Source organism: Salvelinus fontinalis, chromosome 6 (assembly GCF_029448725.1).
Source record: "Salvelinus fontinalis isolate EN_2023a chromosome 6, ASM2944872v1, whole genome shotgun sequence".
NCBI classification, from domain to species: domain Eukaryota; kingdom Metazoa; phylum Chordata; class Actinopteri; order Salmoniformes; family Salmonidae; genus Salvelinus; species Salvelinus fontinalis.
Genome location: NC_074670.1, coordinates 48,302,037 through 48,374,125, shown reverse-complemented (window position 1 = coordinate 48,374,125; position 72,089 = coordinate 48,302,037). Strand labels below are relative to the sequence as shown.

The 72,089-nt window shown below is 44.4% G+C and overlaps 3 protein-coding genes and 1 long non-coding RNA gene across 17 annotated transcripts in view; 3 read left to right on the top strand and 1 right to left on the bottom strand.

Moving 5' to 3' along the window:
• Positions 1–12,439: 12,439 nt before the first annotated feature.
• Positions 12,440–20,483, top strand: LOC129857973 (protocadherin beta-15-like). The gene is made up of 4 exons (XM_055926776.1): positions 12,440–15,388; positions 18,747–18,805; positions 18,949–19,064; positions 19,289–20,483. Exons 1-4 carry the CDS (start codon positions 12,833–12,835, stop codon positions 19,630–19,632), a joined length of 3,075 nt encoding a protein of 1,024 aa, XP_055782751.1. The 5' UTR covers positions 12,440–12,832; the 3' UTR covers positions 19,633–20,483.
• Positions 20,484–22,570: 2,087 nt separating this feature from the next.
• Positions 22,571–42,677, bottom strand: LOC129857972 (uncharacterized). Of its 2 annotated transcripts, none has more exons than XR_008759972.1 (2): positions 42,617–42,677; positions 22,571–22,915 (listed from the first exon to the last, which is right to left on the bottom strand). It is a non-coding gene; the product is annotated as an uncharacterized LOC129857972 (long non-coding RNA). The 2 variants fall into 2 exon arrangements; XR_008759971.1 differs by lacking the exon at positions 42,617–42,677 and adding an exon at positions 26,487–26,638.
• Positions 26,811–59,709, top strand: LOC129857971 (protocadherin alpha-C2-like). 10 transcript variants are annotated; one of them, XM_055926775.1, is made up of 3 exons: positions 26,811–29,208; positions 56,662–56,697; positions 58,138–59,709. In XM_055926775.1, the coding sequence occupies exons 1-2, from the start codon at positions 26,812–26,814 to the stop codon at positions 56,671–56,673; spliced, it is 2,409 nt and encodes an 802-aa protein (XP_055782750.1). In that variant the 5' UTR covers position 26,811; the 3' UTR covers positions 56,674–56,697; positions 58,138–59,709. The 10 variants fall into 10 exon arrangements, with proteins under 10 accessions (XP_055782750.1, XP_055782740.1, XP_055782749.1 ...); XM_055926765.1 differs by lacking the exon at positions 26,811–29,208 and adding an exon at positions 29,749–32,437; XM_055926774.1 differs by lacking the exon at positions 26,811–29,208 and adding an exon at positions 32,488–35,455.
• An 8,191-nt stretch (positions 59,710–67,900) lies between these two features.
• LOC129857954 (protocadherin alpha-C2-like) overlaps positions 67,901–72,089 on the top strand; it is a 296,503-nt gene continuing 292,314 nt past the window's right edge. For 2 of the 4 annotated variants that reach the window (XM_055926710.1, XM_055926681.1), the window contains exon 1: positions 67,901–70,444. In XM_055926710.1, the coding sequence (XP_055782685.1) occupies positions 68,081–70,444 (2,364 nt within the window). In that variant the 5' untranslated portion in view covers positions 67,901–68,080. Of the gene's footprint in view, positions 70,445–70,896 lie in introns of those variants that run through there. The other 2 variants (XM_055926714.1, XM_055926685.1) reach the window with 1 other exon arrangement.

The window sequence follows — 72,089 nt, the reverse complement described above, 5'->3', positions numbered from 1 at the left end:
GTGGAATGGGGCAGATTAAAATGTCCTGATTGATCTGTCTGTTTCCACCCACCTGGAATATTCTGGAATATTCCTCTCCTGGCAGCCGGTGTGTGTGTGGGCCAGTGTGTCATGTTTATGAGAAATGATGTATGCGTTTGCATCTGTTACCAGATGTATGTTGATTTCTCTTTGGTGTGTGTGTGTGCAGCCTGTTTCGACATCTGTGTAACTTGCGGGAATCTTATAATCTGGAGCTGGAATATGTGCTCATGTCTGTGTGTGTCTGCCACTCCTCCACCCCTCTCACTCCTTCCCTCTTTTCTCCCGCTCCCTCGTTCTTTGACAGCTCTAATAAGTACACTAGGTCAGGTTACACCCCTCCATCCATGCCAACTTCTCCCCGTGTTGCTGTTCTTCCTCTCTGTCCCCCTTGTCTTGACTTTCTCTCCCTCTGTTCTCTTTCCCCCTTCCCCGCGTTCTCATATAAATACATACTCACTGTCTCTCTCTCTTACCAACACACACTTTCTCACGAACATGCAGGCAGGCACACACACAGACAGACGCTGACGGACGCACACACACACACACACACACACTGTCTCTCCAGGCCTCTCAGGTTGCTGATATTTTCCATTTTTTTGCCCGTATAAAGTAATAGTAATAATATTAGCGGGTGTGACAGAGCTAGGGTCCACGGGCTGACACCGCCAGGACTCCTGTAAATATCCCCCTTTTTCTGGGGGAATCCGAGACGCAGCGCAGAACCTCAGTTTACACAGCTGAGGAACATGTGAACAAAACTCTCCATTTCGCTCTCCTCATCTCACTCACTTTCTCCTCCTTTCGTTCTACCCCTCTCCTCATTCCTATCACTCCTACTCTCGGCTCGCCCTACCCCGCTACTGTGCCGCTCTTTATCCTCCCTTTTCCCCCCTCGTCCTCCTCTTTTCCTCCCATTTCTCTCTTGTTTATCCCCGTTCTCTCTCTCTCTCTCCCCTTCTCCTTCTCCTTCGGTCTCTCTCCCTCTCTGCCACGTGACGGATGTGGTGGCGACACTCCTGCCATAGTGTATGAGGGCAGGACAGGCTCTGCTTGAGGCGTTGAGGTGAAGAGCAAAGTGAGTGGGACTCCTTCTCTCCCGTCTCCTTTATCTCCCTCTACCTCCCTCCCTCATTCTTTCTATTTGTCTCCCCTCTCCTCTCCCTCTCTCTCCTTGTTGCAGGCTCTCCCTCTCCCCTTTTTCTTCTTCAACATCTGCTGCAGCAATCAGCAGTTATCTCTCCATAGGGGCCATGCATGCACACGCCTGGCCACACGCACACACACACACACACACACACACATAGTCAAGGTCATGGACACACACAGACTTATTGGCACTGATGCACAAGTACTTGAAGTTGGACAGATACATGCACCCGTGCAAATCTGTGCACGTGCACATTCATAACCACACATAGTAAGGAGACTGGGTTTCTGGGTATTATGCAGCATGCACTAGGGGAAACTCTTGTTCTTGTTATCTTGCAGGACTGCTGTCGCTCTTTGTATTCTATGTAATAGTTGTCTGATTGTCTGTGTGTCAGCGAGGTTCTAATTATGCCTGAGGACCCAAATGAAGTGTGTGACATGTGAAGTGCGTATGGGTTTGTGTGTGTGTGTGTGTGTGTGTGTGTGTGTGTGTGTGTGTGTGTGTGTGTGTGTGTGTGTGTGTGTGTGTGTGTGTGTGTGTGTGTGTGTGTGTGTGTGTGTGTGTGTGTGTGTGTGTGTGTGTGTGTGTGTGTGTGTGTGTGTGTGTGTGTGTGTGTGTGTGTGTGACGTCAGTCCATAAAAAGCTGCAGTACTATTCTGTCCCCTGCTGTGTTTACCGGTCTCTGCCTCCCCCTACTGGATATAGATAATAGGTACAACAACACAACATTCACATTACAGTGCTGCCCTTCAAATATACACTATCTTCCCGCTTGTTTAATTTCACAGGTAAACCAACCACATCTGACAACTTTGGAGATCATTGCAAGGAAGACCACCGCTACCTAGGCCTATTGCAAATACCGCAACCATTATCAGTCTATTACTGCAAGACGAAATCTGTAACCTAGGTTTACTGTTAGATCAGGGGTAAATAGAACGTTGTTTATCATGTATGGTGCTTGTAAGTGGACTATCTGTGATGCTGTTCCTGCATATTCTACTGTTGATAGGCAACCGGTGGACTTTAATATTATGACGTGGTTGTGAAAGAACAAAGGACCATTCTAAAGTCCTACCTCTGCTGAAAAGAACAGCAAAGAACAGCCTTCGCTGTGGTTTGGACACTGGTGAACGACAAGCATATGCTGGTCCACAGCAAAACCAACATCAAGTCACATTATACTGGCTAGCAAAGTCAGGTTTAATTCCTATTGGAATCCAGCCAGAGTTGGGGATATCCAACAATCCGACACGTTATTCCCCAACAATCAGAATGACCGCAAGGGTTAGAAAGATGAATATGTGAGACGACATAAATCATATAAGTGGAACAACCATTTTCGGTAACAGGTGCAATAAACCCAACCAAAAGAATTGTTTAGAAAAATGTATGTTATTTATCTTTGTGTAGCATGAGATAAATTCATTGTTTAATTAATCAATCAATGAACATGCAAAACACAGATATTGAAACTAACATTTAAAAAAAAAAATCTAACTGCAATAGAGCATGCTTGGAAATATGATAATGGGGCGTGGTTTTGATGGGTGTGGTTTTGCAGGCCAGCTTGATCAAGCTGGTCCAGCTTGATCAACATGGACCAGTTTGGTCACCAGCATGAGCTGGTCCCCAGCATACCAGCATCACTAGCTTGTCGGCCAGCCTAACCAGCCAGACCATGCTGGTCAGACCAGCTTGACCAGCATATTTTAGGCTATTTATACTGACCATTTTTATTAAACATGTATAAACTGTGTATATAATTGATATGACAATATTTTAGGTTGGCAATAATTCTATTACACAATTTCTGATATATCCCATGCCTTCCTTTTATTTTCTCACATAAGTAAAAGCAAGAAATGGATCACATATGCCTCTACTGCCATTAATTCCAAACAGACTGGTTCGGATTTCTCCCTGACCAAAATGACTGACATTAGCATACCATTCTGGAACTTTGAGTGTTCACGACACAGCCCTTCTAGGTCAATAGGATCTATTTGTATCTCATACAAAAAGTCAACCGCAGCCAGAGGCTGTCGGCGCTGGTTTAGCTCAGTGGTTATGACAAAGCCTAGATACCACGGTCCACATCGGGTTGGCGGTACGAACCGCGGGCGCTGTCCAGCGTATGCAAAAGGTCTCCAAAGCGGATGTTGATTTACTACAAATCAGAAATGGACTTGACATCGAATTGCAATGAGTTGAACTCACCTGTACGGAAATGCCTGCTAGGGGGAAATGTGTAACCTAGGCCTACTGTTAGATTCAGGCTACACACCCTTTTCTAACTTCATTCTCGTGAATGATGCTTAAAAGTGAGCTCTTTTTGATGCTGCTACCTGTGTAGTCCGCTGTTGATAGGCAACCGGGAGACTTTGTTCTTTTACAGCTAGCCTACGCCATAAGAGTAAAGGCCCATTGTAAGGTCACACCGTGGTTGTGCAGGTGTAGAATAGGCCTACTTCCCACGCCAGTTTAGCTGAGGGGTTTCTTCTTATATGGCATATACCTTGAGGTATCAAACCGCAGGCCGTTGCCTGGCGTTGTTCTCCATCTCTTTTAAACGTAACATCCATACGGTTTCCTTCCACTATTGACAACCACTATGTGACCTATGGGATGCATACATAGTAGCCGAGAACTCGTTTTTAAAGATTTGTATTATTATTATTCATGGGAAAACGCTACGCCACAAATAGAAACAGATTCCAGAAATAGTTTCTGATTGATTCATTCATTCATTCATTCGTGTGGTTAGGCAGACTCCAGGAGTCTACATTTGTTGGATGACATTAAACAGAGCTTTTTGGCCACGCACACCAGTGGTGGGTTTGGCGTAGAAATGAGAACGCATGAGAAGAAAAGAATCACAAACCTACTGTAAAATATGGTGGTGGAGCTTTGGTGTTATGGGGCTATTTTGCTTCCACTGGTCCTGGGTCCCTTGTTAAGGTAAACGGGATCATGAACATTACCCAGAACCAGGATATTTTTGCCCAAAACCTGGATGCCTCTGCCCGGAGGCTGAAACTTGGCTGCAAGTGGATCTTCAAGCAAGACAAAAAACCCAAGCACACGTCAAAATCCACAAAGGAATTGCTACCTGGCTGCAAAATCTAAATTTTTCTGATTTGCAATGAAACCCATTGCAAATCTGTGGTTTGAATTGAAGATGGCAGTCCAAGAGTGCAAACAAACAATATCAAGGATCTGGATGGATTCTGTATGGAGGACTGGTCTAAGGTTCCTCCCAATGTGTTCTCCAATTCATTAAAACTAATTTTGAAAAAAACTCACCCTCATTGTCACGTGTGCTCCCTCTCCGGCCTCTAGGTCGCCAGGCTGCTCGTTATGGCGCACACCTGTCACCATCGTTACGCGCACCTGCGCGTCATCAGACTCACTTGGACTCCATCACTTCCCTGATTACCTTCCCTATATATGTCACTCCCTTTGGTTCCTTCCCCAGGCGTCATTGTTTCTTGTCTGTGCGGTGTTCGTGGGTTCTTATTTCGTATTATGTTACGTTTATTTATCCAAACACTCACTCCCTGAACTTGCGTCCCGACTCTCAGCACACTCGTTACACTCATACGGTGAGATATTAAAATGGGGGTGTTTTGACCCTTACCTTTGAGGATAAAAAGGATTGCTTGTTAAACAATCTTTCTCTGATCAATTGTATCAGTACAAAATAGAATTTCTTCAAATGTTTTAGTATACAATATCGCTCAGTATATAAGTTATTTATTTTGCACAGTAATTTTTTATCAAGGGTGTCAATAATTTGACCGCACTGTATCTAGGCTTGCCCTGGATGTTTTTATAGGCCACGGGATGAAGGTACGGTTGCAGTTGATAGTGACAAATGCTCATGCTGGATCGTAATCACATTCCCGTGGTGTGGTGCTGCAATATCCCTAGTGTTATATGGCTGAAGAGCATTTGATAATGGTGCACCAGCTTAACTCAACGGTTACTACTTACTCATGTTGCGACTCCTTGTCGGGCCGCCGGCTGAGGGGTCGAACCGTGGACGCTGCCTGGCTCCTTTAAAAAAAAATTTTTTTTTAATAGATTTTTCTGTTACACATTATTACATCAGTTATTTTTCTTCAGTTAGGATATCCTTTGATTAGGAAATATATTAGCCTGGTTTTATTGTGAGGGTGGCGTTGTCTTGTAAGCTGTCTCTAAACATGGTTGTCATCCTGGTCACTTTAATGGAACACTAGTCCCTTTAATAATGTTTACATACGCTTTTTATTTTTAACTGGGCACTTTACTTATTTCATTTTTTCATACTGTACTTACATTTTATACTGTATTTCTTAATTCCATTATTTCACTTTTAGATGTGTGAATTGTTAGATACAACTGCACTGTTGGTGCTAGGAACACAAGCATTTCGCTACATCTGCAATAACATCTGTTAAATGTGTATGGGACAAATACAATTTAATTTAGCAGGCCTATTAAAAATTAAACCGTCTTAATGGGCAGGCTATTTAACCCACAGTTGTGTGGCTTTGCTTACCTGTAATGCCAGACTCTCCATGTACGTTGCCCCTGTGTGCTGCCTGAATTACCTACATGTACCAGCAGGCGTTGCTCTGAGACCATGGAATATCAGATAATAACATGAACAATTCAGTCTAGAATGATTTCCTGTAGGTGGCTTTCAGGCACATTTTAAGCCATTTCAAATTAAACCACCTTTACCTATATATGGCCTAGTAATGATGAAAACAACAAATTATAATCATAAACTAAGCAAAAAAAGAAACTTCCCTTTTCAAGACACTGTCTCAAAGATAGTTTGTAAAAATCCAAATAACGTCACAGATCTTCATTGTAAAGTGTTTAAACATTGTTTGCCATGCTTGTTCAATGAACCATAAACAATTCATGAACATGCACCTGTGGAACGGTCGTTAAGACACTAACAGCTTACAGACGGTAGGCAATTAAGGTCACAGATATGAAAACTTAGGATACTAAAGAGACATTTCATAACTACAATTCAGAATTCTGAGTTAAACACACCTGTACGGAGATACCTGTGACGCAGGCTAGGCCTAAACTATGCCTACAAGGTCAAAAGTCGTTTTGCTGCATGTAACAACTCTCGGCGCTGGTTTAGCGCAGTGGTTACTTCAACTCAAAATGCTATGTCAAGGTCAGCGGGCCAGCGTAATTGTTTGTAATAAATAACATTGATTGAATTGACAGCAATAGATATTAACCAATTTTGGTCTCTTTATTATGTTAAGTGTATTTAACCATAGATACATTTTGAAAAGTTTATGATAGGTCAGTACCCATCCAAAGTACTTAGTTTTGCAGTCTTTCTGAATGTAAGCTTTATATCAGGTAGATGGCGCTCTAGAATCACGAATGAGAGAAGTGAATGCTTTGTTTTGAAAATGGATCCTTCAATTCTTTGCAAAACCGTCTAAACTAATAAAACGAAACCTGGCATGGGGCACAAAACTGATGTAGATCTACCAAATGATCTTAATAATCTAACAATCAAATTTTGTACCAGAATATTCTCGGACTCTGTCTACTTGCACTCACTGGGAACCTGCAGTTCCGTCTTGAATTTTGTTAGTATTTGTTCATCTTTATTTAACTAGGCAAGTCAGTTAAGAAAAAAATCTTATTTTACAATGACGCCCTATCACGAATAGGTATCACGGCCTCCCCTAATTCGGACGACGCTGGGCCAATTGTGCGCCGCCCTACATAACATAGGTTAAGGAAGACTTGTGCGTTACACTGAGTAACGTAGCCTATATCATAGCAGAGGTCTTAAGTCGTTCTGCAGCCTCCCCTTCTCAGCGCAGGTTTAGCTCAGTGTAACGTTTGTCGTCGGAATGAGACCAAAGCGCAGCGTGGAAAGTGTTCATGATTTAATGCTCACAAAAACACTCAAACAAAAGGAGACCACTAAAGCGCACAGTTCTGTCATAGAAAACAACACCGCACAAAACGGAAATGACAACTTATATATGATCCCCAATCAGAGACGACGATAGACAGCTGCCTCTGATTGGGAACCACACTCGGCAAAACAACAAAGAAATAGAAAACATAGATTTTCCCACCCGAGTCACACCCTGACCTAACCAAACATAGAGAATAAATAAGGATCTCTAAGGTCAGGGCGTGACACTCAGAGGTTACTTCAGCTGTCTAACTATCTAATGGACCTCAGGTACGAAAACCTAGAGTTTTTGGAAAAAAATATTCAAAATACAAAAATGAGTTGTATTTTTCTTATTGATGAATGAGGGTTCAACAATTAGGATAACTTCCCTATTGAGAGTTTACATTTTGAACTTTCAGTCTTACATTGTAGCCTACAATGAGGCTTTATTTTTTTTAAATCATCAATAAAACATATAATTTAAATGAATGGGTATAATTGTGTGCTGAATTAAAGTAGTTTGTAAAACCAGCTTATAGGCTACCATTTTTAGGCTTCAGGTAGCCTTTGCCTTGACATTTCACAAACATTTGACAAATTAGAATGTAGGCTTTGGTTTGACTATATAGTTTAATATTGAACTAGTTTTATTGTTGCAATGTAAAGAAAACAAAGATTATGTTTGTAGGCTACAGTATTGCAGTCCTATCTGCCCTGTCATTTCTTCACCTCAAATTATACGGTAGATGGCGCTCTAGGATCATGAATAAAATAAGGATTTTCAGTAGGCCCAAAGATAATCAACTGGGTTCCCAAACTTCCCACACGGCTTAAGGTCCAGTCCCTTTCAATACAATTCAGGATTAAGGAAGTGAATGTAAATGAACCACAGTTTAAGATTTTAATTTTTTTGTTAATAAAATATACCTATTCAATTGGAAGAATAGGTTATGACAATTACAAAACGTTTTGTTATAGAAAATGTATTTACAAAGTTATCTTCAGCTTCATGTCATGTTAAAAAAAAAGTATAGTTGCGAACAGGGCCCAGATTCACGAAACCTTTCTTAAGAAGAAATTTGATTGTTGAAAATAAAGATCCTGGAAATGTTGTTAATTCCAAGATAGCTAAACCCTTGTCTTAAGCTCAGGTCAGTGAGAGAAAAAAGCGAATGAAACCAATTCGACATGTTTAATTCACTCACAAACTTCATCTGAAAGTTTCAGTATTGATTATTTTAAACATGATTTAACATGTTTTAGAACAGTAATTTTAGTAAGAAATATGTTAACGCGATTACCATTGCTAGCTAGATATCTAGCTAAAACGGATGCCTAGCAACAAACATCTTAAGAAGATTTCAAATCAAATTTCATTTGTCACATACACATATTTAGCAGATGTTATTGCAGGTGTAGCGAAATGCTTGTGTTCCTAGCTCCAACAGTGCAGTAGTATCTAACAATTCACACCAATACACTCAAATCTAAAAGTGAAAAAATGGAATTAAGAAATATATAAATATTAGATTGAGCAATGGCATTGACTAAAATACAGTAGAATACAGTATATACATATGAGATGAGTATAGCAAATAATGTAAACATTATTAAAGTGACTTGTGATTCCAAGTCTATGTATATAGGGTAGCAGCCTCTAAGGTGCAGGGTTGAGTAACCGGGTGGAAGCTGGCTAGTGATGGCTTTTTAACAGTCTGATGGCCTTGAGATAGAAGCTGTTTTTCAGTCTCTCGGTACCAGCTTTGATGCACCTGTACTGACCGTGCCTTCTGGATGATAACGGGGTGAACAGGCCCCGGCTCAGGTGGTTGATGTCCTTGGCGATCTTTTTGACCTTCCTGTGACATCGGGTACTGTAAATGTCTTGGAAGGCAGGTAGTTAGCCCCTGGTGATGCGTTGGGCAGATCGCACCACCCTCTGGAGAGCCCTGCGGCTGCGAACGGTGCAGTTGCCGTACCAGGCGGTGATACAATCCAACAGGATGCTCTCAATTGTGCATCTGTAGAAGTTTGAGGGTTTTAGGGACCAATATTTCTAAATTTCTTCAGCCTCCTAAGGTTGAAGAGGCGCTGTGGCACCTTCTTTACACACTGTGTGTGGGTAGACCATTTCAGATCATAACTGATGTGTACACTGAGGAACTGCGCTCCCTCTGCTGTTTCCTGAAGTCCACGATCAGCTCCTTTGTTTTGTTGACGTTGAGTGACAGGTTATTTTCCTGGCACCTCTCTCCCAGGGCCCTCACCTCCTCCCTGTAGGCTGTCTCGTCATTGTTGGTAATCAGGCCTACTACTGTTGTGTCGTCTGCAAACTTGATGATTGACTTGGAGGTGTGCAAGGCCATGCAGCCATGGGTGAACAGGGAGTACAGGAGGAGGCTGAGCACGAACCCTTGTGGGGCCCCTGTGTTGTGGATCAGCGAAGTGGAGGTGTTGTTTCCTACCTTCACCACCTGGTGGTGGCCCGTCAGGAAGTCCAGGACCCAGTTGCACAGGGCGGGGTTCAGACCCAGGGCTCCGAGCTTAATGATGAGCTTGGAGGGTACTATGGTGTTGAATGCTGAGCTATAGTCAATTAACAGTATTCTTACGTAGGTATTCCTCTTGTCCAGATGGAATTGGGCAGTGTGCAGTGCGATGGCGATTACATTGTCTGTGGATCTATTGGGGTGGTAAGAAAATTGAAGTGGGTCTAGGGTGTAAGGTAGAGGTGATATGATCCTTGACTAGTCTCTCAAAGCACTTCATGATGACAGAAGTGAGTGCCTCGGGGCGATAGTCATTTAGTTCAGTTACCTTTGCTTTCTTGGGTACATGAACAATGGTGGATATATTGAAGCAAGTGGGGACAGCAGACTGGGATAGGGAGAGATTGAATATGTCCGTAAACACTCCAGCCAGCTGGTCTGCGCATGCTCTGAGGCTAGGGATGCCATCTGGGCCGGCAGCCTTGTGAGGGTTAACACGCTTAAATGTCTTACTCACGTCTGCCACGGAGAACGAGAGCCCACAGTCCTTGGGAGCGGGCCGCGTCGGTGGCACTGTGTTATCTTCAAAGTGGGCGAGGAAGGTGTTTAGCTTGTCCAGGAGCAAGACGTTGGTGTCCGTGACGTAGCTGGTTTTCCCTTTGTCTTTAGACCCTGCCATAGAAGATATTTCAATTGTTTTCTTACGAACTTCTCAATTTTAAGATGTTATTAAGGAATTGCAGTTATGAACTTCTTAGGAACTTCTTTTTTTGTTTCTTAAAAAAGCTTCTTAAGTTTTTGCGTAAGAAGTGTTTTGTGAATCTGGGCCCAGCTCCGCCATTCAGCCGGTTAGCAGGGCACTGTGCAGGACGAGACCACCCCCCCATCCTGTCTCTCGCTCTCCTCTTTCCCCCCCCCCCCCCCCCCCCCCCTTTCTCTCTGTGTGTGTTGTGTGAGAGAGGAATGACCACTGTGTGTGCTCGGCCGGGTCAGTCAAGTGATTGTTGGTGAGTGTGAGCAAGGTGAATTCGCCGTCGGACAATGCAGTGGGGGTGCAAGGAAATGCGAGGGCGGATGAAACGATGGTAATGCTCCGTGTAATGCATGTTAATGTAACAGGCACCGAGGGACTGTCGGTACATCCAACTGGGTGCTTAGGGATTATTTATCACAAAACATTTGTATTATGTTGGGGAATGGTTGATCCCGGATAGCTACACACTAATCCTCCACTCCGTTAATTAAAAAGACGATGAAACCAATGGAAATTGTGTTTTTTCAGAAATGTAATCATTTCTGGAGAAGCTTAACCATCTGCTGGAGGTTAAGTCTGTGAGCAGATTGTGTTTCTGGTTATTTAAACCTGCGGATTTAACTTCTTTTTTTTTCGAGAAGAAGTGCGGATGGAGGGTTTCTGTGGGTGAGGGGGGGGGGGGGGGGGGGGGGGGGGGAGAAGGGGGTCGTCGCTAAGGAAGGGTGTCCAACAAGCTCTCACAGTTTCATGCCAGAATTAGACCTTCATGTTTCTCAAATATCCCATTTCGAAGATGTTCCAAACGCTGAATTTCGAAGTGTTTGGTTACTTAAATTGTATCGTTAAATTAGGCATTACCTCCGAATTTGGACGTCGAAGACAGACTTGTATCATGGTGATCTGCCTGGGGTTTCGGGAAGATATTTATGTGGTGTCCGTGGCTGTGTTGTCAGCTCAAGTGGAGGAATTTGAGCGTTGAGCCACGGCGTTTAATTAGAATGCGACTCGAGTCTGTCGAGAGAGGAGGCCTAGCGTGCGGATTCTGTAAGCCTAGTGTGTGTGTGTGTGTGTGTGTGTGTGTGTGTGTGTGTGTGTGTGTGTGTGTGTGTGTGTGTGTGTGTGTGTGTGTGTGTGTGTGTGTGTGTGTGTGTGTGCGCGCGCGCGTGGTTGATATCTGACTGACTGGGCAGGATTAAAGGGGAAACGATTAGATGTGCGCAAACATGTACCGCACTCTTAACAGACCCGGGTCGTCCTCTTTGTTTTATCAGAGCCAGACCTGCCAGCTCCATAATCTAGTCAAGTTATTCCATCCTATTGACATCTGTTCATATTACTTGGGCTAACATTTAGCCTTGTCTGTACAAACAACCTCTGTCTTTTGTCATGCTTTTATGTTATCTCCGTCAAATGACCGCAATTATCCCTGCAAATTATAATGTAAAATGTAATGTTGATATAATCTGAACAGTAATACCTTTCTGTGATTAAATTGCGTGATTGTGGTTTTATGAAGTGGCTTTTATGATGATAGTGTTGATGCATGTTCAGAGTTGTAATGCGTGTTTGTGCCAGAGTATCAGTTCCTCTTTGAACGATTGTCATCTTTTTTTTTAGATGGAAAATAGATGCTCACAAACAACCTTTAAAATTGAATAACCCATTAACGATAATTTTTGTAAACCCCTAATTATCTATGCTGATTAATCATCAATGTGATCATTTGGGTATTCCGTTTCTAGGAAGCTATTGGAGACACGGTTTCATATACTGGCCAGTAGCTATATGAAACATGAAGAGCCTTTTAGTGGCCTTTATTTCCAACTCTGTGTCTATGTAAAAGTGTTTTCTTGAAAGGCCTGGAGAACACTGTGCAGTGCGAGACCTCTGAAACCTCCGTCAGTTGCGTAGCGCAGTAACTAGAAAACGACACCCTCGATGAAAAGCAATTAGCTATTAATCCAAATCCGCCCCTGATGTCTCGACTGAAAGCTACGCTGCTTTCGCGTCTCTAATCGCTCCGAGGAGCTGCACCAGAGAAAGGGTTAACCGTGCTACTGTAATTACAGTCGCTGCTCTCAGGTCTTCGTTCTCCAATACAGTGCTGCTCGCAACTACGGAACCCCTCCCTCTCCTTCCACACACACCCCTCCCCACCAGCCCGATTGTCTAATAAACTGGAAATTCTGAGCGCGAGCCTCCCGCGCTCACACACTGCTGGTATTGCGCGCGGGGAGCACAACACATAGAGACGCTTAACTCCTCTCCTCCCTTTCAAGTTTACATTCTTGTTTTTATTATTCTAAAGAGCACTAATTTGATGAAAGTAGGCTACATTGTAAGTGCGTAAAGGAGCAACATCCTCTGAAGTGTTTGTTTTCTACAACAACTGGAAACGAATCCACGAATGATTTTATAAAGCGCATAATGTCAGTTACGGGTAAACTCATCCTGTGCTGTTTTCACGGTTGATGATTTTCTTGGGAAGCGCTGAGATGGAGCACAGGCTCGCGAGCACGCGGTGGACACCGTTAACCGGGATGGTGGTGTGCCTGCTGGTGTGCGCGTGTGTGGTGGACCTGGTTCTGGCACAGATTCGGTACTCCATCCCCGAGGAGTTGGACCACGGGGCTTTTGTCGGTAATATCGCTGAGGACCTCGGTTTGGACGTGGCCAAACTGTCCGCCCGTCGCTTCCGGATTGTCTCCGGTGCCAAGAAACAGTACTTAGAGGTGAATCTGGAAAACGGTATTTTATTTGTTAACGAGAAGATCGACCGCGAGGAGCTGTGTGAACGGAACCCGACCTGCTTCTTACACTTGCAAGTGGTGATCGAGAATCCGTTAGAACTGTACAGAGTGGAGGTGGAGATTTTGGATGTGAACGACAACTCTCCCAGCTTCCCGTGGAGTGAGTTCAATCTGGAGATTACAGAGTCAGCGGCGCCCGGGTCCCGGTTCCCGTTGGAGAGCGCGCAGGACCAGGACGTGGGCACCAACTCGCTCCGATCCTACCAACTGAGCTCCAACGAGCACTTTGTACTAAACATCCAGACACGTAATGACGGGAGCAAGTTTGCCGAGCTCGTGCTGGGGACCCCGCTGGACAGGGAGCAGCAGAAGACGCACGAGATGGTGCTCACAGCCGTGGACGGGGGGTCGCCAGAGCGTTCGGGCACGGCTCTCATCACCATCACGGTGCTGGATGCCAACGACAACGTGCCAGTTTTCGACCGGTCTGTTTACCGGGCGAGCCTGGTAGAAAACGCACCGAGAGGGACTTTAGTGCTGAAGCTAAATGCCACTGATTTGGACGAGGGTGCGAACGGGGAGGTCTCATACGCGTTCAGTGGGCATGCACCCCTCAAAGTGCGCGAGCTGTTCAGCGTGGACCAGTATACGGGTGAGATCAGAGTGAAGGGGATTGTGGACTATGAGAAAGCGAGTGTTTATGAGCTGTATGTGCAGGCTAAAGACAGGGGTCCCTCAGCAGTGGCCGTGCACAGTAAGGTACTGGTGGATGTCTTAGATGTGAATGATAACGCGCCGGAAGTCATCCTCACCTCCGTGTCCACACCTGTCCAGGAAGACGCGCCACCGGGCACGGTGATAGCCGTTATAAGTGTCATGGACCGGGATTCGGGAGAGAACGGGAATGTGGACTGCCATATCCCCAGCAACGTCCCCTTCCAGCTCCACTCCTCTTTTAAGAACTACTACACTCTGGTGACTAGCGAGTTTCTCGACAGAGAAGCCGTCTACGAGTACAACATCACCCTCACGGCCCGGGACCTGGGCTCCCCGTCTCTCTCCACTCGGAAAACCATCCTCGTCCAAGTGTCTGATATTAATGATAACCCCCCGCGCTTCGCACAGCCATCATACACCGTTTATGTGACCGAGAATAATGCCCCGGGCGCATTCATTTGCTCAGTCACTGCTTTCGACCCTGATTCTAATCAGAACGCCTATCTGTCCTACTCGATTCTAGAGGGTCAGATCCAGGGCATGCCCGTGTCCACTTACGTCTCCATCAACTCGGACAACGGAAACATTTACGCGCTGCGCTCCTTTGACTATGAGCAGCTAAGGAACTTTCAGATACGGGTGCAGGCGCAGGACGCCGGTTTCCCTCCGCTCAGCAGCAATGTCACGGTAAATGTGTTCGTTTTGGACCAGAATGATAATGCTCCGGTTATCGTGTCCCCATTGCCCAAGAACGGGACCGTGGCGACAGAGGTAGTCCCGAGGTCAGTGGATGCGGGGCACTTAGTCGCCAAGATCACTGCGCTAGATGCGGACGCAGGACAAAACTCGCGCCTCTCCTACCAGGTGCTCCAGGCTACGGACCCGGGGCTGTTCAGTGTCGCCCTCTACACGGGAGAAATAAGGACGATTCGCCGGTTCGTGGACAAGGACGCTACGAGGCAGAGAGTCGTCATCCTGGTCAAGGACAACGGGCAGCCGCCTCTCTCCGCCACCGTCTCTATCCTCCTCTCCGTGGTTGACAACGTGCCGGAGTCCCTGTCTGATTTCGGCGACCTCACTCTGAGCCCCCAGCCCCCCTCCAACCTCGCCCTCTACTTGATCGTGTCACTGAGCACCATCTCGCTAATCTTCCTGGTGGCTATTATCGTCCTGGCTGCGGTCAAGTGTTACAAGGACAGAGAGACCATCAGTGGGTATAACCTCCCCCCCTTCGCCTGCTGCTGTTGCGGGGGCTTCCAGCCAGAGCCGCCCCCGGAGGTGTTCAAGAAATCTAACCTAAACCTGCAGATCTCCACCGGGGCGAAGGTGCCCACCAACTGCATGGAGGTCAATGGCAACGGTACTCTGTCCCAAGCCTACTGTTATAAAGTATGTCTGACCCCCGAGTCAGCTAAGAGTGACTTTATGTTCCTGAAGCCGTGCAGCCCCGTTAGCACCCCGAGGAACAACGAGGCAAAGGGGGCTGATAACTTGGCTTGGAGCGCGCACCACCGGAGCTCATCGGTGAACAACCATTCCGGAGCCACCACTCCAAATGAGGTAACGTGAGAGTAAATGTGTTGCCATTCAAATAATTGATTTTGATAATCATCAAGTACACGACATTCCACCTAATGAAGGTCAAATCATACATACGAGAGTGTAATATGTTTGACTGGACAAGAACGATATTCATATCAACGTAATAGATCAGACTTGGTCAAACTTTCTCCTAATGCAACCAACACCTATTTAGTTTACATTTCTGTTGGTGTTTAGATTTGACAAACCATAACCTTGATCATACAGTAATGGCAAGTGAGTAAATTTAAAAGGAAGTGAAATAATTAGAGAGTGGATATTCTAGTCACAAAGGCTATGCGAGAAAGCTGAACACGCCACGGTATATTTTACGCCGAGCATGTGTCGTGGAGCGTATTTCTCTCCTCTCGCACACAGACGTGAACAGTCTGCCAGAGATATCGGTTTCACAGAGCAACGGAGAGGAATACACCTCAGTCGTGTTTTTTCTTCGACGCTTGTATTTCGGTCCCTGATCTATGTCTTGTTTCTAATCTATTTGCGCTGTCTATAATCCTCATTTGCCCATTGTTTGTTTATTTGTAAACATGTTTGAAATAATAGTGATTTGAGAAATCCCATAACGTTTGCATAATTGAGTATTGTGGGTACAATGTCATTGTCTGGTCTGTCTGCTGTTATGTGATACGAGAGAGAGACATATATTCAGTCTATACTTTCCTATCAAAAACCACCAGTTTGAATTGATTTCTAGTAGCGTCTGCGAATTTCTACCGGGCTACAAGGTGAACGGCTGACAGACACGTAATGACGGGAGCAAGTTTGAAATAGAACCCCGCTTGTCTGGCCTGTAGTATTGTATCAACGACCGTTCTGGAGAATTCTGCACCTCTACTTCTTTTCATTCTAACGGTTTTGGGCCAATAACCCCACTAACTATGCCTCAAGGGCACAGACACGGCCGAGCCATTATACGACACACAATGCCTTGCATACGAAAGGGTGTCGCGTCCATTATTGATAAAAAATGCTAATAGATAATTTTGGGGGACGGGTGAAGGGGTCCAAGGACCAGGCTGGGACGTGGCGCGCCTGTAGAGTGCCCTGGCGTTGTCCTCGCGGAATGAGAGGAGAGAGAGATGTGGATCCTGTAACCCGGACTCAGGGCTAGACATAACATAGTTAACATCAATCTGGACTCAATGATAGCCATAACATAGTAAATGTAAATAAGGGACACTCCAACTAGTATAATATGTACAGTTTCGTACGGTATGTATTAATTTGTGGATGTCCACCATCCATTTTGTATGATATGTTACGAATTAAATGTTGTATGATATGTTACGAATTACAATTGTACAATATGTTACAAATTTCAATTCCTATAAAATGTTGTGAATTCAGAAAAACGTATGATATGTTACGAATCACAATTTGTTGTGGGAATTGGTAGCTCGGTGGCTAACGTTAGCTCGGTGGCTAACGTTAGCTCGGTGGCTAACGTTAGCTCGGTGGCTAACGTTAGCTCGGTGGCTAACGTTAGCCACCGTTAGCTCGGTGGCTAACGTTAGCTCGGTGGCTAACGTTAGCTCGGTGGCTAACGTTAGCTCGGTGGCTAACGTTTGCTAGGCTATGGTTTAGGGTTTAAGGTTAATGTTAGTAATTAGGTTAAAGGGTTAGGGTTATGCTAAGTAGTTGCTAATTAGCTAAAATGGTACGTGATGAGATCCGTACACGCAACCTTAGGATTGCTAAATGTTTGGTTATACACCTGCCCATCTACCCTGACCAGGCCCTTTATCTACTTCCCCAGAGTCAGATGAACTTGTCGATAACATTTGTATGTCACTGTGCTCAGTATGAAGGAGGCTCAAGGTAGTTTTTCAAGCCAATGCTAAACAGCGCTAGCACAATGACTGGAAGTCTATTGGAATTTGCTAGCATGTAACCATACCAAACGTAACATATCATACTAATTTGACTGTCCCAGATTTACCTTTACTATCTTACGTCTAGTCTATGAGACCAGGCTGGTAGACCCGTGTTCCGAGCAAAAGTGAAGGATGGGGGAGGGAGAGAGAGGGGGAGGCGATGTCGACACGGCTGTTGCTGGAGTCACTAGATGGGACCGGCAGACCGTGAATGTGATGTGTGCGTATTGCCTATTGTCATCTCTATAATCTGGTACAATGTAGGCAGACAGTGTGACGGATAAAGGGACACACTTTTTTCCTGGAATATCTCCATCTCCGTGTAGACGAAGACTAAAAATGTCAGTCCCGTTCATAGCAAGAACACCTCTGGCCATATAAAGAGCTTGATTCTAGGTCATGATGATTGTTCTGCTGGCAGCTATGTCCCTCCAGGGGCTTGGTGTCCTTGATGACGTTAATTGGTACCCTTAAATCACCCCTGTGTTCCCCGAGAGTCGTGTCGCGGATGAAAGCATAAAACCTCAAAGACTTACCAATTAAACAGTGGGATGGTTATATAGCCTAGTTGTCAGCCATAACAATGGTGTATGTAGGCCTGCATGTAGTGTAATTTCAGCAGGGTGATAAAAAATGTTTTTTCATAGATTGAAGGTGGAAAAGTGGAGTGGTCTGTGAAACAGAGTGATCAGCTGAGATGACCTATAGCGTGTAAAGCTGCAAGGACTGCACAACTTTTCCCGCTTCTCAGCAAGACAGTAATTCAAAGCATGTTCTCAGAGCATCAGAGTAATATGAACATTAAAAAAAAATGATGCATAAAACCCACAGAACAATTACTTGTGTCATTTTCTTAATTTTCCTGAGTGGCACGGTTTCCTTTGAAGATGAAAATCGTGTTTTCGTTTCATCCCGCTGGGATTCTAATTGGGTTTTGTGTATTACTCCCGATGAATGTATTTTGAAAACCGATTCCAATAATACGCTTACGTCGCATTCTTCTTGTTAACAGCTCTAAGTCAATTAATAGAGCGTGGCATCCATAGGCTACTATGAGATTTATACCCGGAATAAATATCACTCCGCGGTGCCCGTCCCCTCCCCTGCTGTGCTGTGCTGCGGTGGATGAAAGCGAAATAATTGACAGGCAAGTCATTGCTTATGGCACGGCGCACTTCCTCACTGCGTTCTGAAATAAGGCCACAGGGTGGCAGTCAAGCTCCATGGAAAAATATATCCGGATATAATGAAGCCTATAATATGGAAATGAAAGAAAGTATACTATTGGATATGTATCACTATTCTTACATGTTTAACCGTCTCTTCGGCGAAGTCGTTGAACCAGTAGGCTATATTACTGCTGGGTGATTTCAGAACGGTTGTTTGGTGGTTTGTAAGACAGGACATGTTTTAAGATTGTATTTTCTCTCCTTTATCTGTAGCTCAAGCAACCAAACACAGACTGGACCCTCACAAAGAACCAGAACTCCTCTTTGAAAAGGTGACCGTTGCTTTTGACATTACACTTACAACTACCTCAGCATACCGGTCTTTGATATATACCTTATTAATGTTTGGCCGTTGTGTGTTCACGCCATAAAGCATTATGTGATCATTTATGGTATGAATCTTTATCCTCTGTAGCTGTAACTCTATCAACATGGATGGCACTCTGATGAGGAAGGCCATGCATGCAGACCCAGAGAACTACATGACACCCATGACTGGCCAGTCCTGGACCTGGGGCACCCACATGAGGGGTAGGTGAAGGCCTGGGCCTGAAACACACAGGCACACACAGACACACACACACATCTAATGCCTCTCCCTGGATAATAGAAAACAGCCAATGAACAGGTGGCTAATGAGCACATAGGTGTACCACTTCTACGACGTACATGTGTGTGTGTGTTTTGTGATATCCGTCTCACCTTGATTTCAGTCATGCAGTATGTTAATTGACATAATCGCTCTACTTCCACAGACTACAAGATGTCTCCTCCTGCCACTGGGCCTCCTCCTCGCTCTTGGACCCCCCGGTGCACCCCTCCACCCCAGCAACAGCCCCAACCCCAGCAGCCTCCACTCCCCCCACACCCCCACCCTCACCCTCACCCCCACCCACCTCCAGACTACCAGCATAACGTGTACATCCCGGGCACGCCGTCGGCCCTGTGCACCCTGAGGCCAGCAGCCACCCACCACCGCAGCGAGCTGGACGTCCACAACTCCTTCTCTACCTTTGGCAAGAAGAGACGCTTCATCCACAACTACGAGCCCCAGACAGACGCAGCAGCTGTCATCAACAATGACCTGTATAATGATTAATAATGGGATCCTGAGAGGAAATGAGTGAGTGAGTGAGTAGCCTCTGGTATGAATGAGCCCTATGTCTGCTAACATAGTAAACAGACTAAGGCTTGAATGAAAATGAATGAATTAAATAAGTGTACAAATGCCCGGAATGAATGAATTAACTTTCGACCTCGATAATAAAGGAAAGAGGGAGATGGACTAATGTTGAGGAGATGGATCTAAGAAGAGTGATCTCGTTTTTATATCTGCCACTGTTGGCCATTGCTATTTTTGACACATTACTACCACATGTTTTCCACAGTCTGTTTTTCAATGGATTTGAGTCGTTTACCAGACGCTCTTATCCAAAGCGATTTTAAAGGAGCAATTAGGGTTAAGTGCCTTGCTCAATGGAACATCGGCAGATTTTTCACCTAGTCGGCTTGGGGATTTGAACCGGTGACATTTCGGTTACTGGCCCAATGCTCTTAACTGCTAGGCTACCTGTAGCCCAGTATGATAAATCATTATTAATTATTAGCGTTATTATTTTGACAATCAGCGTGGATCAACAGTTTGACGAGAAACATCCAAATAGCCTAAGATTGGACAACGCTTTGCACATTGTTCTAAATATGAATTCTATTTTTGAATGTTTAAGAAAAGGAAAATAAATACAAATAACCAGGTTGCATTCATTCACCTGAAACGTTTGAAAATGTGTGGGTCTGTCAAGCAGATCTTGTGTGAATATATATGAATATAGCCTACTTGTAGATGCAAACTGCAATTGTGATGCAGGTGATCCACAAAGACTTAAACAGTCAACTACCCAACACATATACTGTATATACATTTCTGAGAATAAAGTATTTTTTCTCATATGTGGTTTTCTTTCTTATTATGGAGCCTATTACGCATTCTCTTGTCATCACCAGCTTTCCCCAAACACGCCTAGAGGCAGTAAAGGTTTAATTCTAAGGCTGTATTAAATTGAGTGAGACACGTATTCAATGTTTAATCAGCTTGAGTCACACATCCACTTTAAAGTTCGGGAAATTGTTTTGGGGTAAAAAAGTTCCACGCCACACTAACTCCGGGGCAGGCTTTCTGCCACGGCAAGCTGTTTTCCGTGGCAAGGAATTAACATAGTCAAATGCTAACATATGCTAATTAGGCTGCTCGCATTTCCATTCGCCCGTAGAGAATAGACGAGGTTCATTAACTGAACAAACAGAATCTCTCCTCGAAATATAATTTAATTAAAGACGGTGGGACTTGGACACAAGCCGCGGGCTAGGAGCTTCCGTTCCAAATGCCACACCTGGACGCGATATGCCGAACCTTCTGCCCACTCTCTCCATGCCCTTTTCCTTTTAATATCCCGGGGAATGAGTTCCGAATGTCAACAGATGAGGAGTCTATCGGCCGGATTCACGGGGGTAATTAGGTCGGCGCATGCCTCAGATTGAAAATAATTCTGTTAATAAGGAAACGGTCTCCATGGAGGCAAGACGCTTCTCGAACTGGAGTGTAACCCTCTCTCTTCCTGGGGAGGAGGAGAGCCATGGGACGGTATAGCAGGGCTAGAGTTCGTTAGTTCACCTAAACATCACTTAAATAAAGGTGATATAGTACGTGGAGCTATTGTATCGGCTTAAAAATGGAGTCATACCATTTTTCACATGCTCTAAAATATGAAGGTGTGTCTATGAATATTAACCATGGCATGTTATAACATGGTATAGAGTTTGGTACATTCCATGGCATGGATTTATCTGCAGCAGTGTTGTGTTCCATAGGATCCCTGACCAAAAAGGTTAATATCATCACCATAATTACTATAGTGCAGGGTTCCCTAACGGGTGGTTTTAATTGCCCCTCCATGTTTTCTGAGCAAAAAAATATATATATTTCTTATTTTTATTTGTTATTATTTGGACATAAAAGACAGTAAAAAAAGAAAGGAGATCAGCTCCAAGTGATTTTAATGTGAGATATCTGTTCCCAACTACTCCCATGCATAAGAAACACGTGATCGTATACAAACGAAAGCAAGGTTTGAAATGATTATGTTTTAGTCAAATATTATATCTGTTTGGGATTCTTGCGGTCAATTTGCCGTCGGAAGATTTGTCATTATGTTCGGTCTGCGGCTGAATCTAGTTGATGAAGCCTGCTATAGAGGCTGGTATGCCCTTTCCCTTCAGTATCCAGTGTAGACGCCAGTGCTCCCATATAAGCCTTCTCCCACTGCCTCTGACCTTTGACCTTATTGAAGCCTAGTAAAGGCTCTATATCCTAACCTCAGAGGGAGCCTCGGTGTCTCATCACTAGAGAACGGGATGACCACGTGTGTACCCCATGCAGCTCTGTGATCCATGGGGCGTATTCTGCAGGTTTATCCCCATACTCATCTCTTCCCCAACCTTTCTTACCTCCCTCTCTAATCCCATACATTCTCCTCCAAGTCGGCTTCTCCCTTTCGCTAGATCAATGAAACACAGAGAGGGACACATTAGTTAGCTAAGCAAAAGACTTATATAAAGTCAATGTAAATGAATAAACACTCTTAATTAAAATCATGTCCAGAACACCATGGCCTAGATATGTATTATTATGAGATAGTACAGGGATAATGGAGACCCTTAGAGAACTGAATGAAACACCAACCCTATCACTGTGCATGACCGATGTGACCAGGCATGGCCTAGTATAGATCTACTGTAGATCTGTAGTACATGTAGTCTGCCTGCTGGATCTCCACCAGGGGGCACCATTAAGTCACAAACAGAGGGAGAGAGATGGAAAAGCTTCTTTGCGTTTGAAAACAAGTAAAGTAAAGTACTCACATCAAAACTATTTCACCGTGCTACACTTTCAACATGATGGAATAGATCACGTAAAAAAGGGCACTAACACTCAGAAAGCATGCATGGAAGAAGCAGACAAGAAAGCACATAAGACTTAGTTGTGTTTTAGAAATGACAGCTAGTTTAGTTGATATTAGCACACACGTGTTGGTATTGGTTTGAGAGAAGAGATATCAGTTTGGGGATTAAGTGGCTTCCTGGTCATCTGTAGAGGTCATACGTTGGCTCTGGTTCATCAGTGGCTTCCTGGTCATCTGTAGAGGTCATACGTTGGCTCTGGTTCATCAGTGGCTTCCTGGTCATCTGTAGAGGTCATACGTTGGCTCTGGTTCATCAGTGGCTTCCTGGTCATCTGTAGAGGTCATACGTTGGCTCTGGTTCATCAGTGGCTTCCTGGTCATCTGTAGAGGTCGTGCGTGAGCTCTGGTTCATCAGCATGTGACCTGTAATGGAAAAAAAGAACACAGAATACACCAAAGTCCCGCCTACTTCCTGGTGCAAGTTTTTTTTTTAAATGTAAAAGTATAAGTATAGGGGGATATCGGTGAACATGTGCCGTGGTCAAGTCGACGACGGCTCCAGTGCAATGAGTCGAGCTTTCTCAGGTGTTCAAAAGTGCACATCTGACCAAAGAGTCTAATGCTTCCTTAGCTAGTTCTTTATGAAGCAACATTTACTGGGATGGTAAAAACAGCTTGAATATCATAACAACATCAGGGGAACGGGGCAGAACGGAACGGTGAATCAAATGCAGCAGTTCTACAACATCTTTAATTGAGCCTCTCGTTCTCCTTCATGCAAAATTCCACCCCAAAACGACCCGTTGGTTTTTGTTCTCATTAGTCCATTGTTGACGTAATCCCTAAAAACGTTTTGCTTGTCAGCGATCAAGTTTTCAAGATATGTCACTTTGAAAATACAGAAATCCTCCCCATATGATGGATGCCTTTTGCGTCACGGGAAAATGTCTGTATTGGATTTAATTTGATTTAATGAAATGTACCTTGAATATTGCATCTCATTTGTGTAGGCTATTAGTCAGACAGAACCCGCGGAGTACTCTGAATTTAGTCTCAAGCCGACTACTTTTCCCCTCATTGTTAGGCTGTTTGATATGTAATGTGAATTAACAGTTTATAAATAGCAACTAAATAGCAACTAAATACGGTAAAAAAAATATATATATACACTGCTCAAAAAAATAAAGGGAACACTTAAACAACACAATGTAACTCCAAGTCAATCACACTTCTGTGAAATCAAACTGTCCACTTAGGAAGCAACACTGATTGACAATAAATTTCACATGCTGTTGTGCAAATGGAATAGACAAAAGGTGGAAATTATAGGCAATTAGTAAGACACCCCTAAAAAAGGAATGGTTCTGCAGGTGGTGACCACACACCACTTCTCAGTTCCTATGCTTCCTGGCTGATGTTTTGGTCACTTTTGAATGCTGGCGGTGCTTTCATTCTAGTGGTAGCATGAGACGGAGTCTACAACCCACACAAGTGGCTCAGGTAGTGCAGCTCATCCAGGATGGCACATCAATGCGAGCTGTGGCAAGAAGGTATGCTGTGTCTGTCAGCGTAGTGTCCAGAGCATGGAGGCGCTACCAGGAGACAGGCCAGTACATCAGGAGACGTGGAGGAGGCGGTAGGAGGGCAACAACCCAGCAGCAGGACCGCTACCTCCGCCTTTGTGCAAGGAGGAGCAGGTGGAGCACTGCCAGAGCCCTGCAAAATGACCTCCAGCAGGCCACAAATGTGCATGTGTCTGCTCAAACGGTCAGAAACAGACTCCATGAGGGTGGTATGAGGGCCCGACGTCCACAGGTGGGGGTTGTGCTGACAGCCCAACACCGTGCAGGACGTTTGGCATTAGCCAGAGAACACCAAGATTGGCAAATTCGCCACTAGCGCCCTGTTCTCTTCACAGATGAAAGCAGGTTCACACTGAGCACATGTAACAGACGTGACAGAGTCTGGAGACGCCGTGGAGAACGTTCTGCTGCCTGCAACATCCTCCAGCATGACCGGTTTGGCGGTGGGTCAGTCATGGTGTGGGGTGGCATTTCTTTGGGGGGCCGCACAGCCCTCCATGTGCTCGCCAGAGGTAGCCTGACTGCCATTAGGTACCAAGATGAGATCCTCAGACCCCTTGTGAGACCATATGCTGACACATGCACATTTGTGGCCTGCTGGAGTTCATTTTGCAGGGCTCTGGCAGTGCACCTTCTTGCACAAAGGCGGAGGTAGCGGTCCTGCTGCTGGGTTGTTGCCCTCCTACGGCCTCCTCCACGTCTCCTGATGTACTGGCCTGTCTCCTGGTAGCGCCTCCAAGCTCTGGACACTACGCTGACAGACACAACAAACCTTTATGCCACAGCTCACATTGATGTGCCATCCTGGATGAACTGCACTACCTGAGCCACTTGTGTGGGTTGTAGACTCCGTCTCATGCTACCACTAGAGTGAAAGCACCGCCAGCATTCAAAAGTGACCAAAACATCAGCCAGGAAGCATAGGAACTGAGAAGTGGTGTGTTTTCACCACCTGCAGAACCATTCCTTTTTTGGGGGTGTCTTACTAATTGCCTATAATTTCCACCTTTTGTCTATTCCATTTGCACAACAGCATGTGAAATTTATTGTCAATCAGTGTTGCTTCCTAAGTGGACAGTTTGATTTCACAGAAGTGTGATTGACTTGGAGTTACATTGTGTTGTTTAAGTTTTCCCTTTATTTTTTTGAGCAGTGTATATAAATAGTACACTGCATAACGAAAAAATCCCTACTAAATTAGTGTTTGGAGGGTGGACTGACTGTGTTATTTTGTATTAATAGACTGGTTTTACGCACAACAACTTTGTATCCAAGCTGGGAGAGAGCGCGTACAATCTGCAATGTTTGAATCTCCAACTTTAATTACTGAACAAGTAATTACATGATTTCCACTAGCCAGCAGTCTAAATGGCAGCATTGCAACACCTTGTATAGCTTCGTGAAATGTTAGGCTTAACATGAAATAATGACGACCAAATAGACCTACCAATAAAAATGTATACGTTAGCAAAAGCAAAGATATACACAACCTGGCATCAAAGAAAGCCTATTATCGAGTCGATAGGCATGGAGCCGTATAGACATGCAGCAGCCTTTCAGCACCATGGACAGCGATCGTTATGGTCTCTACTTTGTGAGTGGCTGTCTGGCTGTCACATTCGATTTTTTTATTAAGGTGGGGGGCGGGAGACGGGGGGACGAACACCAACCTTGCAGGGGTCCAGAGAAACTGCATTATGCCAGTAGGTCATTTAAGATAAACAGTATGTCAAATGATATTCCTATTCTCGGATTAATTTACCTTTAACCAATGCCTTTTTATGAAGGTTTTCTATTACGAAAATGTTTTGCAATCGAAAACCTTCATCAAAGGCATCGGGTAGAAGTAAATTAATCCATGAATACTAATTTAATTTTACATATATCTTAGATGACCACGTCTTCATAAAATGGATTATATAAACTAGAAGCCTATTCAAAAACAGTATGGGATTTACACCAGGAATTAGGCGGGACTTTCATAGGGTATACAGAGGCAGTTAGGAATGTAAGAGACAGCTGCATACACGACATTACAGTCAAGACTATTCCTTCATTCTATGTTCAAATAAACTATTAGTAATTTTAGTGTTTTTCAACCATTCAGGCCTGCTATATTTGGCCTTCTAAACGTTTAGATTGAAATTAATAAAGACGCTTGGTTAGAGTGATATGCAGGCGCTGTCCACTGGCGAGGTCCTGAAATCCCTGCCAACGGTCTATTGTTGTGTCAAGTTCGGTTACAAGACAGCAAAACTGTATTTTATTCATATTTTTCGCGGGTGATGTCATAATCATTGAGGAGAGGTCAGAGAATTCGAAAAGTTGGATTTGGCGCTACATTTGATTCACTGCTAGCCCATTTGTGTACATGCCCTTCATACTTAGTAATGTGAATATCAATAGCATACTTAGCAATCAGCATACTTAGCAGAATCACGTCAACCAGTGTGGCCTCTCTCCCAGCCTGCCTCTCCCCCTGCGTTAACCACGCGGTGTCGCTGTTCACCAGTAAATGGCTCAGCTCTGTTCAGAGGGAGCCGTGTCATTCTCGTCCAGCCCCGCTGCAGAACAGACCTGCTTCAGCCGAAACAAATCTGCCTCTTTATTTCATAACAACGATAATGCTCTGAACAACTGGTTGCTACACAGGATTTTTGTACACTCATAGCAGCCGAGTGTAATAGCAGCCGAGTGTATGAGGAGTCTATTTCTGGCTGGAATTCAACGTTCAGGATGCGTCGGGAAAAAAGGTGTTTCTCGGCTGTCTTTGTTTTTTGTACGTTATGGAGCAGCACTTTGTCCGTGACTCGGTACTCCATACCCGAGGAGATGGAGAGGGGGTCCGTCGTGGCCAATTTAGCCGCAGATTTGGGTCTGGAGGTTGGAGTTCTGGCTCACCGCGAGGTAAAACTTGAAATGTTCCAAGAAAGCAATAAATATCTGGATGTCAACAAAAAGACAGGGGAGCTCTACATTGTTGAAAAGATGGACAGAGAATACCTCTGCCCATCGAAAACCGCAACAACGTGTTTCGTTAAACTCGACGTTATCATTGAAAGTCCCTTGCGCATTTTCAATATCGAGTTGGAAATCAAAGATATCAATGATAATGCTCCTCATTTCCGTAGAGACAGGGTAGAGCTTGATGTTTCAGAATCGGCTACCCCGGGTGAGAGATTCTCCTTACCAAATGCCGTGGACCCAGATGGTGGTATAAACACTGTAAAAATGTACAAACTCAGTGAAAGCGAACATTTCACAATCGAAATTCAGACTGGGAGTGATGGTACTAAATACGTTGACATGGTTTTGACAAAGGCTTTAGACCGAGAGCAGCACGCCGTTCATCATCTAATATTGACCGCTGTAGATGGCGGGGTCCCCGCGCGCTCCGGTACAGCTAATATCATTGTTAGGGTGCTAGATACAAACGACAACGCCCCTCGATTCGACCACCCGGTTTATTCCGTTAATATGACAGAGAACTCCCCGATTGGAACGCTAGTAATGAAGCTTAACGCCACAGATTTAGATGAGGGCCCAAATGCAGAAATCAAGTATTCATTCACACTTTACACATCAGAGAAAACACAAGACGTCTTTGCACTAAATCCAAACACAGGAGAGATAACAGTGAAGGGCACGATTGATTATGAAGACATGAAGTTTTACGAGATGCATGTTGAGGCTAAGGACAAAGGACAGCATCCCCTATTGGGGCAGTGTAAAGTTGTGGTGCGCGTAACAGATGTGAACGACAACTATCCCGATATCACCGTTAAGTCTTATAAGAGCACAGTTAATGAGAATATTCCCGTGGGGACAGTCATAGCTATCGTAGGTATAAGCGATAGGGACACAGGTGACAATGGCAAAGTGAGCCTATCTATAAACCAAAACCTGCCATTTGTTTTGAACAAGTCCTCTGACGTCCTTTATGAGCTCAAAGTCTCAGAGCCATTAGACCGTGAGCAAGTGCCAGAATATGACATCACACTCGTTGTGACCGATGGAGGATCGCCCCCCTTGTCTGATAATGAAACGATAACTTTACATCTATTGGATGTCAATGATAACGGGCCACTCTTCCCTCAGTCGTTCTACACTATTCCCGTTATGGAGAATAACGCACCTGGGGCCTTGCTAAGTTCCCTCACTGCGTTTGATCCAGACCTCCATGAAAACCAGTATCTAGTTTATTTCATCATAGAGAAGGAGATAGTGAACACCTCCATGTCAATGCTGTTCTCCATCAATCCGGAGAACGGTAATCTTTACGCACTAAAGACGTTTGACTATGAGATAGAGAAGAAGTTCCTTTTCCACATCGAGGCCAGAGACTCTGGTGTTCCTCCGCTCAGCAGTAACGTGACTGTCCACATCATTATTGTGGACCAGAACGACAATCCCCCGGTCATAGTGTCTCCGTGGCGCGCGCACGGCTCTGTGGTGGAGGAGAAGATCCCCAGATCCACCGATAAAGGATCCCTGGTCTCCAAGGTGATAGCCATAGACACGGACTCGGTCCAGAACTCTCGGATTACATACCAGTTTCTACAGGTTACTGACGCCACCCTATTCAGTCTGGACCAATACAACGGAGAGATACGTACTATGAGAATGTTCAGTTACAGAGATCCGCGTCATCAACGGCTGGTTGTCATCGCCAAGGACAACGGGGATCCTGCTCTCTCTGCTACAGTTACCATAAAGCTCTCAACAGTGGAGACTGCCGTTAAAGCCTACTCTGACATGACGGAAGTGCCTCTAGAATATGACATATTTTCAGATTTAAACCTGTATTTGGTGATCGGACTGGGCTCGGTGTCCTTTCTGTTATTGATCACCATATTGGTCACCTGTGTGCTGAAGTGTCAGAAACCAATGCCCAGTAAAGCGGCTCCTCCCAGTAGGAACAGCGTGATCAGTGAGAGGAATTCGACCATCGCAGATTCCACCCTGGTCTCCAACGATGCCTACTGGTACAGTCTGTTTCTAGCGGAGACGAGGAAAGGAAAGCTGGTAGTCAGACAGCCTGTGCCAAAGGCGGGTTCCAGATACATCGTGTCCAGTCTACCAAGGAGCACTGGCCTGACAGAGACCAGCGACTCAGCGGCCTCTACTTTGCAGGTAATACTAAACTCTTCATTTCAGATATTTAAACAGTTGTTTTAATGTAGTCTTTTGTCCGTGTACGACTCTTTACAAATGCACCTTGTGCTTAAACTTCTATACATGTATTTTATTATTAAATGGAAGATACTTCATGTAATATTTGTGTTGTGGAGAAATGACCAGGCAGGAGACGAGAATACAGTTAGTTTTCGTTTAGTCAAAACTTCTCGTGCTCTACAGTCCCGGGCACAATAGTGCGCATGTGCATTTCCTATTAGGTGTAGTAACGTAACACTGTCGTAATACATCACCGCTTAGTAACAGCATAGTAACTAATATAAACAGATGTAGATCCCAGATACTACACTTCAGTGCTTATAAAATAATACTCAATCTCTATACCATAGGTCTACGAAAACCTTTAATAGATAAATACATGTGGCAAAATCAAATAAATCACATAAAGGCTTCCTTGGTCTTGCTTTATTCTTAACGTCCATCAAAATCTTGCAGGCAACAATGCTCCACACCTTTGCGTCCTAGTATGTTGTTTTAGTCAGATGTACAACCTTGTTTTATGCACAAAGTGTCGCTGTTTACCAGCTAAACACACTATTTTAGCGACGCAATAGTCGCCATGACAGTTCGTCATAAAGAAGGCAGTGTACAAACGTGGTGGACAGCTCCCAGTGCTGAATCCGTCAAAAAGGAGATTATTCTGCCCTGTTTGCCCTTAAACACCAAAGGAATTGTGCTATGCTGTTTTAAAGATCTTATTCCGTTGTATCACATTTTGTTTGACCTGACTGCTTTGTCAACAAAGCTCACAAAGACAACAATGGAGGCACGTATCAGCGCACAGCACTGGAGAAGGTACGTCTCGGTCGTTCTTCTTTTCTCTGCCGCCCTGAACACGGCGTATGCGGTTACTCACTATTCTATTCCTGAAGAAATGGAGGAAGGCTCCGTTGTGGCTAATCTTGCAGCTGATTTAGGTTTGGATGTGAAAACACTGAGTAGACGCAAGATGCGCTTAGACATTATCTCGAGTAAAAAATATCTTGACGTGAACAAAGAAACGGGGGAGCTGTACATTGTAGAGAAGATGGACAGGGAATACCTTTGCCCTGCTAAGACATCATGTTTTCTTAAAATGGAAGCTATTATTGAAAATCCACAACGGATCTTTTACATCGAAATAGAGATAATGGACATCAATGATAATGCCCCCCATTTCCGAAGGGACACCATTAACTTGGATATTTCAGAAGCAACACAGGGTGGTGAACGATTTTCTGTTAACAATGCAGTGGATCCTGACGTTGGTTCGAACTCAGTGAAAACATACCTATTGAGCGAAAATGAGCACTTTACCATCGAAATTCAGACAGGAAGAGATGGGTCAAAGTTTGCTGATTTGATTCTGAAAAAGGCTTTAAACCGAGAGCAGCAGGCGGTCCATAATCTAATACTCACCGCTGTAGATGGCGGAGTCCCCGCGCGCTCCGGGACAGCCAGCATAGTTGTTCGCGTTTTAGATACGAATGACAACGCCCCTAAATTTGACAAAGACAATTACAAAATCGATATAATGGAAAACTCTCCAATTGGAAGTCTTGTTGTTAAATTGAATGCAACAGACTTAGATGAGGGTACCAATTCGGAAATAGTATATTCTTATAGCCTGTATACATCAGAGAAAACACAACAAACGTTCCATTTAAACCCTAATAACGGCGAGATCACGGTAAAGGAAATGATCAATTACGAGGATTTCAGGATCTATGATATGGAAGTAATTGCAACGGATAAGGGGTCCAATTCATTGACAGGTCAGTGTAAATTAACCATTTTAGTTACGGATATGAATGATAATCATCCCGAAATATCAATCAAATCATTTCAAAGTCCAGTCAAGGAAGTTATAGCAGTAGACACGGTGATAGCAGTGGTCAGTGTCAGCGATAAAGATTCAGGTGACAATGGGATAGTTGATATTCGTATTGCCGATACATTACCTTTTGCACTGAGAGAGTCTTCTGATAACTATTACGAATTAGTAGTTTCACAACCTCTGGATCGTGAGAAGGTTCCAGAATATGAAATCACTTTTACGGTAACAGACAGGGGTTCCCCTCCACTATCTGACAACGAAACGATGACTTTAGAACTACTAGACGTTAACGACAACGTTCCACAGTTCCCCCAGTCGTTCTACACTATTCCCGTTATGGAAAATAACGCACCTGGGGCCCTGCTAAGTTCCCTCACTGCGTTTGATCCAGACCTCCATGAAAACCAGTATCTAGTTTATTTCATCATAGAGAAGGAGATAGTGAACACCTCCATGTCAATGCTGTTCTCCATCAATCCGGAGAACGGTAATCTTTACGCACTAAAGACGTTTGACTATGAGATAGAGAAGGAGTTCCTTTTCCACATTGAGGCCAGAGACTCTGGTGTTCCTCCGCTCAGCAGTAACGTGACTGTCCACATCATTATTGTGGACCAGAACGACAACACCCCGGTCATAGTGTCTCCGTGGCGCGCGCACGGCTCCGTGGTGGAGGAGAAAATTCCCAGATCCACCGATAAAGGATCCCTGGTTTCCAAGGTGATAGCCATAGACACGGACTCGGTCCAGAACTCTCGGATTACATACCAGTTTCTACAGGTTACTGACGCCACCTTATTCAGTCTGGACCAATACAACGGAGAGATACGTACTATGAGAATGTTCAGTTACAGAGATCCGCGTCATCAACGGCTGGTTGTCATCGCCAAGGACAACGGGGATCCTGCTCTCTCTGCTACAGTTACCATAAAGCTCTCAACAGTGGAGACTGCCGTTAAAGCCTACTCTGACATGACGGAAGTGCCTCTAGAATATGACATATTTTCAGATTTAAACCTGTATTTGGTGATCGGCCTGGGCTCCGTGTCCTTTCTGTTATTGATCACCATTTTGGTCACCTGTGTGCTGAAGTGTCAGAAACCAATGCCAAGTAAAGCGGCCCCTCCTAGTAGGAACAGCGTGATCAGTGAGAGGAATTCGACCATCGCAGATTCCACCCTGGTCTCCAACGATGCCTACTGGTACAGTCTGTTTCTAGCGGAGACGAGGAAAGGAAAGCTGGTAGTCAGACAGCCTGTGCCAAAGGCGGGTTCCAGATACATCGTGTCCAGTCTACCAAGGAGCACGGGCCTGACAGAGACCAGCGACTCAGCGGCCTCTACTCTGCAGGTAAGAATAAACTCTTAATTTCTGATCAGAAAACTATTTTACTGTAGTCTGTTGTCCATGTATGACTTCACCTATTCACGTAGTGCGTAAATGTCTATACATGTGTTGATATTCAAGAGAAAACACTTGTTGGGTCTTGAAAAAACAACTAATCAACATCATGTTGGTCTATAACAAGTTTTACAATAGAAATGTCTGGCAAAAAACGGGGATCACATATCGACTACCTTGGTCTTTTAGGTAATTATGCTTCACACATTTGCATACATCTATCTAGAATGACTGTAGATATAATATTCAGACATAGTCCAACAAAGTAGAAGGGAGAACAGATGTACAAGCTTGTTATATGCACAAAGCGTCGCTGTTCACCAGTTTAACACACTCGCTTGTGATGCAATAATCGCCATGACAGCTCGTCATAGTTATTAAGGCAGTGTACCAACGCAATGGACAGCTCCCGGTGCTGAAACCATCAAAAAGGACATTATTCTGCTCGGCTCGACATAAACGCCAAAGGAGTTGAGCTATTCACTTGTAAATATTTGTATTCTCCTTGTTCATGTTGTGTTTGACCTGACTGTTCAGTAACCAGGACATAAAAATATAACAATGGAGGTGCACAGAAGCGCACAGCACTGGGGAAGGTACGTCTCGGTCGTTCTTCTTTTCTCTTCCGCCCTGAACACGGTGTATGCGGTTACTCACTATTCTATTCCGGAGGAATTAAAGGAAGGCTCTGTTGTCGCCAATTTAGCTGCTGATCTGGGACTAGACGTGCAGGAACTAAGTAGACGAAAAATGCGGTTAGATGTCATTGCCAATAAGAAATACTTGGATGTGAACAAAGAAACAGGAGAGCTGTACATTGTTGAAAAAATTGACAGAGAATATCTTTGCATATCAAAAACAACATGCTTTCTCAAATTGGACGCAACAATTGAAAATCCAGTAAGAATGTTCAACATTGAATTGGAAATACTGGACATTAACGACAATGCGCCTCATTTTCGAAGAGACACAATGCACTTGGATATAGCGGAGTCTACTCCTGCGGGCGAAAGATTCTCATTGAACAATGCAGTGGACCCAGATATTGGTACGAATTCAATTAAAACATACTATCTGAGTGAAAGTGAGCACTTCAATATAGAAATCCAGACGGGAAGAGATGGGTCTAAATTTACTGATTTGATTCTGAACAAGGCTTTAGACAGAGAGGAGCAGTCGGTTCATAATCTAATACTCACCGCTGTAGATGGAGGAGTCCCTTCACGCACAGGCACAGCGAATATCATTGTCCGTGTCCTGGATACCAATGACAACGCCCCTAAATTTGATAAGGACAGCTACAACATAGATATAATGGAGAATTCTCCAATTGGACGTTTAGTAGTGAAACTGAATGCAACTGATTTGGACGAGGGTTCAAATTCGGAAATAGTATATTCATATAGTCTTTATACATCAGAGAAAACGCAAGAAACGTTCAGTTTAAACCCTAACACCGGTGAAATAACAGTAAAGGACATGATAAATTATGAAGATTTTAGGATATATGATATGGAAGTTATAGCAGCGGACAAAGGAACACATTTTTTGTCTGGACATTGCAAACTAACTATCTTAGTGACAGATATGAATGATAATCATCCCGAATTATCGATCAAATCCTTTCAAAGTCCAGTCAAGGAGGATATAGCAGTAAACACGGTGATAGCAGTGGTTAGTGTCAGCGATAAAGATTCAGGTGACAATGGAAAAGTCGATATTCACATTGCTGATCAATTGCCATTTGCACTAAGAGCGTCTTCTGATAACTATTATGAGTTGGTAGTTTCACAACCTCTGGATCGTGAGAAGGTTCCAGAATATGAAATCACTTTTACGGTAACAGACAGGGGTTCCCCTCCGCTATCTGACAACGAAACTATGACTTTAGAACTACTAGACGTTAACGACAACGTTCCACAGTTCCCTCAGTCGTTCTACACTATTCCCGTTATGGAGAATAACGCACCTGGGGCCCTGCTAAGTTCCCTCACTGCGTTTGATCCAGACCTCCATGAAAACCAGTATCTAGTTTATTTCATCATAGAGAAGGAGATAGTGAACACCTCCATGTCAATGCTGTTCTCCATCAATCCGGAGAACGGTAATCTTTACGCACTAAAGACGTTTGACTATGAGATAGAGAAGGAGTTCCTTTTCCATATTGAGACCAGAGACTCTGGTGTTCCTCCGCTCAGCAGTAACGTGACTGTCCACATCATTATTGTGGACCAGAACGACAATCCCCCGGTCATAGTATCTCCATGGCGCGCGCACGGCTCCGTGGTGGAGGAGAAGATCCCCAGATCCACCGATAAAGGATCCCTGGTCTCCAAGGTGATAGCCATAGACACGGACTCGGTCCAGAACTCTCGGATCACATACCAGTTTCTACAGGTTACTGACGCCACCTTATTCAGTCTGGACCAATACAACGGAGAGATACGTACTATGAGGATGTTCAGTTACAGAGATCCGCGTCATCAACGGCTGGTTGTCATCGCCAAGGACAACGGGAATCCTGCTCTCTCTGCTACAGTTACCATAAAGCTCTCAACAGTGGAGACTGCCGTTAAAGCCTACTCTGACATGACGGAAGTGCCTCTAGAATATGACATTTTTTCAGATTTAAACCTGTATTTGGTGATCGGCCTGGGCTCGGTGTCCTTTCTGTTATTGATCACCATATTGGTCACCTGTGTGCTGAAGTGTCAGAAACCAATGCCCAGTAAAGCGGCCCCTCCCAGTAGGAACAGCGTGATCAGCGAGAGGAACTCGACCATTGCAGATTCCACCCTGGTCTCCAACGATGCCTACTGGTACAGTCTGTTTCTAGCGGAGACGAGGAAAGGAAAGCTGGTAGTCAGACAGCCTGTGCCAAAGGCGGGTTCCAGATACATCGTGTCCAGTCTACCAAGGAGCACTGGCCTGACAGAGACCAGCGACTCGGCAGCCTCTACTCTGCAGGTAAGAAGAAACTCTTCATTTCAAATCTGCAAAATGTTGTTTTACTGTAGCCTACTGTCCGTGTTTGAGTCTGTACGCGTTCGCCTCACGCGTAACTGTTTATCTATCAGTACGTAATTTAATATGCAATGGAAGACACTCAATGTCAAAACATGATAATCAATCAACAACAGATAGGTCTACAACAACTTTTAAAATAGAAATATATTGGGTGAAACCACTTCACCGTTCTAATAATGACTGGACAGCGCGTAATCCACTGGAACTGGTTTAAAGCTGGGTAAAGCCAAATATATAACATATGGGCTACCCTATTCGTTTTTCATTATTTACGTCGATTAAAATCTTGCAGCTAATGGTGCTACAAACGTTTGGATGCTTGTATCTGCTTTTAGTTATATTTTTCAAGTATAGTCCTCCTAAATGCAAAGAGAAATGTCTTCAAGCTTGTTACATGCACAAAGCGTCGCTGTTGACCAGCTAGCAAAACAGACTCGCTTATGATGCAATGGTCGCCATAACAGTACGTCATAATGAAGGCGGTGTAGCCTACAAACGCAGTGGACAGCTCCCGGTGCAAAATACCTTCAAAAAGGACATTGTTATTCCCTGCTCCTTCTAAAACGCCAACGGAGTTCTGAAGTATTATTTTACACATTGTCTTCGGCTGGCTCACGTTGTTTTACCTGACTGCGTAGTAACCAAAGTCTGCAAATATAACAATGGAGGCGCATATCAGCGCACAACACTGGGGAAGGTACGTCTCGGTCTTTCTTCTTTTTAGTGCGGTCCTGAACACTGCGTCTGCCGTCACTCACTATTCTATTCCCGAGGAAATGGAAGAAGGTTCCGTTGTTGCCAATTTAGCTGCTGATTTGGGTCTGGATGTAAAAACGCTGAGTAAAAGGAGGATTCGATTAGATGTCATAGCGAATAAGAAATATCTGGATGTGAACAAAGAAACGGGGCAGCTGTATATCGCAGAGAGGATTGACAGAGAATTAATTTGCACTGCTAAGACATCGACGTCTTGTTTTCTAAAAATGGAGGCTATTGTCGAAAACCCACAGCGGATATTTTATATCGAATTAGAGATAATGGACATCAATGATAACGCACCAAATTTTCGAAGGGACACAATTAACTTAGATCTTTCTGAAGCAACGCAGGCTGGTGAAAGGTTCTCTGTCAATAATGCAGTTGACCTTGATGTTGGGGCTAATTCAGTAAAAACCTACCATCTAAGTGACAGTGACCATTTCAATATAGAAATTCAGACCGGAAGAGATGGGTCAAAGTTTGCTGATTTGATTCTGAAAAAGGCTTTAGACCGAGAGCAGCAGGCAGTCCATAATCTAATACTCACCGCTGTAGATGGTGGAGTCCCCGCGCGCTCCGGTACAGCCAGCATTACTGTTCGTGTGCTTGATACGAACGACAACGCCCCTAAGTTTGACAAAGACAATTACAAAATCGATATAATGGAAAACTCTCCAATTGGAAGTCTTGTTGTTAAATTGAATGCAACAGACTTAGATGAGGGTACCAATTCGGAAATATTATATTCATATAGCCTGTATACATCAGAGAAAACACAACAAACGTTCCATTTAAACCCTAATAACGGCGAGATCACGGTAAAGGAAATGATCAATTACGAGGATTTCAGGATCTACGACATGGAAGTCATAGCAACGGATAAGGGACCCAATTCCTTGACAGGGCAGAGTAAATTAACTATTTTAGTCACGGATATGAATGATAATCATCCTGAAATCTCCATCAAATCATTTCAAAGTCCAGTCAAGGAAGTTATAGCAGTAGACACGGTGATAGCAGTGGTCAGTGTCAGCGATAAAGATTCAGGTGACAATGGGATAGTTGATATTCGTATTGCCGATACATTACCTTTTGCACTGAGAGAGTCTTCTGATAACTATTACGAATTAGTAGTTTCACAACCTCTGGATCGTGAGAAGGTTCCAGAATATGAAATCACTTTTACGGTAACAGACAGGGGTTCCCCTCCACTATCTGACAACGAAACGATGACTTTAGAACTACTAGACGTTAACGACAACGTTCCACAGTTCCCTCAGTCGTTCTACACTATTCCCGTTATGGAGAATAACGCACCTGGGGCCCTGCTAAGTTCCCTCACTGCGTTTGATCCAGACCTCCATGAAAACCAGTATCTAGTTTATTTCATCATAGAGAAGGAGATAGTGAACACCTCCATGTCAATGCTGTTCTCCATCAATCCGGAGAACGGTAATCTTTACGCACTAAAGACGTTTGACTATGAGATAGAGAAGGAGTTCCTTTTCCACATTGAGGCCAGAGACTCTGGTGTTCCTCCGCTCAGCAGTAACGTGACTGTCCACATCATTATTGTGGACCAGAACGACAATCCCCCGGTCATAGTATCTCCATGGCGCGCGCACGGCTCCGTGGTGGAGGAGAAGATCCCCAGATCCACCGATAAAGGATCCCTGGTCTCCAAGGTGATAGCCATAGACACGGACTCGGTCCAGAACTCTCGGATTACATACCAGTTTCTACAGGTTACTGACGCCACCCTATTCAGTCTGGACCAATACAACGGAGAGATACGTACTATGAGAATGTTCAGTTACAGAGATCCGCGTCATCAACGGCTGGTTGTCATCGCCAAGGACAACGGGGATCCTGCTCTCTCTGCTACAGTTACCATAAAGCTCTCAACAGTGGAGACTGCCGTTAAAGCCTACTCTGACATGACGGAAGTGCCTCTAGAATATGACATATTTTCAGATTTAAACCTCTATTTGGTGATCGGCCTGGGCTCCGTGTCCTTTCTGTTATTGATCACCATATTGGTCACCTGTGTGCTGAAGTGTCAGAAACCAATGCCCAGTAAAGCGGCTCCTCCCAGTAGGAACAGCGTGATCAGCGAGAGAAACTCGACCATTGCGGATTCCACCCTGGTCTCCAACGATGCCTACTGGTACAGTCTGTTCCTAGCGGAGACGAGGAAAGGAAAGCTGGTAGTCAGACAGCCTGTGCCAAAGGCGGGTTCCAGATACATCGTGTCTAGTCTACCAAGGAGCACTGGCCTGACAGAGACCAGCGATTCAGCAGCTTCTACTCTGCAGGTAAGACAAAACCCACCATCTGATTTGACCAAATGACCCTTAATCCCTTTGATGAACAAGTGCTGGATGTCTGTGCGTAAAAGTAGTCAATGTAGGGTGAAACGTCCATGCATATAGGCATACATTTATGGGTTTGAGAACAAACAAGTGTTGACAACGAAAAACAACAAAAACATTTAGAACTATTGTTTCTATTATACCTATTTCAATCAATTCAACTTTCCTCCCCGGTTTTAATTCTATGGTGTGAATGCTGGTAAAATGCGCGAAGCGTCGCTGCTCACCAGTAAAACGAACTCTTCTGTGATGTAACAGTCGCCATGACAGTTCGTTACAGTGAAGAAAGCAATGCAATTTGTGGACATCTCCTTGGTCCTGAATCCTTCGCTGTGAAAAGGATGATCTAAAATACATCTCGGTACAACGGTCGACTCGTTTGGCTTCTCATACCACCATCAAAAGGTATCGTTTTCTATAGTGCATCACTCACGGATCAAAACAGTCAAACGATGGAGGCGAATTGTGTCCTTCAGCCCTGGAAAAGGTACGTGTCGGTTTTTATTTTATTCTCTGCCACCATAAACACGTTGTCTGCCGTTACCCATTATTCTATTCCCGAAGAAATGGAGGAAGGCTCTGTTGTTGCTAATCTAGCCGCTGATTTGGGACTGGACGTGAAAACACTGAGTAGACGGAAGATGCGGTTAGACATCATTGCCAAAAAGAAATACTTGGATGTGAACAAAGAAACAGGCGAACTGTACGTTGTTGAGAAGATAGATCGAGAATATCTCTGCGCTTCTAAAACAGCCACGACTTGTTTTCTGAAATTGGATGCGACAATCGAAAACCCAATACGAATATTCAACATCGAATTGGAAATAATGGATATCAATGACAATGCGCCACACTTTCGACGGGATTCCATACATCTGGACATATCTGAATCCACGCCAACCGGGGAAAGATTCTCGTTAAACAACGCAGTGGATTCTGATGTCGGTACAAACTCAGTTAAAACATACTATCTCAGTGAAAGTGAGCATTTTAATATTGAAGTTCAGACCGGGAGAGACGGGTCAAAGTTTGCTGATCTAATTTTGAAAAAGACTTTAGACCGAGAGGAGCAGGCGGTTCATCATCTAATACTCACCGCTGTAGATGGCGGGGTCCCCGCGCGCTCCGGTACAGCGAGCATCATTGTTCGCGTGCTGGACACGAATGACAACGCCCCTCAATTTGAAAAGGATAATTACAATATAAACATAATGGAGAACTATCCATTTGGAAGTCTTGTGGTTAAATTGAACGCAACGGATATAGATGATGGCACTAATTCGGACATTGTCTATTCATTTAGTTTGTATACATCAGAAAAGGCGAAAGGAACCTTCAGTTTGAACCCAGCTAACGGAGAAATCAGAGTAAAAGAAATGATTAATTATGAAGATTTTAGAATTTATGATATGGAAGTCATAGCAACAGATAAGGGAGCCAATTCTTTATCAGGACAGTGTAAGTTAACTCTTCTGGTCACAGATATGAATGATAATCATCCAGAAATCTCCATCAAATCCTTTCAAAGTCCAGTCAAGGAGGATATAGCAGTAGACACGGTGATAGCAGTGGTTAGTGTCAGCGATAAAGATTCAGGTGACAATGGAAAAGTCGATATTCACATTGCTGATCAATTGCCATTTGCACTAAGAGAGTCTTCTGATAACTATTATGAGTTGGTAGTTTCACAACCTCTGGATCGTGAGAAGGTCCCAGAATATGAAATCACCTTTACCGTAACAGACAGGGGTTCCCCTCCGCTGTCTGACAACGAAACTACGACTTTAGAACTACTAGACGTTAACGACAACGTTCCACAGTTCCCTCAGTCGTTCTACACTATTCCCGTTATGGAGAATAACGCACCTGGGGCCTTGCTAAGTTCCCTCACTGCGTTTGATCCAGACCTCCATGAAAACCAGTATCTAGTTTATTTCATCATAGAGAAGGAGATAGTGAACACCTCCATGTCAATGCTGTTCTCCATCAATCCGGAGAACGGTAATCTTTACGCACTAAAGACGTTTGACTATGAGATAGAGAAGGAGTTCCTTTTCCACATCGAGGCCAGAGACTCGGGTGTTCCTCCGCTCAGCAGTAACGTGACTGTCCACGTCATTATTGTGGACCAGAACGACAACACACCGGTCATAGTGTCTCCATGGCGCGCGCACGGCTCCGTGGTGGAGGAGAAGATCCCCAGATCCACCGATAAAGGATCCCTGGTCTCCAAGGTCATAGCCATAGACACGGACTCGGTCCAGAACTCTCGGATTACATACCAGTTTCTACAGGTTACTGACGCCACCCTATTCAGTCTGGACCAATACAACGGAGAGATACGTACTATGAGAATGTTCAGTTACAGAGATCCGCGTCATCAACGGCTGGTTGTCATCGCCAAGGACAACGGGGAACCTGCTCTCTCTGCTACAGTTACGATCAAGCTCTCAACAGTGGAGACTGCCGTTAAAGCCTACTCTGACATGACGGAAGTGCCTCTAGAATATGACATATTTTCAGATTTAAACCTGTATTTGGTGATCGGCCTGGGCTCGGTGTCCTTTCTGTTATTGATCACCATATTGGTCACCTGTGTGCTGAAGTGTCAGAAACCAATGCCCAGTAAAGCGGCCCCTCCCAGTAGGAACAGCGTGATCAGCGAGAGGAACTCGACCATCGCAGATTCCACCCTGGTCTCCAACGATGCCTACTGGTACAGTCTGTTTCTAGCGGAGACGAGGAAAGGAAAGCTGGTAGTCAGACAGCCTGTGCCGAAGGCGGGTTCCAGATACATCGTGTCCAGTCTACCAAGGAGCACTGGCCTGACAGAGACCAGCGACTCAGCGGCCTCTACATTGCAAGTAAGAGTATACTCTTAATATATTATAACATAATTCAATGCTATGCTATATATACAGTTGCTATAGTCCCGTGCGTAAAACCAGGGCACAAATAAATACAGGTAAATAATAAAAGTTGTATTTAAAAAAATATATTTGGACATATGTATTTCCTCAATCCAACAGTTAGTCTCACCAGAAAGATGAACATATTTCCAATTCTAAGGTGGTCTGGTAAAATGCGCAAAGCGTCGCTGCTCACCAATAAAACCCACTATTCTGTGATGTAACAGTCGCCATGACAGTTCGTCGCTAGGAAGACAGTAAGGCAATTTCATGTGAACAGCTCCCTGGTCCTGAATTCCTCTTTGACAAATTATCATTTAAAATTGGATTGCATTACAACGCCGGAAATTGTCGTCGTCTCGTCTTCTCATATTCAAAAAGGTTCCATTTGGTTGCATTGCGCAAAACAGTCAAACGATGGCTGGACATCGCATCGTTCAGCCTTGTAAAAGGTACGTCTCGGTCTTTCTTCTTTTCTCTGCCGCCCTGAACACGGTGTATGCGGTCACTCACTACTCTGTTCCCGAGGAAATGGAGGAAGGCTCCGTTATTGCTAATCTGGCCTCTGATTTGGGGCTGAACACGAACAGTCTCAGCAAACGCAAGATGCGCTTGGATGTTATCGCCAACAAAAAATATCTGGACGTTAACAAAGAGACTGGCGAGCTGTATATCGTCGAACGGTTGGACAGGGAATCTCTTTGTCCAACTAAGACAGCGACGTCATGTTTTCTTAAAATGGATGCAACAATTGAAAATCCAATAAGGATGTTCAATATAGAATTAGAAATCATGGATATTAACGACAACGCGCCAAATTTTCGACGGGACACAATGGATTTGGATATATCAGAGTCTACTCCGGTGGGTGAGCGATTCTCTCTGAACAATGCAGTGGACCCGGACGTTGGTAGCAACACTGTTAAAACCTACCACCTAAGTGAGAGTGAACATTTCAATATCGAAATACAGACCGGAAGAGATGGAGCAAAGTTTGCTGATTTGATTCTGAAAAAGGCTTTAGACCGAGAGCAGCAGGCGGTTCATAATCTAATACTCACCGCTGTAGATGGCGGAGTCCCCGCGCGCTCCGGTACAGCCAACATCATTGTTCGGGTTCTGGATACAAATGACAACGCCCCTAAGTTTAATAAAGACACTTACAAAATCGATATAATGGAAAACTCTCCAATTGGAAGTCTTGTGGTGAAGTTGAATGCCACGGACTTTGACGAGGGCACCAATTCGGAAATAACATATTCATATAGTTTGTATACATCGGAGAAAACGCAAGGCACTTTCAGTTTAAACGCTAACAATGGAGAAATAACGGTAAAAGAAATGATAAATTATGAAGATTTCAGGATTTATGACATGGAAGTCATAGCAACAGATAAGGGAGCGAATTCCTTGTCAAGTCAGTGTAAATTAACAATTTTAGTTACAGATATGAATGACAATCACCCAGAAATGTCCATAAAATCGTTTCTTAGTCCTATAAAGGAAAATGTAGCCATAGACACTGTGATAGCAGTTGTGAGTGTCAGCGATAAAGATTCAGGTGAAAATGGAATAGTCAATATTCACATTGCGAATCAATTACCTTTTGCGCTGAGAGAGTCTTCTGATAACTATTTTGAGTTGGTAGTTTCACAACCTCTGGATCGTGAGAAGGTCCCAGAATATGACATAACTTTTACCGTAACAGACAGGGGTTCCCCTCCGCTGTCTGACAACGAAACTATGACTTTAGAACTACTAGACGTTAACGACAACGTTCCACAGTTCCCTCAGTCGTTCTACACTATTCCGGTTATGGAGAATAACGCACCTGGGGCCTTGCTAAGTTCCCTCACTGCGTTTGATCCAGACCTCCATGAAAACCAGTATCTAGTTTATTTCATCATAGAGAAGGAGATAGTGAACACCTCCATGTCAATGCTGTTCTCTATCAATCCGGAGAACGGTAATCTTTACGCACTAAAGACGTTTGACTATGAGATAGAGAAGGAGTTCCTTTTCCACATCGAGGCCAGAGACTCTGGTGTTCCTCCGCTCAGCAGTAACGTGACTGTCCACATCATTATTGTGGACCAGAACGACAATCCCCCGGTCATAGTATCTCCGTGGCGCGCGCACGGCTCCGTGGTGGAGGAGAAGATCCCCAGATCCACCGATAAAGGATCCCTGGTCTCCAAGGTGATAGCCATAGACACGGACTCGGTCCAGAACTCTCGGATTACATACCAGTTTCTACAGGTTACTGACGCCACCTTATTCAGTCTGGACCAATACAACGGAGAGATACGTACTATGAGAATGTTCAGTTACAGAGATCCGCGTCATCAACGGCTGGTTGTCATCGCCAAGGACAACGGGAATCCTGCTCTCTCTGCTACAGTTACCATAAAGCTCTCAACAGTGGAGACTGCCGTTAAAGCCTACTCTGACATGACGGAAGTGCCTCTAGAATATGACATATTTTCAGATTTAAACCTGTATTTGGTGATCGGCCTGGGCTCGGTGTCCTTTCTGTTATTGATCACCATATTGGTCACCTGTGTGCTGAAGTGTCAGAAACCAATGCCCAGTAAAGCGGCTCCTCCCAGTAGGAACAGTGTGATCAGCGAGAGAAACTCGACCATCGCAGATTCCACCCTGGTCTCCAACGATGCCTACTGGTACAGTCTGTTTCTAGCGGAGACGAGGAAAGGAAAGCTGGTAGTCAGACAGCCTGTGCCAAAGGCGGGCTCCAGATACATCGTGTCCAGTCTACCAAGGAGCACTGGCCTGACAGAGACCAGTGACTCAGCAGCCTCTACTCTGCAGGTAAGAATGACCTACAGCCATTCTTTAATATAAATAGCAATACATTGTGCGTAAAAATTGATGAATTGGTTGACTCAAGTTCGACCACGTGTTGATTGCAATTTTTTTTATAAATCAACAGTTCCAGGTCCACATTCAATGTAATCATATGCAACCAAATGATTCAATTCACAAGTCGAAAAGTCACTGTTGTCCCGTTGCAACTGTTCTCACAGAATACTTAAAGTTTCAACGCACTAATAATACAACCAAAACGTTTGCAATTCAGAGCTGCATAGGCTGGCAAAATGCACAAAGTGTCACTGTTCACCAATAAAACGCACTATTCTGTGATGTAATCGTCGCCATGACAGTACGTCATAGTGATAGACGCAGTGCCGATTGTGTGTGGACATTTTCCGGTCCCGAATTTCGATGCCTTCGATATCATTTTTGTCCCTCTTCAAAACGTTACAAGATCGTCTCGTTTTGTTGACGTAAATTCAAGACAACTTAACATTTTCGTTGTGGTGCGTTACGCACAGAGATAAGCAATACAACAATGGAGACGCACATCGGTGCACAGCACTGGAGAAGGTACGTCTCGGCATTTCTTATTTTCTCTACCGCCATGAACACAGCATGTGCGGTTACTCACTATTCTATACCCGAAGAAATGGAGGAAGGCTCTATTGTTGCTAACTTGGCTGCTGATTTGGGTCTTGATGCGAAAACCTTAGTTAAGCGTAAAGTACGGTTGGATGTTATCGCCAATAAGAGGTATCTGGAGATAAACAAAGAGACGGGAGAGCTATTCATCGCGGAGAAGATTGACAGAGAATATCTATGCAACAGCAAAAATCCATCTTGTTTCCTCAAAATGGATGTTTCGATTGAAGAACCAATACGAATGTTTAATATTGAAGTGGAAATAATGGACATAAATGACAACGTGCCCCATTTTCGCAGGGATACCATGCACTTGGATATATCCGAATCCACCCCAGCAGGTGAACGATTCTCGTTAAACAATGCAGTTGACCCAGATTTCGGTACAAACTCTGTAAAGTCGTATCACTTAAGTGATGAAGAGCATTTTAGTATCGAGATTCAAACCGGGAGAGACGGGTCAAAGTTTGCTGATTTGGTTCTAAAAAAGGCCTTAGACCGAGAAGAGCAGGCGGTCCATAATCTAATACTCACCGCTGTAGATGGCGGAGTCCCCTCACGCACAGGCACAGCCAACATCATTGTTCGCGTTCTAGATACGAATGACAACGCCCCTCAATTTGATAAAGAAAGCTACACCATCAATGTGATGGAAAACGCCCCAATTGGAAACCTTGTGATTGAATTGAATGCAACTGACTTAGATGAGGGAACCAATTCGGAAATAATATATTCATATAGCCTTTATACATCAGAGAAAACTCAAGCAATTTTCAGTTTGAATTCTAATAGTGGTGAAATCAGAGTCAAAGAAATGATTAATTATGAAGATTTCAGAATTTATGACATGGAAGTCATAGCAATGGACAAGGGACCCAATTCCTTGACAGGGCAGTGTAAATTAACTATTTTAGTTACAGATATGAATGACAATCACCCAGAAATGTCCATAAAATCGTTTCTTAGTCCTATAAAGGAAAATGTAGCCATAAACACTGTGATAGCAATTGTTAGTGTCAGCGATAAAGATTCAGGTGAAAATGGTATAGTTGACCTCCATATTGCTGATCAATTGCCATTTGCACTAAGAGAGTCTTCTGATAACTATTATGAGTTGGTAGTTTCACAACCTCTGGATCGTGAGAAGGTCCCAGAATATGACATAACTTTTACCGTAACAGACAGGGGATCCCCTCCGCTATCTGACAACGAAACTATGACTTTAGAACTACTAGACGTTAACGACAACGTTCCACAGTTCCCTCAGTCGTTCTACACTATTCCCGTTATGGAGAATAACGCACCTGGGGCCCTGCTAAGTTCCCTCACTGCGTTTGATCCAGACCTCCATGAAAACCAGTATCTAGTTTATTTCATCATAGAGAAGGAGATAGTGAACACCTCCATGTCAATGCTGTTCTCCATCAATCCGGAGAACGGTAATCTTTACGCACTAAAGACGTTTGACTATGAGATAGAGAAGGAGTTCCTTTTCCACATTGAGGCCAGAGACTCTGGTGTTCCTCCGCTCAGCAGTAACGTGACTGTCCACATCATTATTGTGGACCAGAACGACAACACACCGGTCATAGTGTCTCCGTGGCGCGCGCACGGCTCCGTGGTGGAGGAGAAGATCCCCAGATCCACCGATAAAGGATCCCTGGTCTCCAAGGTGATAGCCATAGACACGGACTCGGTCCAGAACTCTCGGATTACATACCAGTTTCTACAGGTTACTGACGCCACCTTATTCAGTCTGGACCAATACAACGGAGAGATACGTACTATGAGAATGTTCAGTTACAGAGATCCGCGTCATCAACGGCTGGTTGTCATCGCCAAGGACAACGGGGATCCTGCTCTCTCTGCTACAGTTACCATAAAGCTCTCAACAGTGGAGACTGCCGTTAAAGCCTACTCTGACATGACGGAAGTGCCTCTAGAATATGACATATTTTCAGATTTAAACCTGTATTTGGTGATCGGCCTGGGCTCGGTGTCCTTTCTGTTATTGATCACCATATTGGTCACCTGTGTGCTGAAGTGTCAGAAACCAATGCCCAGTAAAGCGGCTCCTCCCAGTAGGAACAGCGTGATCAGCGAGAGGAATTCGACCATCGCGGATTCCACCCTGGTCTCCAACGATGCCTACTGGTACAGTCTGTTTCTAGCGGAGACGAGGAAAGGAAAGCTGGTAGTCAGACAGCCTGTGCCAAAGGCGGGTTCCAGATACATTGTGTCCAGTCTACCAAGGAGCACTGGATTGACAGAGACCAGCGACTCAGCGGCCTCTACTCTGCAGGTAAGAAATACGATGCCTACTGGTACAGTCTGTTTCTAGCGGAGACTAGGAAAGGAAAGCTGTTTGTCAGACAGCCTGTTCGAAAGGCGGGCTCCAGATACATCGTGTCCAGTAGCCTCCAGTAGCCTCTACCCCAGGGATCGTCAACTAGATTCAGTCATGGACCACTTTTTTTATTGAGAGCATGGTCGTGGGAACGGAGCATAACTGCAAATAATTTGTAGACGGCAAATTGACTGCAAGAAGCCCAAACAGATATAATGTTTGACTAAAACAATCATTTCAAACTTGACCTATATTTGTATTCCACCACGTTTCTCACTATTACGCGTGTGAATACTTGGTAACAGATTTCTTAAATTAAAATCTATTTGGAGCTGATTTCCTGGTGTTTTCACAGTCTTATGCTCAGAACACTTTGGGGGACAAATAATACCACGGGACAAATTCGTCCCGCGGTCCTGCTCTACTCTGACTCTACTGGTTTAACGTAATGTGCAACAACTTTACGTGTGGGTTCTCTACAGTACGCAGTTGCCATGCGTAAAATTGATGAACACGTTGGCTGGAGTTCTACCATCATTTGAAAGTGTTCACAATAACCATTTTACTTTCACATCCCATTCGTTTACCATTGAACAATCAATTCACCTCGAGCAGTTAGCTGACTAATATTTCTGTCCACAACGGCTGCTATTGTTACCAGAAGTAATCACAATTACCCAATAATAGGCCTAAATAAAGCAATGTTCACAATGTATTCTTTACCTCACATTCTAGCAATATTGTTGTGCGTCGTCCTTTTTCGTCGCATAAATAATATCACCAAAAAGTGTGCAATAAACATGTCTTAAATCCAACGTTGCAAAGGATGCTAAAATGCGCAAAGGGTCGCTGCTCGCCAATAAAACGCGCTCTTCTGTGATGGAATGGTAGCCATGACAGTTCACCATAGCGATAAAGGCAATGCGTATTCTGTTTGGACAGCTCGCGGGTGCTGACATTTATCTGCTTTTGAGAAGGTCGTTTTAGTCTATATCTTCAAAAGGTTACATATCTAATTTTCTTTACACAAATCCGCCACCAACGTAACGTGCAGTATGAGGCACATCCCAACAATGGAGGTGCACATTAGTGGAGAGCCCCGGAGAAGGTACGTCGCGGTCTTTCTTCTTCTCTCTGCCGTCTTGAACACGGCATCTGCGGTTACTCACTATTCCATTCCCGAAGAGATCGAGGAAGGCTCCGTTGTTGCTAATTTAGCTGCTGATTTGGGTTTGGATGCTAAAATCATGGCTCGACGTAAAATACGGTTGGATGTTATCGCCAATAAGAGGTATCTGGAGATAAACAAAGACACAGGGGAGCTACTGATAGCGGAGAAGATTGACAGAGAATACTTATGCAACGTTAAGACGTCATCTTGTTTCCTCAAAATGGATGTTACCATCGAAAACCCAATTAGACTATTTAATATTGAAGTGGAAATAATGGACATAAATGACAACTCGCCCCAATTTCGCAGGGACACCATGCACCTGGATATATCTGAATCCACCGCTGCAGGAGAACGATTCTCGCTAACCAATGCAGTAGACCCAGATTTCGGTGCAAACTCTATCAATACGTATCACTTAAGCGAGAGTGAGCATTTCAGTATCGAGATTCAGACCGGAAGAGACGGGTCAAAGTTTGCTGATTTGATTCTTAAAAAGGTTTTAAACCGAGAGCAGCAGGCGGTTCATAATCTAATACTCACCGCTGTAGATGGTGGAGTCCCCGCGCGCTCCGGTACAGCCAACATCATTGTTCGCGTTATAGATACGAACGACAACGCCCCTCAATTTGATAAAGAACGCTACAACATTAATGTGATGGAAAACTCTCCAATTGGAAGCCTTGTTGTTAAATTGAATGCAACAGACTTAGATGAGGGAACCAATTCGGAAATAGTATATTCATATAGTCTTTATACATCAGATAAAACCCAACAGACTTTCAGTTTGAATTCCAAAAATGGTGAAATCAGAGTCAAAGAAATGATAAATTATGAAGATTTCAGGATTTATGACATGGAAGTTATAGCAACTGATAAGGGCCCTAATTCATTGTCAGGGCAGAGTAAATTAACTATTTTGGTCACAGATATGAATGATAATCACCCTGAGATATCAATCAAATCGTTTCAAAGCCCTGTCAAGGAGGATATTCCAGTAGACAGTGTGATAGCAGTGGTTAGTGTCAGCGATAAAGATTCAGGTGAAAATGGGATAGTTGATATTCGTATTGCTGATACATTACCTTTTGCATTGAGAGAGTCTTCTGATAATTATTATGAGTTAGTAGTTTCACAACCTCTGGATCGTGAGAAGGTTCCAGAATATGAAATCACTTTTACCGTAACAGACAGGGGTTCCCCGCCACTATCTGACAACGAAACTATGACTTTAGAACTACTAGACGTTAACGACAACGTTCCACAGTTCCCTCAGTCGTTCTACACTATTCCCGTTATGGAGAATAACGCACCTGGGGCCTTGCTAAGTTCCCTCACTGCGTTTGATCCAGACCTCCATGAAAACCAGTATCTAGTTTATTTCATCATAGAGAAGGAGATAGTGAACACCTCCTTGTCAATGCTGTTCTCCATCAATCCGGAGAACGGTAATCTTTACGCACTAAAGACGTTTGACTATGAGATAGAGAAGGAGTTCCTTTTCCACGTCGAGGCCAGAGACTCTGGTGTTCCTCCGCTCAGCAGTAACGTGACTGTCCACATCATTATTGTGGACCAGAACGACAACACCCCGGTCATAGTGTCTCCGTGGCGCGCGCACGGCTCCGTGGTGGAGGAGAAGATCCCCAGATCCACCGATAAAGGATCCCTGGTCTCCAAGGTGATAGCCATAGACACGGACTCGGTCCAGAACTCTCGTATTACATACCAGTTTCTACAGGTTACTGACGCCACCTTATTCAGTCTGGACCAATACAACGGAGAGATACGTACTATGAGGATGTTCAGTTACAGAGATCCGCGTCATCAACGGCTGGTTGTCATCGCCAAGGACAACGGGAATCCTGCTCTCTCTGCTACAGTTACCATAAAGCTCTCAACAGTGGAGACTGCCGTTAAAGCCTACTCTGACATGACGGAAGTGCCTCTAGAATATGACATATTTTCAGATTTAAACCTGTATTTGGTGATCGGCCTGGGCTCCGTGTCCTTTCTGTTATTGATCACCATATTGGTCACCTGTGTGCTGAAGTGTCAGAAACCAATGCCCAGTAAAGCGGCCCCTCCCAGTAGGAACAGCGTGATCAGTGAGAGGAATTCGACCATCGCGGATTCCACCCTGGTCTCCAACGATGCCTACTGGTACAGTCTGTTTCTAGCGGAGACGAGGAAAGGAAAGCTGGTAGTCAGACAGCCTGTGCCGAAGGCGGGTTCCAGATACATTGTGTCCAGTCTACCAAGGAGCACGGGATTGACAGAGACCAGCGACTCAGCGGCCTCTACTCTGCAGGTAAGATGACCTACACCTTCGCTTCCAGGAAAACAAACTCTTACATCAAATCAACCTGCAACAATCAGAGGACGACACTAAACCTCAGACCAAGTAGGCCTTAATTCACACCTCGAGCAGCTGTCTCAATACCTTTGTGGGTTATCGTCTTATTTATATGTGTCTCTTTAAGTTGTGTTCTTCAGAAGTATGTGCAGGCCTAATTGTGACCCAAACAGACGAAAATAGCACACCAGCCTTTGCTCACCTCAAACATCTCCTCAAATACAGTCAGTAGCTTGCCCCTTGACTAAGAGCATCGCAATGCCAGTTCAAGACACTTGAGGTCATTTGGGTCAATGGGATCACTAGGAGAGAGGGTCTTGATTCACATCTCGAGCAGCGGTCTAAGTACCTGTGTGGGTTAAAGGCCTACTTATAAAATTCTCCAGAAGTTTTGATCTTCAGAGGCCATGTGCAGGGCGACAAATAGCCTAGTTGTTAGAGCGTTGGGCCAGTAACCGAAAGGTTGCTGGATCGAATCCCTGAGTCGACAAGGTAATATTCTGTCATTCTGCTTCTGAGCAAGGCAGTTAACCCGCTGTTCACCGGGCGCCTGAAGAAGTTGATGTCGATTAAGGCAATCCCCCCACACCGCTCTGATTCAGAGGGGTTGGGTTAAATGCGGAAGACACATTTCAGTTGAAGGCATTCAGTTGTACAGCTGACTAGGTATCCCCCTTTCACACGTTAAACTCAGTGGGTGGCTTGCCCCTTGACTCCGAGTACCACAGTGTAAAGGTTGAGACAGCCGAGGTCATCTCGGTCAATGGGGTCACTATGAAGGACGAGCTTAGCGTCTGCTGATATAGTCCGGAGCTTCTCTCGCAGGCAACGTACTGTACTTGTTCCTGATTGGTTGAGTCTCGTGCTTTCTGCCAGGAGTAATCTGTCTTTCTTGTTTGAACTGTAAGAGAAACTAAGAGTGTATCTCAATGGTCCAAAGTGACATGCTCTCCTTTAAGGCCCAGTGCAGTCCAAAACAGGATTTCCAGCATTTTATACACATTTTCACACTACGAGTTTGGAATAGTACTGGGAAATTGTGAAAATCATCTCAAATGTAATTTGTCACGTGTGCCGAATACAACCATTAAATTAATTCTTACGAGCCCTTAACCAACAATGCAGTTTTAAGAAAATAAGAGTTAAGAAAATATCTACTGAATAAACTAAAGTTAAAAAAGTAACACAATTAAATAACAATAATGAGGCTATATACAGGGGTACCAGTACCGAGTCAATGTGCGGGGGTACAGATTAGTCGAGGTATTTGAGGTAATATGTACATGTAGGTAGGAGTAAAGTGACTTGGCGTTCTGGTACTGCTTGCCGTGCGGTAGCAGAGAGAATAGATTCTGACTTTGGTGGCTGGAGGCCCCAATTTTTGGGGCCTTCCTCTGACACCGTCTAGTATAGAGGTCCTGGATGGCAGGAAGTTTGGCCCCAGTGATGTACTGGGCTGTACTAACTACCCTCTGTAGCGCCTTAAGGTCAGATGCCGAGCAGTTGCCATACCAGGTGCAGCTGTATAACTTTGAGGATCTGGGGACCCTCTTCACGACTGTCTTGGTGTATTTGGATCATGTTAGTTTGTTGTTGATGTGGACAACAAGGAACTTGAAGCCCAGGGCAGTGTGGAGTGGGTGGCTTGCCCCTTGACAGTGCAGTGTGGGCAGTGTGGAGTGAAATTGAGATTGCGTCATCTGCGGATCTGTTGGAGCGGTATGTGAATTGGAGTGGGTCTAGGGTTTCCGGGAGGATGGTGTTGATGTGAGCCATGACCAGCCTTTCAAAGCACTTCATGGCTACAAATGCCAGTGCTATGGGGCGGCAGTCATTTAGGCAGGTTACCTTGGTGTTCTTGGGCACAGGGACTATGGTGGTCTGTTTGAAACATGTAGGTATTACAGACTCGGTCAGGGAGAGGTTGAAAATGTCAGTGAAGACACTCGCCAGTTGGTCCGCGCATGCTCTGAGTACACGTCCTGGTAATCCGTCTGGCCCAGCGGCCTTATGAATGTTGACCTGTTTAAAGATCTTACTCTCATCGGCTACGGAGAGGATGATCACAGTCGTCCAGAACAGCTGGTGCTCTCATGCTTCAGTGTTGCTTGCCTCGAAGCAAGCATAGAAGGCATTTAGCTTGTCTGGTAGGCTCGCGTCTCTCAGAAGTTTGCGGCTGAGTTTCCCTTTGTAATCCGTAATAGTTTGCAAGCCCTGCCACATCCGACAAGCGTCAGTGCCGGTGTAGTAGGATTCAATCTTAGTCCTGTATTGATGCTTTACCTTTTCGATGGTTCATCTGAGGGCATAGCGTGATTTTTTTTATAAGTGTACGAAATAGTGTCCTGCTTCTTGAAAGCAGCAGCTCTAGCTTTTAGCTCAGTCCGGGTGTTGCCTGTAAACCATGGCTTCTGCTTGGGATATGTATGTACAGTCACTGTGGGGACGACATCATCGATGCACTTATGGATGAAGCTGGTGATTGATGTGGTATACTCCTCAATGCCATAGGATGAATACCGGAACATATTCCTGTCTGTGCTAGCAAAACAGTCCCGTAGCTTAGCATCCGCGCGTCATTTGACCACTTCCATATTGAGCGAGTCACTGGTACTTCCTGCTTTAGTTTTTGCTTGTAAGCAGGAATCAGGAGGATATAATTATGGTCAGATTTGCCAAATGGAGGGTGAGGCAGAGCTTTGTACGCATCTCTGTGTGTGGAGGAAAGGTGTTCTAGAGTTTTTTTCTCCCCCTCTGGTTGGACATGTGACATGAGGTAAACAGATTTAAGTTTTCCTGCATTATAGTCCCCGGCCACTATGACCGCCGCTTTTGGATGAGCATTTTCTTGTTTGCTTATAGCCGTATACAGCTCGTTGAGTGCGGTCTTAGTGTCAGCATCGGTTTCTGGTGGTAAATAGACAGCTACGAAAAATATAGAGGAAAACTCTCTTGGTAGATAGTGTTGTTTGTGTGGAAAATGTAGTGTAAGAGCTGTTTGAAAAGACCGCCTGAAGTCTCAGCCTGTTTTGGTGGGATGGATTTTAGTCCTGCCTGGTGTAATCACCAGGCGGTAAATTACTGTAGTTAATAGACCAATAAGAATGAGAGTTCCAAACCTCTATGCCAATAACAGTCTGTTTTCTGTTCCCCACTCAGACCACTCCCAGACAGCCATTGCAAAATTATTGCTTGAGAAATTGCTCTTTGCTTTCAAGCAATTTTTGTTTCTTTTTGACCATTTTAACTTAAAACAATCACAGTAAGGTACTTCATTGTTACCCAGAAATGATTTGATATTGAAAAAAAAAATGTTAGCGTTGGACCTTTAAAGACTTTTGAGAGGCTTCGAAAGTTAGAGCTGTGTGCTGATACATTCACATGACAGCTTGGTTGGCCATCATCATGAAGCCATTTATATAACCTCAATTACGGAGTAGTAATTTGGGAAACCAGGCCGATTCAGACCGTGATAATCTAATCATAGTTCCCAAAGAGATACAGTGAAACAATGCTGAGTGGTTTCAGAGAGCACAGCCCATATATTTTGTGGGAAGCTCCCTGTGGGATGATTCTCATCGCGTGAAACATGACGCATTATTGTCTAATACAATTCGAATAGTTATTAACGTAGGCCACCTTGTAAACATCGCAAGCAGAACGGCTGAACCAACAAGTGGCTTGTTAACAATGAAATGTTTTGTAGCCAAAGGATGTTAAATGCTATCCTAATAAAGCTAGACCTATTTTGAAGTGTGCCTTGCGTAACTCCTCAATTTCAATTCGCTCACTGGCATGGTCATCAAAAAGAAACATTTTAAGCAGTGTTCCAGTTGCAGAACAAGCAAAGCAACATGGACTCAGAGAAGTTGGTTGGAAGTTACCGTAGTATATCCGATGAGCGTCGTCACCAAATGTACATTAAAACCATATTACTGTGCCGTAACAACAGGCAACTACAGGTTAAACCAAGATGGCACCATGAATAACCAAGATGACACCATGAATAACCAAGATGGCATCATGAAAAAGCAAGATGGCATCATAAATAACATAAATATAACACTTTAGTGAAACATTTATTTCTGAGAAGAAGCAATGATGATTTCATTTGATATTGTTTGATATCAGCAAAATGGCAAATTACTGAAAAGAAAAGTGTAACAATTTTTTTCTTTTTGGCATCACATAAACTACTAAAAATAAAGTCACACACTCTTAAATCTCAGAAACTATTCACAGAAACATATTGCATACTGTTTACCCAGATACACAATATATAGAAAGTGTCAGGTGCAGAGACGGCAGGTGTAACATTTCCACTTTCCACCTCATTACCAGTCTAAAAACAGGTCACCTTCTGGCGTTGCAGGGTAATCCTCATGATAGGCCTAGTTCCTTTCTCTCTAGAAATCGTTCACCTGTAATTCATTCATATCACTTCCCTCTAGCATCTCAGTAAACAGCTGCAGCACCTGATGTGAAAAAAAAGCCTTCTAATTTGCTCTGACAGGTTGAGTGGTGTGTTGCTGTGTGGCATGTGGCCTGTATTCCACTGCATTGACTGTGCCTGCATACTGCAGACTGTGCCTGCATACTGCATCCATTTAGCGGTATACTGCATCCTTTTTCAAGGTAACACAGTGATGAAGATTGCACAGTGCCAGAAGCAATTTTATTTATGTATGTTCTACTAGAATATGAGGAGACAGAAACCCCTTGAGCTTACAAAACAGACCAGATATGGTTTCACATTAGATGATCATTAGATGAGTCTATTATTAGTCTAGAGGCATCCGCTCATCATTGACATCATAGGTTCTTATTTCGTGTTTTACATGCTTATTGACTTCCTTCATCAAATATAGTCAACTGCAGCTGTAAATGCATTCGAATAAACCTTTCTCTCTCCCACAGTTGAGCCCAGTCAAGCTGAAGGCCTTAGCTTTGTGTAAAGCTTTTCAGTGCAGCCACTCCCCCTCTATGCTGCAGAGGTTATCTCTCCTCCTCTTACATCCCTCAGTAAGGGAAGGAGAGCAGGGAGGAGATCTGCAGTAAGAGATGGGTCAGGGTTGTAGTGTTGCTTGATTTTGCTACGCACCTCTCGCTCTATACCAGTGGCCATGGCCTTTCCAGGTGTTCTGCAAGATCTGTTCTCCTGCTATTATTCATGTGCACGCTCATTACAATGTACAGTTTTTTCGGGAAAGTATTCAGACCTTTTGACTTTCTCCACATTTTGTTACCTTCGAGCATTCATTTTAGAATAAGGCTGTAACGTAACAAAATGTGGAAAAAGTCAAGGGGTCTGAATACTTTCCGAAGACACTGTATTAACAAATGTTTTCCTTGATCAAGGCTAGTTCTTGTTAAAAGGTAAGTTTTACAGTCTAAGTGATTGTGTGCGGTCTCGTGTGTCAGGGTGAATGTGTTTGTGTGCGTACGGATTGCCGAAAACGGCCATTATCCTAACTAACTCATGTTACCCTTTTCAGACTGTCATGCAATTTGTCCTGCTATGCTGTTTTGCCTGTTTTACCTTTAAGCATCTTCTGTTTCGGGCTATACTATTCAAAGTTCAGACTGTTTCTCAGACGTATAAGATAATCTCTTTCGTAGAAATGCAATGATTAATAGGAAATATGGGAGATTGTAGCCATAGGCCATAACCATGCATACAGAAAGAGTTCCTCTTCTTTTGTTCTGCAATGTCTTGACCATTGAAATGCTTCTTTCTTTTCTCCCTGTTCTTAAGTACCCTAAGTGAGGGAAGTCCACTCTGCAGCTGGAGGTACGCAGGAGTCTCACTCACCCGCCCCGGGAACCCCTTTTTGAATGACCTTACAGAAATGATGTGTTTTCGTTTTTTTTGTGTCATTTTTTGTTGTTGTTTTCAGTGGAAATCCTGTTCTCCTGTCGTTGTTTTCTTCCTCTTGGAGGAGGAGCTGTGGTTTTGATGACAAAAACATCACTTGGCCAAGTCGCTACCAATACCCCGTCCCTCCTGCCCCGTTCCCCATGGCATAATTGAGTCTGGCCTGCGCCGACCTTTTGTCCCGTTTAACTGAGCCTCATCCCAAAACAAACCACTGCTGCCCATATTAGACTCTCACCCTCAAGGCCTATTGAGCCTGTCTCAGCTCTAGAAATGCTACTTTTATGATGCTGATGTCTAGGTCATACTGACCTAGTTTCCTAACTATACAGCACATTGGGTCTTTCTCCTCTGCCAGAACGGTGACGTTTGGGCGCTTTCCTGTCAGGGAAAAAAACTAACGGCCTTGATTGACCGCAGAGGACATCAGAGAGAGACGGAGTAATAATCATAACGCTGCTGGTAGTAATAATCTGGGATCTATTTGGCAGAAGCTCTGTCTTCAGTTGTAATCCAGATTAAAGAGGGGGATAGATGAAGGTATGTCCTCTCTACTGCAATCGCCTTTTGGTTTTTCGGGCACACACCTGTCTGTCACACCTGACTGCAGCCAGTCACTGAGCCCTAAGCCCAGCACCTGGTCCTGGGGCCGCAGAATGACAGCCCAAAAAGAATGAAAAACGTAAACACGTCCTGCTTACACTCACCCACAACTATGGACTCCCTTGACTGATGCATCTTACAGTATCCTGCCAGGCCCTCCCTGAAACCACCACAGAAGCTCTCTAACCATTTTTGTTTTTACGTGAACGGAACTATACAGCTAACAGGCTTTGACACAGTGCTCTGCATGGGATATTCATTTGTGTTCATCTCCTTCAGTCCCATCACTAAAGCAGATCAGGCACATCCTCTACTGCATCTCAGACTGTTTGTTTGGTGGATTGGACTGTGGTGTTTTTGGTGTGATTGGTTGATTGGTTGATTGTTTGACTGACTTGATGAGTTCACAACACGATTGACCCTTGTGAATCCCTGTTTACTGGGATGTGACGTGTGACCTAATTCTTCGTGCAGTGGGACGGGATATGAAACTAATCGCCCAGTTACCTAGCAACCACTCTCTCTCCCTCACATAATCTTGGAGCATGGTATTCATTAATATCCCTCCCACCCACCCACCCACCCACCACCACCACCACTACCACTACATGTGCCACTCTGTCGTTCTGCCTGATGCCCTATCTGACTGACAGACCTCGGCTGCATGAGACATGTCAGAGTTTGGCCAATCATAAGGCTGTGAATGTCCCAGATGACTCCCACTTTTGTCTAATTCTCTCCTCTCATTTGCAGGGGTCGACCACCACTGGCAGCAGTTCCTCGTAAGGCTCCATCCCCATTGGTCCGGTGAAGTGACATCAGGAGGAATCCCCGTTCACTGAAGAAAGGAACCCCCGTCCTTACCCTACTCAGCCCCCTCCCCTAAACGCCCAGCCCCTCAGTGACACTCCAACTGTACCCCAAGGACCAAAAGGACACTACAGTGACCCCCGTCCCCCTGCCCCGTCCCAAGGCCATGCCCCAATCTCTTTTTAAGCACACGCTAGCCCCAATCAACTTCACAAGTCTTTCAACGTCCATTCAACACGCATGATTCTGCATGGCTATGGCCCATCACTGAGGGCCCTTCGTATTTCAAGAGAAAAGACACTAGAGACACAGAATGAACAAGGAGAGGTACCACTGGACATACAAAAGGGGTTCAAAACAGCCACTATGAACTAACAGAGACGGACATGGGAATGTGGAGTTGCCTTCAAAGATAGTAACCCATCTCAGAAAAAGAAACATATTGGATGTTAGGCTTTTACTTAAGTATTTCTTCTTGTTCTGGCAGCGCAAATGTGTGGAAATGAATAATCAAGCAAACAAAAAACATGAAAACAAATATGTCAGATAGTTAAGTAGCTACAGAGGATTAACAGTATAGGACAAAAGGGAATTAGTGCTGTGTGAGGTAATGTGATGTAGTAGTAGGTCATTTAGTCGTTTTCTGTAGTGTACAAAGACCTTGTGCTACATGTGAGTGAGAGACTCTTTAGAACACTTTTATCAACCAATTTATCAAACAAGAAATAGTGAGTCCTTCTTTATCATTACGTGTACGAAAAGTGAATTTGCATGGAGATTTCAATCGAAGTGCTTTGTAATGAGTAGTGTAGATTTGGTCTGGATATTTTGAGTGACTCACAGTGTCTACCAAGGTCTCACTCTCCAATCACTGTTTAATACTATGAGCCACTATGATGACTTCACAATGGTAAAGACCCTTATGACACCTCTCTGATGGTGTCACAATGGTAAAGACCCTTATGACATCACAAACACTGCTGGTCTGGAGGAGGGGTCAAAGGTCATAGACCTATGCTCTCTCCCTAACCAGAGAGGACGAGGCGAAGAGGATCATTAATTATTAAGCAAGTGAAGAGTTTTTGTATGGGGGGGGGGCAATGAGAGAGTGTCGAATTTAGGCAAAATACAAATAAATTGCTATTTTGATACGGGAGGCTAATTGGAAATGTCATAATGCTTAGGTTGTTATGAGTGTACCGATTTAAGTGTGACGCACGTGACAACTTTGAGAGAAAAAAACCCCAAACTTCTACGTTCCTTTTCATTTCTTGTTTTTCCAACTTTGTACAAAATGTGACTGCTAAACAAAATGAAACGCCAATATTTACAGTACTACGGTAACTACTATTATCTCTGCTTTAAGTTATGATCAAGGCAAGTCTATAATTAGTGCTTTGCGTAGCCTATATTATCTATCGATTGTGCAACGTGTAGTCATTCTTTTTTATGTATTGTACTGTATCCTATGGTGATTTGTTCTATATAATACCATTACATTCATGATGAATTGTCTCTTTTTCTCTGTGAATTACTGGTTATTTTAGCTTTCCCGAGGTGGGCACACTCATCCCTAGCACACCAAAGATGCCCCTAACCACTGATACAAGGTCAGATCATTTTCAGCGCTCTAATGGTTCAACAAGGTTAGTAGGGTATCTGATGATCCTAGAGCTGTTGTTTAGGGGCAACGTCTACAGTAGGCTAAGTCTAGGGCGGCTGACCAGTTCATGCTCCGCAGCAGCTCGTTGGTTGACATGCTAGCTAATGTAGCTTCTGTAGCTACAGCTACTGTAATCAATTCGACTTTTGATGTAGCTGCTCATTATCAAGTTGTACCAGAGAAAAGCTTCACAGTCGAACTGATCATTGACATTTTTTTTTACCTGGTGTTGGAAGTGGGTGATCCGTAAAACAAAAGGAGAAACATCAAAATGATCATCGGAAACGAGTCATTTTAAGTGATAGACTATGAATCTCCTTGGTTAATTCTTGGCGTATTGATGGTAGGTGATAGGCGGGTATCATACAGTCATAGGTGGATATTGAAGGTGTGTAACGGCATGCAAATCTCACTGGTATTGAAACTGTAGAACTTCTGTAATCCTCATTAGGAATGGTTTATGCACGCAATAAGTTGAAATGGGAACGATATCAGCTGGAAATGAACTGAATAATTCATTGAACTGTAAGTTCGGAGAACAACACGTGTTTACTGCAAAGGTAAGCAAGAACGTCGTTCAATTAGGCCGACAGTGACCAATTCAATGTTGTTTTGAATCATAAATGAGCTCAACTCAGCGAAGAGAATATGAGGGAGTTCTATTAACCTGAGTCCCGGTGCACCAGGCTACGGCCCGTGACGTGAACGGGCAAAAGCGATGAGGGAGTAGCGCCCTTCTCAAATCGAACAGTAATGTAAACCACTCAGCCATGTTGTCAACAAGGCAGAATCATGCATGCATTGTCCAGCATCATACATAAAATCAAATGGTATTTGTCACGTGCCGAACACAACAGGTATTACCGTGAAACGCGTACTTACAAGCCCTTAACTCTATTACTTGAACTGCATAGTTGGTTAAGAAAATATTTACTAAATAAACTAAAGTTAAAAATAAACTAAAAAGTAACACAATAAAATAACAATAGCGAGGCCATATACGGGGGTACAGGTACCGAGTCAATGTGTGGGGGTGCAGGTTAGCCGAGGTCATTTGTACATGTAGGTAGGTGTAAAGTGACTATGCATAGATAATAAACAGTGAGTGGCAGCAGTGTAAAATCAAAGGCATGACTTGGGTGACTGGAGTCTTTGAAAATTTTTGGGCCTTCCTCTGACACCGCCTAGTATATAGGTCCTGGGTGGCAGGATGCTTGGCCCCAGTGATGTAGTGGGCCATTTGCACTACCCCCTGTAGCGCCTTATGGTCAGATGCCGAGCAGTTGCCATACCAGGCGATGATGCAACCGGTAAGGATGCTCTCGATGGTGCAGCTGAATACATTTTTGAGGATCTGGGGACCCATGCCAAATCTTTTCAGTCTCCTGAAGGGGAAAAGGTGTCATCGTGCCCTCTTCATGACTGTCTTGGTGTGTTTGGACCATGATAGTTTGTTGGTAATGTGGACACCAACAAACTTGAAACTCTCGACCCGCTCCACTACAACCCCGTCAATGTGAATGGGGGCCTGTTCGGCCCTCCTTTTCCTGTAGTCCACGATCAGCTCCTTTGTCTTGCTCAAGTTGAGGGAGAGGTTGTTGTCCTGGCACCACACTGCCAGGTCTCGGACCTCCTCCCTATAGGCTCTCTCATCGTTGTTGGTGATCAGGCCTACTACTGTTGTGTTATCAGTAAACTAAATGATGGTGTTGGAGTCATGCTTGACCACGCAGTCATGGGTGAACAGGGGGTACAGGAGGGGTCTAAGCACGCATCTATGAAGGACCCCAGTGTTTCAGGATCTGCGTGGCAGATGTGTTGTTGCCTACCCTTACCACCTTGGGGCGGCCCGCCAGGAAGTCCAGGATCCAGTTGCAGAGGGAGGTGTTTAGTCCCAGGGTCCTTAGCTTAGTGATGAGCTTTGTGGACACTATTGTGTTGAACGCTGAGCTGGGGTCAATGAACAGCATTCTCACATCTCTTTCCCATATGAAAACACAGAATCCTACTCCTCATTCCACTTGCTTAACCTAGCCTAGGCTACGTCTCTTTTGATTTGAGCCGACGTCTGCCCTGGGCTTTGAACGGTGAACCTGGCTCACGCCCATGAGACAGACCGGTTCCAAAACGAATGCAATCGCTTTTCACTGGATACAAACTCCTCCCACCCGGGTAACCGGAGCCAGATAATCGAATCACCTTACTGTCAACAACGCATGCATGGTGATGTTTGCTATGCTCTGAGAAGGCTGGGTCTATTTCTGCTAATAGCAAAACGAGTTCATAGCTAACTTGCTATTTATTTCATTGATGTTTATTCTGCTATTCACCACATAGTGGCAGGGTAGATTTAGTGTGAGAGAGACAGGTCATGACCATACAGTATGTGACCCTGTCCTTGACTCCTTTTCCAAGATGGTCCACAGTGGTCCTGATGCTGTTTGCGTTGCTGCTGTGTAGGGCGAATGTTAATGTGCAACCACACAAATCGTGTAGCGAATACTATTACGGTAATGTGGTTGGACAAAGAGAGAGGTGTGTGTGATTATGTGTGTGTTACTGTCCCACGTGGCCAATAGTAACGACACAGAGAGGGTAGCTACATAACAGACTGCTGAGAGTAGGACGTTGCGTCCCCTTGACTGTGTGGTATAGAGACATCCATAGTTCAGGTTGATAATCAGCACTATGCTTCAGAGAGTGCAAGTCTCCTCCTCACAGGCCCCTGGCCTGCTGCTGGTTTAAGGTGCTGACTGAGGAGGACATAGCTTTTATGTAGGGCACTTACCCGCTGCTTATGAAACACCCAGTTATTCATGTCAGGAAGAGAAACATGCCCGTGGGAGGAACGGAATGGTCGCGCCTATTTTCAACTACGCTTTCCTTTCTCAGACAGGATAGGACTGAGCTGTTTCCTTCTTTTTAGTCTTAGAGATGCCACTGATATAGGTGTGTGTGTGTCTGTGTGTGTGTGTGTGTGTGTGTGTGTGTGTGTGTGTGTGTGTGTGTGTGTGTGTGTGTGTGTGTGTGTGTGTGTGTGTGTGTGTGTGTGTGTGTGTGTCTGTGCGTGCGCGCGTGTGTGCATGTGTGTGTGTCTGTATTCCGTGTTTGTGTTTTCACAGACACCAGTGTGATTTAGCAGTGGCCGACAGGCTGGTGAGTAGGAGTATCAACCTGATTCTGTTGAATCTAATGACTCTTAATGCCCAGTTAGCGTAGCGACGGTAGCATGCTAGCCAATCTGCTCTCCCCTGGCTGCTGAGGCCATGGTCTCTGTTTCTGACTTAATTAAAACATCACATCTGGGGCCCGCCTTGAGGAAAGCTAATTGTACTGTGAGTGCTCCAGCTGTTAACATCTCTGTGCCTTGTAATTGCTGTTCTACATGTGAGAAAAACAAGCAAGCAAAGGAAACAACGGGAACCCGCAACCTTGTATCTTTACGCTCCACAGGAGAAACGTAACGTTATCAGTGGTATGAAATTGTGATCTTGTCATGTGGAAGGCCTGTAAAATAATCTATAATTGCATCGTTGTGCTGCAATAGGGACGTGCATGTTCACACGCTAAGACAGGATGAGTGCAAAGGGCTTACAGATAATGTGAAGGGAGATATCATGAGAAAGTTTTATTCACAGAGGATATTTACAGCAAGCTGAACTGTATTAGCCTGAACTCTGCCAGAGCCAATTACACGTAGGCTCGTGTTCCTGTGCTGTGTTTTTAAACAACGACATGGTGTCGCGGTACTGTGCCTTGGGTTTTCCATGTGCACTTGATTGGTGTTACTACGACTCATTCCTCTGTGTCAACAAACAGGATGTCTCTCCAAGGTCAAAGGGCATGTGGTTATGTGATTGACAGAAACGTCTCTGTTTTCTGGGTTATAGAGAGTCTTGAGTGACAGAGTCATCTCATGACCTGGTTTATATTCTCCTGCTGCTGCCTTTGTTTGCACGGGTTTCTACTTTTGGTTTAAGTGCATTTGCGTGTATTTGGGTGCATGCGTGTCTAGTTGCGTGTGTGTCTAGGTGTTGGCGAGTCTAGGTGTGTGTATGTGTTTGGGCGGACAGGGATGCCTGTGAGATGAGATCATTCCTACTGAGAGATGAGGTCACGCGTGACCCATAGGACAGACTCGACAGCGCGTGACACACTTAGCTTTTTTTCTATTCATAAACAATAAAAAAAATGTCTTGTGATGTGATGTTACTACAAAATGTCCTGATAAATCATTTATCTGTGTCTGGATGTTCTGCTTGTGAAATGTGAATAAAAGCTATGAAAGGAGATGCTTTTGAGTTGGTGTTAACTGGTGCGGTGTGAATGACTGGCTTGAGTTGGTGTGAACTGGTCCGGTGTGAAAGACTGGCTTGAGTTGGTGTTAACTGGTGCGGTGTGAATGACTGGCTTGAGTTGGTGTGAACTGGTGCAGTGTGAATGACTGGCTTGAGTTGGTGTGAACTGGTCCGATGTGAAAGACTGGCTTGAGTTGGTGTTAACTGGTGCGGTGTGAATGACTGGCTTGAGTTGGTGTGAACTGGTGCGGTGTGAATGACTGGCTTGAGTTGGTGTGAACTGGTGCGGTGTGAATGACTGGCTTGAGTTGGTGTGAACTGGTGCAGTGTGAATGTCTTGAGGAGGTTGCCACTTAGGGCTGTATTCCACAGTGTCCCGTCTCCCTCCTCCTGACCCAGATGGATACTACCACCCTGCCTATGCTGCCTAAATACCGCTACACTGCTGCTGTGTTGCTGTGAGCCACTAACACGCTAAGAACACACAGCCAGAAGCAAAGATCACAGGCCAATTGCAGAATACCTCACTTTGAGCGTCTCTCCTCACTCTACATGAGCCTGTGTGGTTCTCCTCTTACTCAACCAAACTAGACGGTAATCCTTCATACACTAAATATACAAAAGTATATTTCAAATGAGTGAATTCGGCAATTTCAACCACACTCATTGCTGGCAGGTGTATAAAATCGAGCACACAGCTAAGCAATCTCCATAGACAAACATTGACAGTGCCTTACTGAAGAGCTCAGTCACTTTCAACGTGGCACCATCACAGGACGCCACCTTTCCAACAAATTCGTCACATTTCTGCCCAGGCCAACCGTAAGTGCTGTTATTCTGAAGTGGAAAAGTCTAGGAGCAACAACGGTTTAGCCGCAAAGTGGTAGGCCACACAAGCTCACAGAACGGGATTGCCGAGTGCTGAAGGATGCAGCGCGTAAAAATGGTCTGTCCTCAGTTGCAACACTCACTACCGAGTTCCAAACTGCCTCTGGAAACAACGTCAGCACAAGAAGTGTTTGTCGGGAGCTTCATGAAATGGGTTTCCATGGCCGAGCAGCCTCAAACAAGCCGTAGATCACCATGCGCAATGCCAAGTGTCGGCTGGAGTGGTGTAAAGCTCGCCGCCATTGGACTTTGGAGCAGTGGAAACGCGTTCTCTTGAGTGATGAATCACGCTTCACCATCTGGCTGTCCAATGGACGAATCTGGGTTTGGTGGATGCCAGGAGAACGTTACTTGCCTGAATGCATAGTGCCAACTGTAAAGTTTGGTGGAGGAGGAATAATAGTCTGGGGCTGTTTTTCATGGTTCAGGCTAGTCCCCTTAGTTGCTGTGAAGGGAAATCTTAACTCCACAGCATACAATAATATTCTAGACGATTCTGTGCTCCCAACTTTGTGGCAACCCTTTCCTGTTTCAGCATGACAATGCCACCGTGCACAAAGTGAGGTCCATACAGAAATGGTTTGCCGAGATCAGTGTGGAATAACTTGACTGGCCTGCACAGAACTCTGACCTCAACCCCATCGAACACCTTTGCGATGAATTTGAACTCTGACTGTGAGCCAGGTCTAATCGCCCAACATCAGTAACCGTCGTCCAAATGCAAGTCCCCGCAGCAATGTTCCCACATATAGTGGAAAGCCTTCCCAGAAGAGTGGAGGCTGTTATAGCAGCAAAGGGGGGACCAACTCCATATTAATGCCCATGATTTTGGAACGAATAGGTGTCCACATACTTGACATGCATTGTAATTTAAAGCCTCTTCAAGCCCATCAAACACTAGTCAATATCCTTGTGTTCTATCCTCTGTGACATCATCACACAGCAGGCCCACGGTGCCTCCATCCACACTGCCTCTGTATCTGCCTCCTGATTGCCACATATGTGCATTCACACACAGGGGAGGGCTTGATGCTTAGGACAGGGATCGAGTGACAGAGGGGGAAGTGAAGGTGGGGTAGTGCAGGATAGAACCACAGGTCCCAGAATGCTGCGTTATGGGGGTTTAAGGTAATTCTTTGGTAGATTGGGAAGGTTGTGTATGGTTTTAGTTTCATACATGAATAGCAAGGCCATCGAACATCTAGGCCTATACTGTGCTGAAACCTTGCATTGAGTTACAGAAGCACATATTTATCTTCCCTTGGCCAAACAATAGCGGGACTCACTCTCCCTGTATCCAGGCGACGGCAGTATGTCTCTTAATGTGCAAAATCTAAGCGGAGAGGAGGGGGGATATAAGAGAGTGGACAATTGAGGAATATTTTACACAAACCTTGTAACATAAATGAGGACAAATTAGGAGAAGCGTGAAAGAGAAAACATACCAGTAGATTTCATTGTCTACCGCAGGCATTGTCCCTTCATCCCTCTCCCTTTTTTCTTTCTCCCCTCCGGGCCTGCTTTCTTTCAGCACCAAGGACAGCGACCTGCCTCTCGGAGCTCAGTTGCCAGGGCAACGAGCTGCAGGGGCTGGTGGTGTGCTCTGAAGCAGCCTGTAATTTGATATTGTGACAAGCCTCAGCTCGCGATGCAGCATCCGGGTAACGCATATATCATCCGCAGAGCTTTCAGTGCAGTGATTTAACATTTACATTCAGCAATGTTGTTGAAAATAAGGATACAATCGTTAACTGGCCGTTTCAGAATAGCAGAATACACATGTCATTGCAGTACTCTTGGAAATGGCAGTGTTGGAGAGCGAGGGAAATGCAGACACCAGTGTGTGTGTGTGTGTGTGTGTGTGTGTGTGTGTGTGTGTGTGTGTGTGTGTGTGTGTGTGTGTGTGTGTGTGTGTGTGTGTGTGTGTGTGTGTGTGTGTGTGTGTGTGTGTGTGTGTGTGTGTGTGTGTCGGGGGTCATTCTGTCCGTAAATTTGGGTTGTTCAGACTGCTATGGTCTTGTCAGCATTTAGTGTTCAGCCACGCAGCCAGTTACCATACTATCACACATGTGACGGGCAAGAAGACAGTCAATTGGCTCTACTGAACCGACCACTCTCAGCCATAGGGTGTCGCTGTTTACCCTTGCAAAAGTGGAACATGACAGGTGGCGCTAATAGCCCTGTCTAGAACAACACAACACAAACCTAGGGAAGTTAAGTGACATTACAGCGATTGCAACATTGTGACTTACTGACTATATTTCTTGTCATATGACATTTAGATGTTAATTTGGCTATTATTTGAATTTTAAGAACAGTGATTGACTTCTTAAAGTCGTGGTTGTAGAGGCTACCCCCTACTCAAAGTATAAAATAAATCATGTATATTGTAAGAAGTGGTACAATTAGGTTGATCTGTAATGGAAAGCTTGTTCGATTCAATTCTGAAGTACTTCCAAGCCAGGGCATGCCATCCACGACATGCATCATGATATCAGACACAGTGATGAAGGCGTTAGTCGATACTCGTTGGTGTATTGTAATAATGACTTAGCCCATGCAATAAATACTTTTTAACTTTCAAACCCACACGAGTGCCTGGACTTTGATTTTTTTTAATGCCACTTAGTAGGCTAACCATTTGTGGTAATACTTTTTCCTTTTGCTTTTAAATTACAATTCCCCTCTAAGAGCACCTGTGGTTGTGTTGGAATTCACGAAGAGCTCATTTTACTTCATAATATGTTGACCTACAGGTTATTGAACATTCAGAACCACACCGTGCTCAGACGCATGGTGGCGCTTTTACATCATGAGCGCGTTATAGAGGCGCGTGATAACGCGGCTCTTGAAGCGGTGAGGTATTCAGTAGCTGCCAAGACACAGCAGCTTTAAGACGGATGTTAAATAGCGCTATTAAATGGCTAAACGATGGAAATAATAAACAGTTATAGTGGGATCCTATGAAACGGAAATCACTTGTGTTATTTAAGATCCTGCCAGTTCTACGTTAGGCCTATAGCTTTTCTGCCAAACAATGGCGATGCAAAACCGAAAAAGACCGTGGCTAAGCGGATGGGCATTTTGTAATTTTGCTCTTATTTTTCTTCATTTGAAAGGAGTCTCGGCGCAGATACGATACTCCATTCAAGAGGAATTAAAAGTCGGAACGGCAGTTGGGAATATAGCTAACGACCTGGGATTCGACACGTCGAGACTAGCGGACCGGAATCTTCGTATCGTGTCTGGAACAAAGCAGGACCTCTTCCAGGTAAACCAGAGAGATGGCGCTTTGCTAGTGAACCACAGAGTAGACCGAGAGGAACTGTGCGTAAAATCCGCGCCGTGTTTCATCAACTTGAAAGCGGTGATAGAGAATCCGCTAGAAATGCACCAAGTCACGGTCGAGATAATGGATGTAAATGATAACTCCCCTACCTTTCCAGATGAAACCTATAACTTAGAGATACTAGAGTCTGCTACCCCCGGAGCCCGACTCCAGTTGGAAGGAGCTCACGACCAAGATACTGGCGTATATTCTTTGCAATCTTATAAATTAAGCCAGAATCAATATTTTCGAGTAGAAATTGAGGACTTTGGCGAGGATGGCAAAATTCCGTTTTTGATTTTACAAAGACCTTTGGATAGGGAACACATAGCCCGATATGATTTGACGTTAACGGCCTTAGATGAAGGCAAGCCACCGAAATCGGGAACTCTTAATGTTACAGTTACTGTGTCTGATGTAAACGACAATACTCCTGTGTGTGATAAGCAGAAATATACCGTAACCGTAAAAGAAAACGTACCTAAAGGTACATTTCTATTGCGAGTTAATGCCTCTGATTCGGATGAAGGCGTGAATGGCGAGGTGGAGTATTCATTGCGAAGTAAATTCAGAGGTACGGCTGCTGAGCCATTTGAGTTGGACAGCAAAACGGGTGAGCTAAAAGTGAAGGGAGGCCTTGATTTCGAGGAGAAGCAGGTGTATGAGATGAAGATATTGGCCTCGGACAAGGGAGCGGTATCTCTCTCCACACACTGCAACGTGCTCGTCAGAGTGGAAGACGTGAACGACAACAGGCCTGAGATTGACGTCACCTCTCTGTCGAGCCGGATACCAGAGGACGCAACTCCCGGAACCGTGGTGGCTCTGATGGGGATGAACGACCTGGACTCCGGTCTAAACGGACAGGTAGTCTGTTCTTTACCGGAGGATTTACCGTTTGTTCTGAAGCCTTCTCTTGATGGACATTTCTTTTCGTTAGTCACCAATGATTACCTTGATAAAGAGTCGGTGCCTCGGTATGATATTACAATCACGGCTAAAGACTTAGGAACCCCTCCTCTGGCGTCAACTAAAGTCATTCAAGTGGAGGTAGTAGATGTTAACGACAATAGTCCGCTATTCACTGAAAACCCATATACATTTTATGTCGTTGAAAACAATAAGCCCGGTATGCCCATTTTCTCAGTAAGCGCGTCTGATGTTGATGATGGTGAAAACGCAGCAGTTTTATATTCTCTGGACCGTGGGAGCACTGGACAAAGCGTGACATCCTTCCTAAACATAAACGAAGGCAACGGTACCATTTACGCACTAAAGAGCTTTGACTTTGAAACCCTCAAAACATTCCAGTTCTGCATCATTGCCAAAGACTCTGGGACTCCGTCTCTAAGCAGCAACGTCACAGTGAACGTGTTCATTCTGGATCAGAACGACAACGCTCCAGTGATCTTGTATCCAGTCAGCGCTAACGGTTCCACTGAAGGTGTGGAGGAGATTCCCCGTAATGTGAACGCAGGCCATTTGGTGACTAAAGTGAGAGCCTATGACGCTGATATAGGATATAACGGCTGGTTATTATTTTCACTGCAGGAAGTTACTGACCACAGTCTCTTTGCTTTGGACCGCTATACGGGACAGATAAGGACACTTCGGTCATTCACAGAGACAGACGAGGCTGAGCATAAACTGGTCATACTGGTAAAAGACAATGGGAACGTTTCACTGTCAGCAACAGCTACTGTGATTATCAAGGTTGTGGAGCCCAAAGAGGCTTTTGCAGCTTCTGATTTTAAAAGTTCAGTAAAAGACGAAGAGGAGAACAGCGTTACATTTTATTTGATCATTACTTTGGGTTCAGTTTCAACGCTTTTTCTCATCAGTTTCATCGTGTTGATTGTAATGCAGTGCTCCAAACCCACAGACTATTCCTCCAAGTATTTACAAGATACGAATAACGACGGGACACTGTGCCACAGCATCCAGTACAGATCTGGAGACAATCGGTACATGTTAGTTGGACCCAGAATGAGTATAGGTTCGACTATAGTCCCGGGCAGCAATGGGAATACTCTAGTGGTTCCCTCAGAACACAGGAAGAAAGCTTCTGCAGAGGTAAGAACTCTCTCTCAATTCTTTACTGCCTATTAAGTTGGATAAAGAAAGATGTTTTGGATGAATGTGTTGCTTCTCCTTTTGTCTCTGCATAATGTCCGAGTGTGCAAACTCGCTGTCCATGGAGCCGAATTACCACAAACTCGCTGCTTAGCATGCTAGGCTACTACCTCGGGTTTATTATCTGTTCTTTTGCGGTGTACTCCTTCAATTCAGTTTCTTCCTCCACCTCCCATATCTCTCCATCTTCACCTTTACTCGTTCTTATGATGGTCGATTTGGATTCTAATTGGTGTATTTGTTGGGTTTGATGCAACACGTAAACGAGTATCGCTCCCTCGGAGCGTATGTAGTGTTTGTGAATACCAGAATCCCGGACCACAGGGTGTCAGTGTAATACAAGGAGAATGTCTGGTACTTTGTAGACTAGGCCCCTTCTCTGGTCTGTTTTGTTCCACACATACAGAGAGAGTATTGCGGACATCGGAACAAGACGTGATGTGATAGTCAGAGAATAGGTGTATTCCTTTACAGTGCTGAAACGTTCGATTCGTTACGGATTATTATGAGTTGGTCATCTGATAATTAAGATATTTCTTTTGTCATTGAGGATTGTGCTTATTTTTCTGTCTAACGATGGGAGATGGAAGACAAAGGCGCAGATGGGAGTACTGGTGGGTTGCTCTGCGTTTCTCTCTGCTGCTGTGCTTCGGAGAGCAGGTTTCAGCACAGATAAGGTACTCTATTCCAGACGAGGTGAAAGAGGGATCCATTGTTGGAAATGTTTTTAAGGATTTGGGTCTTGACGTCAGTACTTTGGTGGAGAGACGGTTTCGTATTGTTTCTGGATCTAAAGACGCTCTTTTCCAGGTAAATCAGAACAATGGCGTCTTGTATGTTCATAAGAATATCGACAGAGAGGAGCTCTGTGATGGTAATAGCGCCTGCTTGATTGACCTGAAAATGGTTGTTGAAAACCCTCTAGAAATCCATTACGTTGGTGTAGAAATTACCGATGTGAATGATAATTCTCCCAGTTTCCCAGAGATAGCAAAAGGGCTGGACATTTCGGAGAGCACACACACTGGATCGCATTTCCAACTGCCAGCTGCGCGTGATCTTGACTCTGGGATTAATTCCATTCGCTTGTACAAATTAAGTCAAAACGCTAATTTTGAATTGGAAGTTAGAGATAGAGGAGATGAAAAGGTACCTTTTTTAGTTCTACAGAAAACGCTGGATAGAGAGCAGAAATGTGAGCACAGATTATTACTGACAGCAATCGATGGAGGGACTCCGCCGAGATCAGCCAATCTTAATTTGACGGTCACAGTGCTAGACATAAACGACAACCGACCTGTATTTAGTCAGGAGGTGTACACTGTAACGCTGGAGGAAAATGTATCCGTCAACACTGTTGTGATACAAGTAAAAGCTGTTGACTTGGACGAGGGTGTCAATGGTGATGTTGATTATACTCTCGGCAGAGATCTTAATCGTAACGTTTACGAGGCGTTTCATTTAGACGCTGTCACTGGAGAAATTCGAGTCAAAGGAGAGGTCGACTTTGAATCGACTGAAGTTTATAGACTTGACGTGCAGGCTTCGGATAAAGGACAGCCTCCCATGACTGTGAGCTGTAGAG

Bases quoted from the DNA above. Each gene is read 5' to 3' on its own strand.
- LOC129857971 (XM_055926765.1), top strand. From the start codon at position 29,831: ATGACAGTTCGTCATAAAGAAGGCAGTGTACAAACGTGGTGGACAGCT.
- LOC129857973 (XM_055926776.1), top strand. From the start codon at position 12,833: ATGATTTTCTTGGGAAGCGCTGAGATGGAGCACAGGCTCGCGAGCACG. The intron at 15,389-18,746 runs GTAACGTGAGAG...CTTTATCTGTAG, and splicing joins GAGCCACCACTCCAAATGAG to CTCAAGCAACCAAACACAGA. The intron at 19,065-19,288 runs GTAGGTGAAGGC...CTACTTCCACAG, and splicing joins CTGGGGCACCCACATGAGGG to ACTACAAGATGTCTCCTCCT.